Raw genomic sequence first — 57,632 nt, 5'->3', positions numbered from 1 at the left:
CGCACACGTGGGTCGTCCCGTACTGGAGGCTCACTTGCCAGGGCCATTTGGTGACTGACGTTTCATTCCCATCAACAATGCGGCCAGAGATCCTTTGCCCACAGCCTGCCAGGAGAGAAGCGACCCAGATGCTCAGCACAGGGGGTGCAGCAAAGGCTTCTTGGGGCGGGTGGCACGAGGCTCCCCTTCACCAGCCAGGCCTCTCTAGTGCCCTGAGGCAGGGAAGGGCACCCCTCTCCTTGCCTGGCTTCCCACTGGGCCCAGCAGCCTTTTCTGGGAAGCCCTTCAGAGCCGCTCTCTGCCACTGCCAGCATGGGGCCCTATCCAAGAAGCCCATCATCAGGAAGGCCCGGGAATGGGAGATGATGGAACATGCTTCTTCAGAGTGGACCCAGCTCAGGCCCTTGGGCAGTTGTTCTCCCCACCAGCCCTGGTGCAGATTATAGCCCTCGGAGTCCCCTGGGATCACAGACTTTTTCTCCTTACTTGTGCATCGGAGGGAAACATATTTTCTGGTCTGGCACCACCGGGAGCTTCAGAAGAGACAAAGAGAGAATGTTAGACATGGATAGGAGGGGCCAGCAGGACATAAGCTGCCCCATGGTGGTCAGAGGGATGGGTGGGGCTGTTGTGCCTTGGGGGAAGGCCAAGCACACGCCGAGTGGGAGAGCAGTGCATTGGAGAGTCCACCCTGGCTGCTTGGGGCAGCGGAGCACCAGCAGTGCCCGCCCAGCTGGGAGGTTCATGCAGAGGAGTGCCCATTCTTGCACTGGAGCACCAGAGGCCTATGTCCAGGCAGAGCACCCAGTTCCCCCTCCCCCACAGAGAGGAAGGTAGCAGTCCCCTGTCAAGCAGGGCTGCTCACATGTTGCCCCCCCTTGCAGATTGGGCATGGAGTTGTTCCTCAGCCGCCTCTTGGCCACGCAAAAGAGGTGTAAAGCCAGGTCCCGCTTTCCAAAGCTCAGCGCTTCTCTCACTGCTGAGTGGCTCTCTGCTCTTGGCCGGCAGCAAGGAAAGGTCATCAGCAGGGCCCACATTTGCATGTGGAATGTCCAGTACCTGGAGTGTCTGGGACAGAGCCTGGAGACTTACTGCCACCAGATGGACAGTGATGGCCCAAAGGGCTGGCTCTGGTGGAGGAGACATCTTTGGGCCTGGTCAAGTGAGCATCCCTCCTCAGCACCAGATGCTCATGGACCCCATCAGTCCCTGCCAGCCTGTCTGCACCCACTGCAGAGAGGATATGGCGATGCCACATGAGGGCTGGTGTATGTTGTTGCAGAGAGCACCTAATGAAGTCTCACTGGGAGGTGGCTCCAGGCAAGGTCCTCCCTCTCCACTTTGGGCGTCTGCAGCTGTCATCTGGGAGGGCCAGCAGGGCTGCACCCTCATCATCTACGGCAAGCACGTTTGACACTCCAGAAGTGAGATAGAAACACTTCATTCTTGAGCCAGTCTTCCTGTGGACTCAGTGGAGGCACTTGAAAAAGGGATGTGCTGAGACTGTGCAGCTCAAAGCTGGTGTCTCTGACCAAGTCAGGTGGAGCTCTGAGTAGCATCATTCCAGGCATTCACCAAAGGAAAAACATGCTGGGGGGGGGGGACTCTCCAGGGCCCAGCAAGACCTACCTGACTCCTGATTCTAGGGATGGGGAACAGGGTGCTGCAGTACTCAGGCAGAGGTCCTGTGGCCCAAACCTCCTCACTTCCCTAAGTAGTCCCAAGACGCGGCCTAGAAGAGCCAACTGGCCACGCTGAGAGCCAGAAAGCTGCTCCCCATGCCCTGTGTTCCCAACTCCTCAGGGCCCCACTCTGCACCCCCGCCCGAGACTTGAACGTGCTGAAGATTCTGGCTCGTCAGTCACTAGCGTCCCAAGGAGGATGAGGCTCTCCTCGTGAGCTTGCCGGCATCACCCAGTGCGGCTGGGAGGCCCCTTCACTGACGGCACAGCTGCCAGTCTGTCAAGGCAGTGCTGAGTGAGATGGGCAAAGGGTCTGACTCAGTGGATGGCCTGACTGTCCAGCACACTTGGGTCTTCTTGGTACACCTTCCAGTGCCAATACAGCCATGCCAGCAGGGCGCACGCTGCATCCTGCAGTGGGGAGGGCAGTCATGGAGGCCTCCTCCAGGCAAGGAAATGTTTGTCCCCTGACCTTGAGGCTGCTTTGCTGCTGCATTGACACTGAGCAGTCGGATAGGATTGGACTGTCTGTCTCACCCTCCCTCCCAAGCCCCTCCATGCCCCAAATCGGCCCAGTGCTCCAGAAAGAGCCTCCAGCCCCTGCTCTCATCTCTCAGGCCTCCAGAACACAGCTCAGAAGTCCCACTGGGTGGGCGCGATCCCTGGTCATTCTCCTGAGCAATTGGGGGAGGGGGGATTTGTTCTGGGCATGGCAGCAGGGAGCAGCCAGTAGGAGACCTGCCACCAAGGCAAGGCTGGCTCACTCTTACTGGGACGCCATTGGGAACACTGGTCTGGCTCATACCCCAGAGCTGCTGTCCGATAAAATGACTCAGAATTGTTTGCTGAGAAGGATTCTCCTCTTCCTACTTGTGCTGATCGGAGCAGCCGGCACCCAGCCACTCTGAGCACCACTCCCGCCATTGTGCCTTCCTGGCTCCCCCCTTCCTGAGGCACCCACCTACCCCCTTACCTGTTGAGACTCTGCTGGATGGTGCTGTGCACCTTTGCAACGGTGAGGCTGTTCCCCGAGTAGGACAGTGGCACATACTCTGTGTGGGAGGTGCTGGGGAGACAGCAGAGGGGGGCCAGTCACCTCCAGGCAAAGGCAAAGGCAGAAGACCCCGTCCTTGGACTGACGTCAGGGCAATCTGACGGAGCCTCTTTGCCCTGGGCTACTGAGGTCTGCGACCCCAAAAATGACACCCCTGATGGGAGCAGCATGTGGGCAATGCATGGATGGCAGGGAAACACAGACCGTCACTGGGCAAATGCCAATTTGGGGCTGGCCAAGGGGGATCCTTGTCACCACCCTCCCCCAGTGGTCCTCACCAACAGCAGAGGATCTGGTCTGCCAGTGTCTGGGCTGCACCCCAAGGACTCTCATGAGTCACATTTCCTCCCTCTGTTCGCCCTCTGCCTGGGAGATGAGTCTTTCAGAGAGACTTCTCTGGCACGCTAGGTTTTCAGTGCAGGGACTTCCCCGCTAAACAGAGGCAGTCCGCCCTGGGAGGTGCCACCTGCAGTTGGGGCAGCCCACATGAAGGTTGCTCAGTTACGCTGCCTGTGGTGACAGCCAGACCCAGCGGCAAGAGAGCAACACCAGGCAAGAAAGGAGCAGACCGCACCAGGTGCGCAAGGGGGGGGTGTTCTCACTGCTCCATACTCCACACCCTGCCCCACCCCGGACTTACTTGAGAAACCCCAGCTGCTGGCAGGTCTTTCTGGAGAGGGCCTCGGTCCAGGCACTGCTGCAGACAGGCAACCACCGCTTCTCTGTGCTGGAGTAGATGTGGAGCAAGGACTGGTCCCAGCCAAAGCGCACTGCTCAGCAGGGAGAAAGAGAGCTAGGGCGGTCCTGCACTGAGAAGCCCCACTGGAAAGGGACTGGCTGTCCCCTCCAAAGATGCCTGGAACGCCACCTGGCTTGTCCCAGGCCCGCAAGCAGCACACCCAGCCCCTTCCCAGCAGCCCAGGCCCCAGGCTGCCTCTCACCACAGTCCAGTTCGTCACTCCTCTGGGAGCAGTCCGTGACCCCATCACACCGCACCGCCCGATCACTGCAGCTCTCAGCAGGCTCTTTGTATACCACGTCAGTGCCTGAGCGCCAGAACAAGACTGGGGGGAGAGGGCAGGGGGAGCTGTGAGTAAAGGGGGCATTTGGCTCTCCTGAGGTCTGGGCCTGACTCTGGATCAGTCCTGGGACACAGGAAGAAAGGGTCACTCAGGCACCTTTGCAGGGAAGCTGCTCCTCCGAGCCTCTTTTCCCTCCCCCAAGTGCTCCACAGTGCAGCTCGGGAGGCCACAGGTACCAAGAGGCTCCAGAGTCCTGATTCTTGCCCCAGTGCGTATGTTGGCTGCCTGAAGCCACTTGCGGAGATCTCTGGAGGCAAATGTGCTTGGTTCAGAAAAGCCAGTGAAGAGTGGGATGCCTCTGTCTGCCACCTGTTGCCAACTCGCACCTCTCAGTCACAGCAGTCCATATTTGAAGGAAGCTGTGGACTGGCAGGCGAGGCCCTCCCCCTGGCTTTGCCACGAGGTACAGCTGCCGTGTGACTCTCTTCCTGCCCTCTGTATGGGGGGGGGGGACCTGCCAGGGCTCAGGTCAACTGCTGGTCCCACTGAACCATCTTCTCATTCCATCTAGTTACTCCACACAGGAAGGGGGTTGGCCAGCCAGGGCACCAGTCTGGCTCCTGTCAGAGCTCCAGCTCATGACCACAGGAAGACTGCCTCCAGTACGAGGCCCAGAGCCCCTCAAGAGCCAAAGGAGAGGGCTGCCCAGCCTCCTAGAGGCCCAAGGCAACTGCAGCAGGAGTGGCCCAAGAAGGATCAACACACGCCTTACTCGGCTGGGCCTCCTCTCCTAGTCCTGGGAATGGGATCCAGGCAGGGTGATGGCCGGGCTCAGGTGTCCTGTTCCCAGTGCTTAGGTGACCCGCCTTATTCTGAGAAAAGCCAAAGGGACCCAAGTGCACATTCCAGCTCGCCAGCTCCAAGCAAGGATGTCCTCCCTCAACCCTCGCCATCAGGTGTCCGCTGAACTTGTGACTGTGGTGTGCCTGGGCCTGTCCTGCAAGAATTTCCTTTGCTCTACACCAGGGGTGCCCAAACCCCGGCCCTGGGGCCACTTGCAGCCCTTGAGGCCTCTCAATGTGGCCCTCAGGGAGCCCCCAGTCTCCAATGAGCCTCTGGCCCTCTGGAGATTTGTTGGAGCCTGATGCAACTGTTCTCAGCGTGAGGGCAACTGTTTGACATCTCACATGAGCTGTGGGATGAGGGCTTCCTCCACTGCTTGCTGTTTCACGTCTGTGATACAGTAGCGGCAGCAAAAGAAAGGCCGGTCTTGCTTTGTGCAAGGCCTTTTATAGGCCTTGAGCTATTGCAAGACCTTCATTCGTTCATATAAGTTCCATCTTTAATATATTCATTTATGTAAACATATGTAAATTTATTCAAATTTTAAATGTAAATTGATTCTTTTTTCCCTCGGCCCCCGACACAGTGTCAGAGAGACGATGTGGCCCTCCTGCCAAAAACTTTGGACATCCCTGCTCTACACTGAATGTTCAGCCAGCTGGGCCCGGCCTTCAGTGCCAAAGCAGGTCTTTACAGCATCTTGTCCACCAGGTGTCAGAAAAGGGCCAGAAATCCATGGAGGGAGGTTGGCCAGCCATCCCATCAGCCTCCAGAGGGAAAGACCTCCATTCAGAGGGGCAGTGCCTATTTCTTGCTGTGGGGGACCTGACAAGGGGATCAGCCCCCCTCTCCATGACTGTGGCTGAAGCAAGTGATCACCATAGGTCATAAAGGCAGGTAGCTTGAGGCAAGAAGACCTCTGCTGCTAAGAAGATGTTCGTGCTGGGGAGAGGGAGTCTGGGGTGGGGTTGCCCATCTGCCCCCTCTACTCCTCCTGGTACTCTGTATGGGCTACAGAGCTACTAGCAGAGGATAAGTGGGAAATGTCTGTGAGATCTATCAGCTGGTCCTGAGCCACCTTCCTTCCGCCCCCTGCTGCGCAGCAGAGCCTGTCATCAAACCAGCTCTGCGGTGCAATGTGTAGCCTGCCCCTCGCACGACCAGATTTCTCAAAGCAAAAGATGCACAGGGCAGCTGTTTGTGCTGCTGCTCTGCGTCTAGTCGGATGCCCGAGCCATTCCTTGCACTGCCTCTCCTCTGCATGCAACATGCCAGACCAGTGGGGCTGCTTCCCCCAACCCAGGCCACAACACTTGTGCCTCCCGCCCCCTGCGAGATACTCACACAGCAGGATGAGGGCGATCAGCAGCGCAATGAGGACCAAGAGGCAAGCAACGAGGGCCACCCTCCTCTGGCCCATCCCCCAAGAGGCCTTGAAAGTCGGAGTCGAAGATGCTGGAGGTGGAGGAGAGAAGAAAGTCAGCCTGGGGGGGGGAGGGCAGTGGACAGCTCAGGCCTACACCCACATCTGTCCCAGAGTAAGCACCTGGTCTCACACGCACTGACATGACCGTGCACAGGGCAAAGTCATCCGGGCAGTCCTGTCTCCCTCAGAGGGGCACAGGGACAGCTACAACTGGCAAAGTGCAAGGCCAGCTCAGTGGCCTCATGTCTGTGCCCCCCGAGGGTGGCAGCCCCTTGCCCCTAAAGAATGGTTAGCATTCTAGAAAGCACTTTGAGAAGTTTCCACCCAGGGTGTGCTTTAACCCTGCCCTCTCTGCTGCCACAGCACGAGATGCCACCCCCACCTCCCATTCTCAGCACAGACCCACATCCTTCAGGTCCTCTCACCACTGTCACTCTCTTACCTGAGTTTCCACGAGCCATGCAGGGCAAAGGAGCTTGTCTGGACTCCGCAGCATAAGACCTGAAGGCCACTCCGTGGACCTCCTCTCCAGACAGTGGGGCTTGGCCACAAAGGGGTGGGGCAGCTGGCGAGCCCACCAGAGGGCCGGGTGTCAGGGTGTCATGCTGTGGAGAGGGCAGCTGCTCCTGTGCATTGAGAAGGCCAAGTCTGATTAGAGGGGCCTCCGGAGATGCCTCCAGCTTGGCCAACCTGCAAGAAGCCAGGGATCTGCAGTGCAGCCCACTCCCATCCCAGCAGTGTCCTTCCCCGCCCCCACCTTTGACTGGTCCTAGCCCTCCTGACCCCTGCACAGATCAGGAAGCCGCTTGGCTGTGGGGCGCAGGTGCAGGCCCATAGCCAGGATTCTAGAGGGGGAGGCAACTATTTTTTCAAGGGGGGCGATGGTGTCAGGTATCTATTCTGGTGGGCAAAATGAAAGGATAAGTCTGGAGAAACATCAAATACCCAAAACTCCCCCAAATTTCATGAAGAGAAAATAATGTGGTTGTTTTTTTTAAAGATGCATTCATTAGCTGTAAAGCCATGTGACAATAATTGGCATAGAATAAATGCATCTCTGCATGCCATGTAAAATGTATTGCCTACACAGAAATAACATGCAACATATCCTTTCATTTACACACCAGTGCAATACACAGGCCTGCAACCCTGCAAAAGTAAAACATCACTGTGATGCACATAGTATTTACTTGTATTGAAAGTGCCTATTTAACACCTAAATAGTGCCTATCTAGCACCTATATAGCACCTAACCTATATAACGCCTATACAGTGCCTATCTAGCACTTAACACCTATACAGCGCCTATCTAGCAACTATCTAACACCTATATAGTGCATATCTAACACCTATCTAGCACCTATCTAACACCTATCTAGTGCCTAGCTATCTAGCGCCTAAGCACCTATCTAGAACATAAGAACATAAGAACAGCCCCACTGGATCAGGCCATAGGCCCATCTAGTCCAGCTTCCTGTATCTCACACCGGCCCACCAAATGCCCCAGGGAGCACCAGATAACAAGAGACCTCATCCTGGTGCTCTCCCCTACATCTGGCATTCTGACTTAACCCATTCCTAAAATCAGGAGGTTGCGCATACACATCATGGCTTGTACCCCATAATGGATTTTTCCTCCAGAAACTCGTCCAATCCCCTTTTAAAGGCGTTTAGGCTAGACGCCAGCACCACATCCTGTGGCAAGGAGTTCCACAGACCGACCACGCGCTGAGTAAAGAAATATTTTCCTTTGTCTGTCCTAACCCGCCCAACACTCAATTTTAGTGGATGTCCCCTGGTTCTGGTATTATGTGAGAGTGTAAAGAGCATCTCCCTATCCACTCTGTCCATCCCCTGCATAATTTTGTATGTCTCAATCATGTCCCCCCTCAAGCGTCTCTTTTCTAGGCTGAAGAGGCCCAAACGCCGTAGCCTTTCCTCATAAGGAAGGTGCCCCAGCCCCGTAATCATCTTAGTCGCTCTCTTTTGCACCTTTTCCATTTCCACTATGTCTTTTTTGAGATGCGGCGACCAGAACTGGACACAATACTCCAGGTGTGGCCTTACCATCGATTTGTACAACGGCATTATAATACTAACCGTTTTGTTCTCAATACCCTTCCTAATGATCCCAAGCATAGAATTGGCCTTCTTCACTGCCGCCGCACATTGGGTCGACACTTTCATCGACCTGTCCACCACCACCCCAAGATCTCTCTCCTGATCTGTCACAGACAGCTCAGACCCCATCAGCCTATATGTAAAGTTTTGATTTTTTGCCCCAATGTGCATGACTTTACACTTACTGACATTGAAGCGCATCTGCCATTTTGCTGCCCATTCTGCCAGTCTGGAGAGATCCTTCTGGAGCTCCTCACAATCACTTCTGGTCTTTACCACTCGGAAAAGTTTGGTGTCGTCTGCAAACTTTGCCACTACACTGCTCAACCCTGTCTCCAGGTCATTTATGAAGAGGTTGAAAAGCACCGGTCCCAGGACAGATCCTTGGGGCACACCACTTTTCACCTCTCTCCATTGTGAAAATTGCCCATTGACACCCACTCTCTGCTTCCTGGCCTCCAACCAGTTCTCAATCCACGAGAGGACCTGTCCTCTAATTCCCTGACTGTGGAGTTTTTTCAGTAGCCTTTGGTGAGGGACCGTGTCAAACGCCTTCTGAAAGTCCAGATATATAATGTCCACGGGTTCTCCCGCATCCACATGCCTGTTGACCTTTTCAAAGAATTCTATAAGGTTTGTGAGGCAAGACTTACCCTTACAGAAGCCATGCTGACTCTCCCTCAGCAAGGCCTGTTCGTCTATGTGTTTTGAGATCCTATCTTTGATGAGGCATTCCACCATCTTACCCCGTATGGATGTTAGGCTGACCGGCCTATAGTTTCCCGGGTCCCCCCTCTTTCCCTTTTTAAAAATAGGCGTGACATTTGCTATCCTCCAATCTTCTGGTACCGTGGCCGTTTTGAGGGACAAGTTGCATACCTTAGTCAAGAGATCTGCAACTTCATTCTTCAATTCCTTAATAACCCTTGGGTGTATGCCATCAGGGCCCGGTGACTTATTGATCTTTAATTTATCAATGAGGTCTGAAACATCTTCTCTTTTAACCTCTATCTGACTTAACTCCTCGGTTAGGAGGGGCCGTTCGGGCAGCGGTATCTGCCCGAGGTCTTCTGCCGTGAAGACAGATGCAAAGAACTCATTTAATTTCTCTGCCATCTCTAAGTCTCCTTTTATCTCCCCTTTCCCTCCCTCACCATCCAGAGGGCCAACCGCTTCTCTGGCGGGTTTCCTGCTTCTAACATATTTGAAGAAGCTTTTATTATTCCCCTTAATGTTGCTGGCCATGCGTTCCTCATAGTCTCGCTTGGCCTCCCATATCACCTTCTTACATTTCTTTTGCCACAGTTTATGTTCCTTTTTATTCTCTTCATTAGGGCAAGACTTCCATTTACGGAAGGAAGCTTCCTTGCCCTTCACAGCCTCTCTAACTTGGCTGGTTAGCCATGCGGGCACTCTCCTGGATTTAGTGGAACCCTTCTTTCTTTGCGGTATACACCTCTGCTGGGCCTCTATTACTGTTGTTTTAAGCAGCCTCCATGCACTCTGGAGAGACTGGACTCTTTTTACCCTCCCTTTCAACCTCCTTCTAACCAGCCTCCTCATTTGAGGGAAGTCCGCCCGTCGGAAGTCAAGGGTTTTTGTTAGAGATTTGCCTGGTATTCTTCCCCCAACGTGCACGTCAAAACGGATCGCAGCATGATCACTGTTCCCCAATGGCTCAGTAACGTTTACATCTCTAACCAGGTCCTGCGTACCGCACAAAATTAAATCCAGAGTCACCTGTCCTCTGGTGGGCTCCGTGACTAGCTGATCTAAGCCACAGTCACATCTAGTGCCTATATAGCGCCTAACACCTATATAATGCCTATCTAGCACCTGTATAGCACCTAACACCTATATAGCGCCTAACACCTATCTAAAACCTATCTAGTGCCTAACACCTATATAGCACCTATCGCCTACATAGCACCTATATAATGCCTATCTAGCACCTATGCAACACCTATCTAGCACCTATATAGCGCCAATTTAGCACCTACCTATATAGCGCCTATCTAAAACCTAACACCTATCTAGTGCCTATTTAACACCTATCTAGTGCCTATCTAGCACCTACCTAACCTATACAGTGCCTATCTAACACCTATATAACATCTATGTAGCACCTATATAGCGCCTATCTTACACCTTTCTAGTGCCTATTTAACACCTATATAGTGCCTACATAGCACCTATCTAACACCTATATAGTGCCTAACACCTATCTAATGCCTATCTAGTGCCTATTTAGCACCTATCTAGCAACTATCTAGCACCTACCTCCTATACAGCGCCTATCTAACACCTATATAACACCTATCTAGCACCTATCTAACACCTTTCTAGGGCCTATTTAACACCTATATAGCGCCTACATAGCACCTATCTAACACCTATATAGTGCCTAACACCTATCTAACGCCTATCTAGTGCCTATTTAACACCTATATATGGCCTATCTAGCACCTATCTGACGCCTATATAGCAGCTATATAATGCCTATCTTGTTGTTGGCAACCTTCAGTCTCGAAAGACTATGTCATCGCACTCTGAATGGTGGTTCTGGAACAGCATCTAGTGTGGCTGAAAAGGCCAATTCGGGAGTGATAGTGCCTATGCAACACCTATCTAGCGCCTATATAGCACCTAACACCTATCTAACGCCTATCTGGCTCCTATCTAACACATATAGTGCCTAACTAACACCTATCTCAACTTTCTAGTGCCTATTTAACACCTATCTAGCGCCTATCTAGTGGCTATATAACACCTATCTAACACCTATATAGCGCCTATCTATCGCCTATCTAGCACTCATATAGGGTAGACCTGGGCTCCTGCTTCAACCTATCGCTTCTGTGGACATTTGCTGGGCAGGCAGACTTAGGTCTGGGCCCCCACCTGGACTTGGAGGCCAGGCCTACCTGCTTGGGTAGACCTGGGCTCCTGATTGAGCTGTAGCCCACATAAGAAGAGCCCTGCTGAATCAGGCCATAGGCACATCTAGTCCAGCTTCCTGTATCTCACAGTGGCCCACCAAATGCTTCAGGGAGCACAAAAGACAGCAAGACACAACCTGCATCCTGGTGTCCTCTCCTGCATCTGGCATTGAGGTAGCCTAAAATCAGGAGCTTGCACATAGCTATCATGACTTGTAACCTGTGATGGACTTTCCTCCAGAAATTTGTCCAATCCCCTCTTAAAGGCATCTAAGCAAGTTGCCGTCACCACTTCCTGTGGCAAGGAGTTCCACAGACTAATTACATGCTGGGTAAAGAAATATTTTCTTTTGTCTATCCTAACTCTCCCAACACTCAATCTTAGTGGCTGTCCCCTGGTTCTGGTGTTATGTGTGAGGGAAAAGAACGTCTCTCTTGCCATCCCTTGCATAATTTTATATGTCTCAATCATGTCCCCCCTCAGGCCGCTGTGGCTGTTTGCTGGGTGGGTAGACCTGGGCTCCCATTCCAGCCACTCTCCTTGACACCCGCCCAGTGGGTGTTCCCCTGACACCTGATTTTGCTCTCCATCCTGGTGGGCGCCCTTCCCTGCTGGCAGGACAGTTGGGGGGGTATGCACCTATGGCCTCCCCCGGATCCGCCCACTTTCCCACACAAGTTCTTGGTTCTCTTTAGCTCAAATGCTTTTCATGTTTTCTCCCACTAGAAAAAGGGTCTCCCCAGCTCCCAAGCAGCAGCCATTAATTTTAAAAGTATATCTGAAAGCCAAGAACCTGCCCCCAAGATGTCTCCAAACAGAAACATTTCTCCCTGCCCCCCCCACAGCAGTACCATTACAGTAATTAGCATGTTCCACAGTAGAAGAAACAGCACCCTCCCTTCCCCCAGCCAGTACAAGGAGAAATCTCTCCCAACCTTCTTGTAGCTGCTCTTGACCAGCCCTGCTCTCCATGTGCTCTGGATGGGGACAGGGTGACCAGAGGTCCTTACTTCCAAGGAGCCCCCCAGGACCCTGTTCTACTCACTGTGCACACATGCACTCTCTCTCCTCCCCAATCCCTGCCAGAAGCACCAAGTCGGCTTCCTTCCTGTTCACCAAAAATGTTGCAAAAAGGGCTTCAGATCACCCCCAACTGACACCAGATTAGATAAAGAGGACAGGTTTGGAAAAAATGCTGGGGGGGGGGGCAAACTGCCGGCTCCCCCCAGCTACAGCCCTGCTCAGGTTCAGCATCTTTTCCAGCTTCTGGCTGGTCCTGGGGGGGGGCAGTGGGGGTGCCTACGACTAGATTTTCCAGGCCATTTCCCTCCATGGGGCACCCTGCTTCAATCCAGATCCTGGGCCAATGACTGACCCAATTGCCAACTCCCTGCTTGAGCAACCAAGAGGAGAATGTGGTGCCCCAGTTTGTGCTTCCTGGCCCAGGAATGCAGCGCCTGCTGTGTCTCTCCTTTGGCAATGCTCCAGGAGTGGCCAGGGGCTGATCAAGCACATCCAGTCTGCAGCTTCCTCGTGTAAGGCCTGAAAGGGCCAAACAGGAAGCCAGGCCAGCAGGAGGCTGGTAGGCTGCTGGCACAGAGGAAGGCCCCGGTGGTCTTCCTCTATAAGAGTAGTTCTCACACATTTAGCACCGGGACCCACTTTTTAGAATGAGAATGTGTCAGGACCCACCAGAAGTGATGTCATGACCGGAAGTGACATCTTCAGGCAGGAAAATTTTTAACAATCCAAGGCTGCAGTCCTACCCACGCTTACCCAGGAGTAAGTCCCATTTACTATCATTGTTAAAAGCATATACAGAGTAGCCTATTAAAAGTACAGATCTGTCACATTTCCCCAAACACAGTCACATTCCACAGTAACATCTAGTCTAATATATTAAAAATAAAATATTGAAACGAATGGGGACCCACCTGAAATTGGCTTGAGAAAAAATGCTCTATAGCAAGCTGCCCGGACGGAGGGAGGGCCATGGGTGCCGCGGCCCCAGACTGACCCCTAGGTGGGGGTCCTGGGTTCTTCTCTGAATGCCCACCTGGCAGCAGCCACAGAGCCGCCAGCACCTTGTCTCCCGGACTCCCAGCTCCCGGCTGCCGCTGCCAGACATTTCCAAACAGGCTTCCTGAGCCCTGGAATGCTGCTGGGCCATTATGTCACAACAGGACGGGAAGTCTGCACACTGTGATTCACCCTCAGCCCCATTCAAGGGAGGCAAACGGCTCCTCCCTGCAACCAAGGCTGCTGTTTGCCCCACTGCAGAGTTAGCAGCAGCCTGGAAAGGGGTGGGGGAAATGAGATCTGGAAAATGGTGCAAGGGAGAGGTCACTTCCTCCCCCCAACACCATTGCACTGCCCCAGCCTGAAGACTCCTCCTGCCCTGGCTGTTTTTAGGGAGCCATCAGGCCCATCCAGTTGGGCCAAAAGACAGCCCTCAGTTCTCTGGAGGAGGAGGAGGAGGTTGTAGCCAGGCAAGGAGCATTTACTGATGAGGAACTTGTCCCAGGAGAAACCAACACCTGCACATGTCACATGTTTTTAGGGCGGTCATAAATGTGGCCCAACCAGACTTCTTCTATAGGTCAAAGGCTACAAGGCCTGCGAGAGAAAGGCACCATCTTCCGAGACACTAGGGACACATCCACTCCCTCTTCTACCCCACTGATCTTTTGGGCAGGGCCTGCGGGGGGGGGGAGCTGCGGGGGGGGGAAGCTGCTGGACTGATGCTCCCAAGAGCCACAGAGTTGATTCCAAGTGATGCTGGGGAGGTGTGAAGTCACACCCCCCCCCCCGGGCAAACTGGGCGCCTGCAGCCATTCAGTGCGCTCTGCCCTATGGCCTGGAAGCCTTCTCCCCCTCCACCCCTTTCTGCCAGGAGAGCCATCGCGTTGGCTTCCTCAGCCCCACAATTGGAGAGGCTGGAGGTGCCAGAAGCTGCTTGTGTGTCTCCTCCTCCCCAGTGGGACTGGGGCTGGCAAATGTCCCGCAGGTGAGCCACTGACCTTTCCCTGAGAGGCATCAGCAGCTCAGCTGCCACAAGTGGCCAGCTCAGTCCTTGCTCTGTGCTCTGGGTTGGTCTCCTCTCCCAGCTGGAAAGCCCTGCTCAGCTATGAAGTTCCAGGGGAGGGGGGTGGCAGGCCTGAGGCTAGAGGCTGCCTGGCCAGTTGGCCAGAATGGGGAGGGAATGGGGCACCCCTCTGTGTTCCGGGAGCCACAGTGGCAATGAACCCCAAACACTGAGCCAGTGCTTCAAACCATGTGGGGGGGGGGTGCCTTGGCAGGCCGAGCAGTGCCTGGAACTCCCAGGACCAGGCCCAAGTCCTTCCCTGTGCAACCTCCTGATTTTAGAAATGGGCTAGAATGCCAGATGCAAGGGAGGGCACCAGGATGAGGTCTCTTGTTATCTGGTGTGCTCCCTGGGGCATTTGGTGGGCTGCTGTGAGATACAGGAAGCTGGACTAGATGGGCCTCTGGCCTGATCCAGTGGGGCTGTTCTTATGTTCTTAACTACAATTCCCAGGAGGCCTTGCAGGTCTCTTGTTATCTGGTGTGCTCCCTGGGGCATTTGGTGGGCCGCTGTGAGATGCAGGAAGCTGGACTAGATGGGCCTATGGCCTGATCCAGTGGGGCTGTTCTTATGTTCTTAACTACAATTCCCAGGAGGCCTTGCAGGTCTCTTGTTATCTGGTGTGCTCCCTGGGGCATTTGGTGGGGCCGCTGTGAGATACAGGAAGCTGGACTAGATGGGCCTCTGGCCTGATCCAGTGGGGCTGTTCTTATGTTCTTAACTACAATTCCCAGGAGGCCTTGCAGGTCTCTTGTTATCTGGTGTGCTCCCTGGGGCATTTGGTGGGCCGCTGTGAGCTGGACTAGATGGGCCTATGGCCTGATCCAGTGGGGCTGTTCATATGTTCCCCCTCATCCCACTCCACCCCCCCCAATTGCCAGGCCTTTTGGTTGGGGGAAGGCTGCCTCGGTTGGCTTACCTGGCGTAGTCCTTCTGCCATGGCCTCTCCTCTGGGCCTGCACCCCGCTGTCACCAAGCCCTTCCGGTGCCCATGCCCAGCTGCCGGCGCCAGCTTGCCTCTGGCGACCCAGTGAGAGTCTGCCCTCCCCGGCTTGCTCCCTTCCAGATGCGAGGCAAGCACAGCTGGAATCCGTGGGAGAAACTAGACCAACCTGAAATGCCACCTGCGCTGAGCTTCCTGCTGGTGGAGCCTCCAGAAGCAGCTGATGCCTGAAGCCAGCTGGGTCCTCTTCCAGGGGTCCTGAGCCCCGGGGGGGCCGCTTCTCCTCACTGCCCTCCTTTGGAAGAGAAGTGACCCTTCCTGCCCGCGCAGATGAGCCTGCACACACCCACACCTGGCTCTGCTCGCTCCGCAGGCTGCTGCCGCCTCCCCTGCCTTAATGAGCCTTGAGTCTCAGGCAGGCAGGCAGGCAGTTTCGGGAGACCCCACCCATGGGAGGGCATGAGGCAGATGGGCGGGACGGCTCAGGAGAGATGGCAGGTAGTCAGCAGAATGCCCAAGTGGCCAGGAAAGCTCCCCAGGTCAACACAGGTCCAGGACCCTTGGAAGGCCACTCCTGCCACCTGGAGATCCTCATGATGGCCCCTCACCCCCCTTTGGGGCTTCTGTCTCCCTGCATCCCCAGCAAGGGCGCAGGGTTGACGCTGTGCTGGGCCATCAGCCTTTGACAGGAGGCAGCAGGGAGGTTCTCCAGAGCCCACTCCATTCAGGGGGAGGAGCCACCAGAGCGTGTGGGTCACACACACACACAGGGAAAGAGCTCGCTACCCTTCACCACAAAGGCTGGGCTGGGACAGAGCTTGGGTTGAATCCTGCATGGGGGAACCGAGGTAGCCTGTCTTCAGATAGCTGGTGTCCCCCCCCCCCGGCTATCAGTTCTGGGGGCAGGATCCATTGGGCACTTGTGCCCACATTCAGCCTACAAGACCTGTGCACCCCAAATACATGCAGGGTCCGATCCTATCCAGCTTTCCAGCACGGATGCAGCTGTGCCAATGGGGTGTGAGCAGCATCCTGTTGCACCCTCGCCTTGGGGCTGCAGTGTGGCTGCATTGGTGCTGGAAAGTTGATGAGGGCTAAGCCCTCAGTCATGCATCCAGTCATTGTCAGGATCAATGTCCCACTATGCCACATGGACACAGACTCAGAACAGCCCTCAAATCCTAACAAATGCAATATATATTTATATGCGTGTATGAATGAAATCAAAGTAACAGTTTTTAAAGCAGCTGTCAAGGCTTATCTTTAAAAAGCCCCCAGAGACAAAACTGATAGCTGGACAGTTAAGGGTTCCGGCACATGCCCTGGGGGAGTGGGGCTGTGGCTTCAGCAGGAAGGTCCTGCCTCTCCCACCCAGCCTTCACTCCCAGGCCAGGGGGAGGGGAGTAGATTCAGGTCCTTGGGAGGAGGCAATTCTTGAGAGCCCCAAATGCTTCTAGAGGACGGTGGCCTTGTCGCCCCCAGCAGCCCTCTGGGTCCCTGGAGATTCTGGGCTCCAGCAGTGCAGGCCCATCCTTTGCTGCCGGGAAGAAGTGATTCCCCCACTGCTTCCCTCCCAAGTGGAGGTCTGGACTGCATCCTGGAGACCAGAAAGGCCTGAGCCGTGGTGCGACCACCTCCGTGGGCACTGCTGGCTGGTGCCTACCTACCTGCTGCACAAAGCAGCCTCGGCTGAGCTCTGGCCTTGCACCACCACTAGGGCACCTCGCAGAGCCTCACAGATGACAAGCACCGTGAGCGAGAGGAGCTGCGGTGTCTTCATACCCTCGCCTTCTGACTCTATGGCCTTTTTAACATCTTTTATACATCTTTTAGTTTTTTACAGGCGTGATTCCTCCTTGAACTGCTGGTTTATGCTCTTTTTATTCTGATTTTTATCTGATTACTGTTTTTATGGTTTCTCTTAATGTGTTTTTAATATGTTTTTATCTGTTAAATTATGTTTTAATTTGTTTTTTTTAATATGTTGTAAGCTGCCCTGCGTCCCTTTGGGGAGAAAAGCGGGATAAAAATAAAGTTTATTATTATTATTATTGTCGGGGCCCCTCCCAGACGCCCTGACCCCCGACTTACCCGGGAGCAGGCACCACATGCCCAGGGTGGGGAGGCTTCACCCGCCCGCCCCTTTGGCCCCGCCCCTTCCTCCAGGTGGGGCAGAAAAGGCCTTTCCTGTGCCTGGCTTGTTTCCTGCAGTGTTCCTTGTTTGCCCTGCCAGCCCCCTCTGTCTGGTTGGGGTGAGCCAACCGGCTGGCAGGGCAAACAAGGAACACTGCAGGAAACAAGCCAGGCACAGGAAAGGCCTTTTCTGCCCCACCTGGAGGAAGGGGCGGGGCCAAAGGGGGCGGGCTTGCTCCATAAAACAGGGATGAGAGGCAGTCAGTGTGAAGTAGGGAGCTGCGAGGTCAACAGCTCCTGCTCCTAGGCCAGGTCTGGCAGCTCTGCTCGGGAGGAGGACAAGGGTGCTGGAATCCCCTGTCCCTCCAGCCAATCTGAGGCCTCCCTGGGGAGGAACAAGCCTGCTCCAGGCCCCTCCAGGGGAAGGACCCTACAATTATTATTACCCTCATTGTGCTGACAGGCTGGTGTCATGCAGCTGCCATGCCAGGGAAGGTTTTGCTGGCTTGCTCTGGAGGACGTCCGCCCCCAGACACTTCCTGTTGTTCTCCGTGGGAGCCACATGTGCAACAGCCACTGGTTGGGGCCGTCACTGCATCCTCCTGAGTGCAGGGCTTGGCTTTCAGAGCATAACTGCATTCCTCCTAATACAATACATTGAAAACTGCAGGAAAAGACGCAGAAACATGAGTGAAGAGCAGCACACTGGCTAGATTAGAAGGACACAGCAGAGCGGTGAAGAAACTGAGCGGTGGCCTGGGGCTTCCCAAGCCTGCCATGGACTGTCACTCAGAGGTGGCCCTGGCTGGGCAAGTCCCACCTGCCAAGATGAGACTCGAGAAGCGCCTGGCACACTCAGGAAGTGCAGCGGAGCTCTGCTCCGCTTGGCACTCCAGAGAACCGTCAGGGGAATTAACTGTTGAGCAAAACCAGTCAGGCCACTGCGCTGAGGAGGTGCTGGTGAGCTGGAGGGGAAACCGCACACAGACCCCACCCTCGGCTTCAGCTTTCCCTCCGCAGCAGGCTGTGAGGAGTCAATCTGAATTTGAATCCCTCAGGCTGGAGCAGCAGGCAGGCCTTGGAGGCTCAGCTTTTGATGCCTTCTGAACCGCCTAGTGGGGCTGGGTGTGGGTGGCACAGCCTAGAATGAGGGGGGCTGGGGGGCTTTGCCCTGGCCCTCAGCCTGGCACCTCCACAAGGATCCATCATGCCCCTGTGTGGACTGGCAAACCACTGGAATACCGGTGGCTGTCTTCCTTGTTCACCTGACCCTGGGGTGGCAGCAGATCCCCTGCACAAAGCCTGGCAGTTGTAGGAACTGAGCTGGCAGCAGAAGTTGAAACTGACTTTCCAAAGTGGAGGTGCGTTGGTCTGGCCTTGGTGGCTTACAGCCTTCAACTGCTCTTGGCTCCAGAGGCCTCCCTGGCGAGGAGCCTTTCATCAGCTCAAGAGGGTGTGGCCACAAGTGCTGTTGTTTGCACAGCCAACCCAGGAAGGAAACAGAGGCAGAAAATGCACCTGCTCCGTGCACTGGCTCTGCCTGGGCTCCAATGACAGCGATCTGTGCCCTGCTTGCCCACGGACCACAGAGTGCTGCCATGAGGAGCTGCCTGCAATGTGCACTCCAAGGCCTGAAGCAAAGGGGGGCCAGCCCAACCAGGAGGCCAGCTGAGACAGTCGCCTCAGGCAGCAGGCTGGCAGAAGGTGCCCACGTCCATCTGCCTGCTTGCTTTTGCCCTGCCTTCTCCTGCACCCCCAGGGAAGAGGGAAGCACTTGGCTCAGGTGCCAGGAGTGGATATTTGCCCTTTGCGCCTCTGAAACACTGCTGGGGCTTGACTGCCTCCCTGGCCTTACTTGTTCCTCCACTGGCTCCATGATGCCTGTTGGGTTTGCCTCGCCTTGTTTTTATGTTTCTTTGTTTTTATTGTTAAATCTAATGTCTTTAATGCTTTGATGTTTTTCTTTTTACTTGTTGTGTTACTTACAGTTTTGTTACGGAGCTTTGTGAGCCACCTGGGCATTTGCTCCGGCATGGCAAATTTCTCAAATAAAGAAATAAAATATGAGCTCTCATGCCTGGAGAGGAGAGCGGACTCACACTATTGGTTCCTGCTGTGTCAAAACAATACCTCATTGGCTCTTGGAACAGTCACTCTCATTGGTCAGTTTTGAGTTTGGTAACTCCACTCTGTTACGCAAGGCAGTTCCGTTTTCCTTTTCTAGTTATTTGGCCATAACATTTGATAGAATGCAGATATTTCAACAGGGGTTGCTTCATTGCATTCTGCATTCAGTTAGCACCAAATGAGGTATAAACATAACGGTATTCAAAGTCACCAAGATTTCACAACTGCAACCAGCAGTGGTGAGTGTGTCATCTGGTGGGGTCAGCACACTCCAGTGACACCACTGGCAGGCATCCAGGGGCAATGCCCTTTTGGAAAGCCCTCCCTGCCTGCCCAGCACTCCTTCGGGCTACAGTGGGGTGTGGGGGGGTTCTGGTGCTTCGGTGCCAGGAGCAGGACCTTCTTGCTGCTGCTCTTCCTTGTGTCTTGTGACCTGCTTCTGCCGCCCAGGACCAGACCGGTGGGGTCGCAGTTTCTCGGCGAAAGTATCAGGCCTTCTTTGGAGGCACGTCCACCACGTGCGGGGGGGGGGATCTCCTGCACGTGCAGAGGAGGCCTGGCAGGCAGAAGAGGCGAGGCGCAACCCAGCGAGCCTCTCCGGTGCCGAGGGGGAGTCGTGACCCAGCGCGAGGCGACAGGTCTGCATCGCCCGAGCACTTCGAGCCAGCCGGTGCTCTTCTTGATCACCACCAGGTCACCTCTGGAGCCAGGCCGCCAGCCGTCCCGTCGCAGCAGGCCTGAGCGGCCGGACTCGGGCGGGGCTTCTGGGCTGCGCTGCGCTGGGACCGTCCAGGGAAGCGGCCAGGAGCATCCGTGGCTCCGTGTGCGGCTGGCAGCGGGCAAGGGAGCGGCCGGACGGGGGCGAAGCGCCGCAGCGCGACAGCAGGGTGCGAGAGCGCCGCCGAGGGCGACCAGGGCCCCCCCCCCGGGGCCGGAGCGGGCCCCTCCCCACGCCCACAGAGGTCCGTCGGGGTGCAGCCCAGCTGGGCCCGGCGCCCACGGGGGGGCAGCCCGCCTCCGCTCTCCCGGCAGCCTGCCTTCCCCTTTCTGGTTGCGCTTCTCTGCCGGGGTTTCCACGAGGAACAAGGCCGCGGGCGGGGGCGGACCAGGCGCGCGTGTCGAAAGCGGAGGGAACATCAGAACAGCCCCTTTGGCTGAGTCAGGCCAGAGGCCCTCGAAGTCCAGCTTCCCGTATCTCGCAGCGGCCCCCCAAATGCCCTCTCGTGGCCCCGAATCGCCCTCGGCTGCCCGGAGATTCCCCGCGGAGGGGGCGCGCGCGGGGAATGCCCCGCCGGCCGGCCGGGCCCGCCCCTGGGGAAAGCGAGAGCGCGCGGCGCAGTGCCTGCCTCGCTACGGCTCGCCCTCGCTCAGTGGGGCTGCGGCGGTGGCCTCGACGGGACGGGCAGCGCGACGGGCGATGCTCCGGGCCACGCTGCTGCTGTTGCTGCTGCTGCTGCGGGGCGGACGCGGTGAGCGAGGGCGGAGAAGGGGCCGGGACGGGCGTGGGGAAGGAGGAGCGGTGCCGGCGCGCTGCCCGCCCCGGCGGGGTCGCGGCGCGGGAGCTGAGCCTCCCGCTCTCGTTGCAGGGGAGCCCCACCCGGCCGCGCCCGTGCAGGTGCGTTTCCTGGCCGAGACCTTCCGCCACGTGTTGCTCTGGGAGCCGGGCGCCGGCGCCCCCCCCGAGGCCCGCTACGACGTGCAGTACAAGCGGTAAGAAGGGGGGCCCGCCACCCCTCCCCTCCCCTCCCCGCTGGGGCCGTCCGGAGGAGGAGGCTGAGGGCCGCGCTCGTCCCCCTCCAGGTACGGCCATGCCGGCTGGACCGCTGCTTCGCACTGCGCCGGCACCGCCAGCCACTCCTGTGACCTCACGCCGCAGACCCTGAGCCCGCAGCAGCGCTACTACGCCCGGGTGCGCGCCGTGACCGGGAACCGCACCTCCCGCTGGACCCCGACGCTCGTCCCCCTCAGCCCCAAGGAAGGTGAGGAGGAGGCTGGGCTGGGCGTCTCCGGGGAAACCCAGCGCCCACCGCCAAGCAGACAGCTCTCGCAGTGCCCCCCTGTTGAGCCCCCGGGGGCCAGCCTGGGGGTTCCACTGGAGGGGGGGCATCTCCAGGAGGGGGAAACGACCCCTCTGGTCCGGCCAGGCCTGTGGGCCCTGCCAGGATGAGGCTGCACCCCCTGGAGGGGCCTCCGCTGTGAGGGGGGCGTTGGCTGAAGGGGTGGTGAGGTTGCTCACTGGCAGCAAGGAGGGACTTGCTCTCCCTCACGGGCAGGGGACATGCCATGGCAGCCCTTTGGGTTCTCGATGGTGACGGTTTCATTTTCTGCACGGCTGCTTCTTTTCCCAGCCATTTTGCGGTTGGCGAGTGTGAGTGCCGCTGTCACCGGCAACAGGATCCACATGACTCTGCAACTTCCTGTCAACAGATGGGGGAATGTCACCTGCAAAGACGTCCACGGGCTGTGGCTGGAATACCACGTCTGTATCCAGAGAGCATCTGATGGCCACCGAGTGAGTCTGCAGAACAGGGGAAGGTCTGCCTGGGGTGGGGCAGGCACGGGAAGGGCCCTGCTGCTGGCCCACTGCAGTGCCGGTGGCTGTAGCTGGCCTTGGTGCCCCCTGCCTGGGCTTCATCCTACAGCCTGCCCAGGCCAGCCACTCCTCCCAGCCCAGAAGATGTCCTGGCAGACTGCAGGCCGCTTTCCGCACCGGACTTGCCAGGCCTGAGACGCCTCGCTCTGTTCTCTGCAGTTTGTGTATGTCAGCACCAGCCTGGAGTTTGACCTCCCGCCCTTGCTGTGGGGCGAGAAGTACTGTGTCAGTGTGGAACCTCGCGTGGTTTCCCAGCCCACCCCCGGCAAGCGGACAGAGGAGCAGTGCCTCTCCATACCCCTTGAGGAAGGTGAGTCTCCACAGGCTGGGCCCCAGCACTCACTCGCTGTGGAAGGGTGGCCCCAGCAGGCACACTCCTGCCTCCCCAGTTGGGGGCAGCTGCCAGCAAAAGTGGAGTGTGGACGAGAGAGGAGAGGAGAGGAGAGGAGAGGAGAGGAGAGGAGGGAGGGCGGAGAAAATGCAACTGAGCGGAGAGATGCACCTGGCTGACACCACACCCCTTACGCACCTTGTGAGGAGTGGAGACAGGCAATGGCGCCGCCTCCTGGTGGTACTTTCCGCTTGGGATAATGCTCTTGCCTCTGTAGTGTTCAGCTGCACAGACCCCACTTGAGCAGCTCACACACAAGACGCCTGCTGACCCCCTTGTGTCACTCTGGATGTCAGGTGGTGATTGTCCTCCTAGAGCAATGATTTTTAGTCTTTTTTGCCTCATGGCATACTGACAAGGTACTAAAATGGTCAAGGCACACCATCAGTTTTTTAACAATTGACAAGGCACACCATGCTGTTGGTGAGGGGCTCATATCCCCCAATGCGCCTATTAATAGGATCATTAATGATTAATGGTCCTCGGCAGGAGGGGGGTCGGGGGCTTCTTGTAGTGGGGGATTCGATTATTAGAAACATAGAGAGGGGGGTTTGCGATGGATGTGAGGACCGCATGGCGACTTGCCTGCCTGGCGCGAAGGTTGCGGACATCACTTCTCGTCTAGACAGGCTGGTAGACAGTGCTGGGGAGGAGGTGGCGGTTGTGGTGCATGTCGGCACCAGCGACGTGGGCAAGTGTAGCCAGGAGGTCCTGGAGGCCAAATTTAGGCTTTTAGGCAGGAAGCTGAAAGCCAGGACCTCAAAGGTAGCGTTCTCTGAAGTGCTACCTGCTCCACGCGCAGGGCCAGCTAGGCAGGCGGAGATCAGGGGTCTCAATGCGTGGATGAGACGGTGGTGTAGGGAGGAGGGGTTTAGATTCGTTAGGCACTGGGGAACGTTTTGGGACAAGCGGGGCCTGTACAAGAGGGACGGGCTCCACTTGAACCAGAGTGGAACCAGACTGCTGGCGCATAACATTCAAAAGGTGGCAGAGCAGCTTTTAAACTGATCCCTGGAGGAAGGCCGACAGGAGCCGAGGGGCATCCGGTTCGGGACTCCTCATCCCTATGGGTTGAGGATGGGGAGGTTAGAGAACAACAAGACAAAGGCAGAGTAGGAGAAGAAACTGAAAATGGTAGCGTGATGGGATGTGATAGACGGTTTGGCACAGTGAGAGGATGCGGGGACAAAGGAGTGAATAAGCAGCCCATCCTGGGGCATTCCATGTACAAATGCTTTTATGCGAATGCCCAAAGTCTCCGAGCAAAGATGGGAGAACTGGAATGTCTGGTGACTAGGGAAAACATGGGCATAACGGCAACCTGGTGGAATGCAGAGAATCAGTGGGATACCGCAATCCCGGGCTATAAACTCTACAGGAGGGATAGGCAGGGGCGTGTTGGAGGTGGGGTGGCCGTTTATGTTAAGGAAGGGATAGAATCCAGCAAAGTAGAGATTGAAGGTGGGTCTGACTCCACCGTAGAATCTCTGTGGGTTAAATTACCAGGCCTGTGGGGCGATGTAATACTGGGGGCGTACTATCATCCTCCAGACCAGAAATCGGAAGGGGACCTTGAAATGAGGAAACAGATCAGGGAGGTGACAAGGAGGGACAGGGTTGTAATCATGGGGGACTTCAATTATCCCCCATGGGGATACAGACTGGGTCAATTTGTGTTCTGGTCACAAAAAGGAGACCGGATTCCTTGACGTGCTAGATGACTGTGCCTTAGAGCAGCTAGTCATGGAGCCCACCAGAGGACAGGTGACTCTGGATTTAATATTGTGTGGTACACAGGACCTGGTTAGAGATGTCAATGTTATGGAGCCATTGGGGAACAGTGATCACGCTGTGATCCGTTTCGACATGCACGTCGGGGGAAGAATACCGGGCAGATCTCTCACAAAAAACCTTGACTTCCGGCGGGCGGACTTCCCTCAAATGAGGAGGCTGGTTAGAAGGAGGTTGAAAGGGAAGGTAAAAAGAGTCCAATCTCTCCAGAGTGCATGGAGGCTGCTTAAAACAACAGTAATAGAGGCCCAGCAGAGGTGTATACCACAAAGAAAGAAGGGCTCCACTAAATCCAGGAGGGTGCCCGCATGGCTAACGAGCCAAGTTAGAGAGGCTGTGAAGGGCAAAGAAGCTTCCTTCCGTAAATGGAAGTCTTGCCCTAATGAGGAGAATAAAAAGGAACATAAACTGTGGCAAAAGAAATGTAAGAAGGTGATACTGGAGGCCAAGCGAGACTATGAGGAACACATGGCCAGCAACATTCAGGGGAATAATAAAAGCTTCTTCAAATACGTTAGAAGCAGGAAACCCGCCAGAGAAGCAGTTGGCCCTCTGGATGGTGAGGGAGGGAAAGGGGAGATAAAAGGAGTCTTGGAGATGGCAGAGAAATTAAATGAGTTCTTTGCATCTGTGTTCACGGCAGAGGACCTCGGGCAGATACCGCTGCCCGAACGGCCCCTCCTGATCGAGGAATTAAGTCAGCTTAAGTTAAAAGAGAAGATGTTTCAGACCTCATTAATAAATTAAAGATCAATAAGTCACCGGGCCCTGATGGCATTCACCCAAGAGTTATTAAGGAATTGAAGAATGAAGTTGCTGATCTCTTGACTAAAATATGCAACTTGTCCCTCAAAACGGTCACAGTGCCAGAAGATTGGAGGATAGCAAATGTCACGCCAATCTTTAAAAAGGGAAAGAGAGGGGACCCGGGAAACTATAGGCTGGTCAGCCTAACATCTATACCGGGTAAGATGGTGGAATGTCTCATCAAAGACAGACTCTCAAAACACATAGACGAACAGGCTATGCTGAGGGAGAATCAGCATGGCTTCTGTAAGGGTAAGTCTTGCCTCACGAACCTTATCGAATTCTCTGAAGAGGTCAACAGGCATGTGGATGCAGGAAAACCTGTGAATATTATATATCTGGACTTTCAGAAGGTGTTCGACACGGTCCCTCACCAAAGGCTACTAAAAAAACTCCACAGTCAGGGAATTAGAGGACAGGTCCCCTCATGGATTGAGAACTGGTTGGAGGCCAGGCAGCAGAGAGTGGGTGTCAATGGGCAATTTTCACAATGGAGAGAAGTGAAAAGCGGTGTGCCCCAAGGATCTGTCCTGGGACCGGTGCTTTTCAACCTCTTCATAAATGACCTGGAGACAGGGGTGAGCAGTGAGGTGGCAAAGTTTGCAGATGACACCAAACTTTTCCAAGTGGTGAAGACCAGAAGTGATTGTGAGGAGCTCCAGAGGGATCTCTCCAGACTAGCAGAATGGGCAGAAAAATGGCAGATGCGCTTCAATGTCAGTAAGTGTAAGATCATGCACATTGGGGCAAAAAAATCAAAACTTTACATATAGGCTGATGATCTGTCTGTGACAGATCAGGAGAGAGATCTTGGGGTGGTGGTGGACAGGTTGATGAAAGTGTCGACCCAGTGTGCAGCGGCAGTAAAGAAGGCCAATTCTATGCTTGGGATCATTAGAAAAGGTATTGAGAACAAAACGGCAAATATTATAATGCCGTTGTACAAATCTATGGTAAGGCCACGCCTGGAGTATTGTGTCCAGTTCTGGTCACCGCATCATCTCTCTGACACTATGTTGGGGGATGAATTAATTTACATTTCAAAATTAAATAAATTTACATAAATGAATATATTAGATATGGAACTTATGTGAATGAATGAAGGTCTTGCAATAGCTCAAGGCCTATAAAAGTCCTTGCACAAAGCAAGCCTGGCCTTCCTTTGCTGCTGCTGCTGCTGCATCACAGACATGAAACAGCAAGCAGTGGTGGGAGCCCTCATTCCACAGCTCACGCGAGAGGTCAAACCAGTTCTTACTGAATCGATGGTAAGGCCACACCTGGAGTATTGTGTCCAGTTCTGGTCGCCGCATCTCAAAAAAGACATAGTGGAAATGGAAAAGGTGCAAAAGAGAGCAACTAAGATGATTACTGGGCTGGGGCACCTTCCTTACGAGAAAAGGCTACGGCGTTTGGGCCTCTTCAGTCTAGAAAAGAGACGCCTGAGGGGGGACGTGATTGAGACATACAAAATGATGCAGGGGATGGACAGAGTGGATAGGGAGATGCTCTTTACACTCTCACATAACACCAGAACCAGGGGACATCTGCTAAAATTGAGTGTTGGGAGAGTTAGGACAGACAAAAGAAAATATTTCTTTACTCAGCATGTGGTTGGTCTGTGGAACTCCTTGCCACAGGATGTGGTGATGGCATCTGACCTGGACGCCTTTAAAAGGGGATTGGACAAATTTCTGGAGGAAAAATCCATTACGGGTTACAAGCTATGATGTGTATGTACGACCTCCTGATTTTAGCAATGGGCTATGTATCAGAATGCCAGATGCAAGGGAGGGCACCAGGATGAGGTCTCTTGTTATGTGGTGTGCTCCCTGGGGCATTTGGTGGGCCGCTGTGAGATACAGGAAGCTGGACTAGATGGGCCTATGGCCTGATCCAGTGGGGCTGTTCTTATGTTCTTAACTACAATTCCCAGGAGGCCTTGCAGGTCTCTTGTTATCTGGTGTGCTCCCTGGGGCATTTGGTGGGCTGCTGTGAGATACAGGAAGCTGGACTAGATGGGCCTGTGGCCTGATCCAGTGGGGCTGTTCTTATGTTCGTACGTTCTTATCAATATAGTTACTTCTGCTTACTGGGTAAGGAAGCACTTTTTCACGTGGTGCTTCTCTGATATTGAGCAGGGGGAGAATAACTGTTCCTCTTCACCCCAGCGCAGTGTCTCAAACCAATAAGGGGCACGCTTTTTATTTACTTAAATTTGATTTTAACGTGGAAGAGGAGCTGCAATACATTCTTTATCCTGGGTAGCAGGTGCCTTAGCCAAGCCAGTGAGCAGTGAGCCCCTTCTGGGCCAGTGCCTCTGCACAGCCCTACCTGTGGCACTTGACTCCTCCAGCATCACTGAGCCGTGCATACGCAGGCAGATCACCCTCTGGGTCGCTTTTTTTAGCAGACCGGGCCAGGACCATCCTCCTTCCCAGCTTCACTCTGCTGTGTCTGGTGGCCCTTGGCATCCTGGGCATGGCCTGGACTTGGGTGTATGTGAAGAAGCCCACGAAGACCCCCTCGGTCCTGGTGAGTGCTTTTCCCCTCCCAGTTCTGCTTCAGCCAGAGGCAGCTCCTCAGGATGCCCTCGCTCCAAGGCTCCTCCCTCAGCCATGGTCAGCTCTGGGGGGAGAGGGGAGCACAGCCTGCATTTGGGCAGGGGCCTCACGCAGTCAGCTGGACCACGACTGGGCTGCGCAAGGGTCCCCTGTGGGGCTCATGGTTGCCGTGCCTCCCCTTCCCCACCCAGTTTGTCCAAAGATGAAGCGCCCCAGTTTCCATTGAGTCCTCCGTAGGTTCTTGCAGGGAAAGTGGTGACTGCTGCTTGCCTGGCCTGTCACCAAAATCACTTCTACTCCCACTTTTCCAGTGGGGGGCAGTGGCTGAGGGGCGGGTGATTGGCCACATCCCATCACAACTACACAGCTGGGGCGGGCGGGCTTGACGGCAGGCCTCCAGGCCCCAGGACTGCTGTCTCTCCCTCCCCCATTTTTGCCTCTCTCTGATGGGATTGTGGGCATGGGAGAGAGACTCTGGCCGGGGCTGCGGCTGTCTCACCAGTCTGGTCTAAAAGGCTCAACCCAAACCTTTTCTCCTCTCTGTTGGTTTTCAGCAATCTTTCCTGAGGACCAGCTCCCCCTGGGGGCCCAGTGGGCTCCCTGCTTTGGGAAAGAAAGACGTGGTCTTCTGTGTGGAGGCAGAGTTTGTCCAGTTCCTCTCCCTGAGCCCAAAGAATCGCACCACGCCTGACGTCTTGAGCCACCCCAGTGCTGGAGCTGCAGCGCCACCTCTGGAGGAGAGCTGCTGGCTGCCAACACTGTGGGCAGGGAGTGAGTTGAAGAGCCTGGGGCTGCCAGGCATGCAGGACAGCAGTGGGTGCAGCGTGGACAGTGGCATCTGCCTGCAAGAGGCCTCTGGAAGCCTCAGCCACTTTCTGGACTGCAGGGGGCCGTTCCTGGGGAGCAGTGAAGAGGGGGAAGGAGTCCAGGAAAGCTGTGGTGGGTTGTGTGTGGAGACGGGTCAGGGGCTCCAGCCAGTTCTCTTCTCGGAGAAGACGGAGGAGCTGGCTCTGGAGGCTGACAGAAGACAAGAGCCAGCGGATCCGCCCCAGGCCCTGTTCTCTGGCTACCAGAAGCAGTCAGGCTCCTCCAAGACCCTCTCCAGCACGGGTGAGATGGCCTATTCCCATCCTAGCTTGCCCAATGGCTACTTGAAACAGCCCTCCTTTGTGGTATCTTCTGACCTTGGAGACGTAACTCGCACCCAGGATGTTTCCAGCAGGACACAGCTATTTGCAGCTGTGGCCCCGTGTGTCTTGTGGTCCTTGGATTCGCCCCCTGAATGCCCCAAGACCTCCCTGCCAGGGAGCTTCCTAGAGCCTCCGGTTTCCCCCCACCTCTCCCTCTGGCACCTTAGTAGACAGCTGAGCCTAGATCTGGGACTCCCTCAGTGCCGGGTGTAAGGACCACACCCTGTAAGCCAACTCTGGTTGTGCGGCCCTGTAGAGGGGACAGAATGGAAGGACCACACTGGGGGAAACCTCTAGAGTCTAGAGTACCTGCTTAGATGAGATGCCTCTTGGGAGGGGGTGCTCTAGTTTTAAGAGTCCACATTCCTAGGAGCCCTGAATCCAGGCTGCAAGGCTGGAATGATGCATGAAAGTTAAATGCTTTATTCTGGCTGCAGAGTTTATTTTTTTAAAAACAACAGTGAGGTGGATTCCATATTTTTCCTGGGCAATGACTGGGCTGGGCACAGGGGGAGGCAGAGCAACGCCGGGCCCCATGAAGGAGTGGCAAAGTGCCAGAAGAGTTGTGGGCAACGGACAGCCAGGCAGCACTCACCCCATCCACAAGTGGGGCCTCCTCTCTGCAGCTCTGAGCACTGGCCACTCACAGGCTTTCCCACAAAGGGCTCCAAGAGGTGGCCAGGGACTTTCCGTGCTGGGTCCTATCCAGCCCTGAGGGGCTTCAGAGGGAAGTGTGTTAGTGTTCAGGCTGAGAGCAGTGGTGCCCACGCCTGGCCTACTTGACTTGGTTTTGTGTTATAAGCTACAGACAGCCTCCCCCTCCCCCCCCGGCCTGTGGTGGTCTTAACAGGTAAGCCCACTGCCAGTCTCTTAAGTGGCTCTGAAGGGTCTGTTTCTAGGAGGGCCCCCTTGATCAGTGGTACTACCCAAGGCCAGAACCACCCTCACAGATTGAAGCTCTGCAGCTGTTCCACTTCCTGTCTGCGGAAGCCCAAACTTCCAGGAGTGAGGCCGTGTCTCCTTTGGAACCCCTGGGGTGGGGGCAGCAGGTGGACACCCCTTTGGCATCTAACGGCCAGACCATTTAACAGCTCAACATGCTTCATGGGCACTAGCTGGGCAGCCCAATCCTGAGTTGCCTGGTGCACAAAGCTGCAGTGGCTGCTGCTGCATCCTGTGGGTGTTTGGGTAGCCGCTGGAAGTTCCCGATGCCTCCTTCGGGCAAGGGGACGTTTGCCAGCTATTTAGCTGGTGCAGAGTTGGGCTCTGCTGCATCCAGTGGAGCTCAGCTCTCAGAACTAGAGCTCCCCCCCCCCCCACAATAGGCATCTCATCTCAGCAGGGCACTCTAGATGGTTCCCCCAATGTGGTCCTTCCATTTTGTCCTCCCACTACAGGGAGGGAGCCGCACAGCTGCTCCCTCCAGCCCCACTTCCTTCCCCACCATGCCTTTTCCCACCCACCACTGATCCTGGAACGTCTTTCCCACCCCAACTCCCCTCTCCACTGCCTGGTGCTCAACTGGACTGCTGGGCTGCGCTTCTCCAGCTGCCAACAGGCTCCTGCTCAGTGCTGGGCCGGGCCCCAACCCCCTCTCAGAGCTTTTGTACAAACTGACTGTATTTATTGTATTTATTTATTTGAAATTCTTGTGTCTGTTTAATTAAAAAAGGAAGGCAGCCAGGCCACATTCCACTTTGCAGATGGGAGCATTGAGGAGGCCCACGGCCCACACGCTGTCTAGGGGAGAGGGAGGACTCCCATGGAGCTGTCCAGTGGGAACACCTTGCATTAGCCTTGGGAGTGGGCACTGCAAGCAAGGGGAGACTCCCAGCCTGGACTGCCAGGCTGCAGGGCCCAGCATGCAACCCACAACGCACCCTGGACAGCTTCCAGGGAGCTGGGGGGACACTCCGTGCTGTTGTGACCTTGGGGGCCATCTGCAAAGACAGGTTTTGGCTCCCCTTGGGAGCGGGACGGGTCTGCCCGTACTTCAGAAAGGGGAGCTGGAATGCAGTGGTGCAGTCCCTCTGACTAGCACTGCCTTCTGTGGTGGGCAGCCAGTTGAATGGAGGAACCAACCCCATTGGAATGGGGGGCGGGGCGGGGCTGTTTTGATGTGAGTGAGACCTCTTGCAGGGCAGGATGGGCATCATCACAGTAGCCAGGAAGTCTGTGTGTGTTTCACAGCCACCCGCAACATGAAGCCACCAATACAGCGAAGGCAGAGGCAGGCCAAAGAACCACCATGACTTCACCAAAGTCAGTGTGAACTTGCTTGGCTCAGTCCTGGTCTGCACAGAGGCAATTAATCACGCAGCCTGCAAAGGCCAGGGGAGGAACACTGGATTGGGAAAGGGCAGCAGCTATTCCAGCCCACAGCCAGCTTGGCGGCAGCTCACCCCACTGGTCCCCCAGAAGCAGGATGCTCGACCCCACTGGCGTCCCACTGAAGCTGCAGAGGTGCCAAGGAACTGTTCCAGGCCTACCCCACTGGCAGTTCGGACATGGGCTCCAAAGGGGTGGAATCTCCTTCCTCTCTTGCAGCGGAGTCACCACCCTGGGAGCAGTTTGTTCCATGAGCGGGGTAGCCCTGGCCCTGCATAGCCCCCCCAGCCGCAGGCTGCTTGTCATTGCAGCTGTTGCTACAGTGGGTGCTAGGGCAGGAAACTGACTTCCACCCTCAGCCCTTCAGTTTCTCTCAGAGCCTCCCACTGGATGGACAAGGGCAGACAGGCTGCGACAGGGCCAAGGTGGAGGTGGGCCGGCTGCTTCCACTGCACACCACTGCGCCAGCCAGCAAGAAAGGGGCAAGTGCTAGCAAGGCTTCTGGGCTGGAGGTGACTTTGTCAGATGCAGGAGCTGCAAACAAGAAATGCGATGGCCTCTTGGGGCTCCCAGAATAGCTCAGGTGGGGGCAGAGAGAGGAAGCTGGCTTGCATGGGATGCAAACCACCCTACTGGCAACTGCACCTTGGGGTGCCCACACAGACCCCCCCCCCGTGTGTGTCTTGAGGCAGGGTCACAGTTACCCAAGGACCAGAGAAAAAGGCACTACCAACCCTCTCCAAGTCAGGGCAGGGGTCTGGCCCACTCCTGCAACCCACTGTCAGGGGGAGGTCAGGGGCTGAGCCCAGGCCACCTTTGAGACACCAAGAGCCAGAACAGCAGCCTGCTGGCAGCAGTCCAGAGGCGGCCTCACAGTCCGGCCTCTCCGCAGACCTGGGAAGGGCTGAATGCCACACTGGCCCCCAAGATGTGCCAGGCAGCTGCTGCCCACTCAGGCACTTGGCCACTACACTGCCCAGAGTGGGGTTGGCGCCAGTGGTGGATGCACATCCCTGCCGAGGGACAGAGTTCTGGTCCAGTGCGCTGAGGGTGGTGCCAGATTGTGTGCCTATCAGCACCGAGAAACAACCCGTGTGGCTCTTCCTAGGCAGCTGCCTGCTTTTTTTTGGGGGGGGGGGTTGTGGCCTCCTAGTGCTCCTACCTCCAGAAGCGAAAAGCACTGGGAATCCGCAGCAATTCGGACGGGTGCAATGCTGTGACTTCCTGGTCAAGGCTGCTGAGGTCCACCAGCTGCGAACCTTCCTGACCACACACACTCACGTGGCCTGCCTGCCTGCCTGATGGGACTGGGAGACCCTCTGTGAGTGAGAGAAGAACCACCTGGCTGTAGGGAAAGGGCAGCCCCACACTCACTGTCCTGCCCACAGCAGTCTCACCCCCACGTGGCAACTTCCTCAGTGGTCTAAGATGGAGAGGGCAAGACAGGGAGAGGGAGATGTCGCCTCCACTCCAAACCTTCTGGAGAAGAGAAGCCGGGCTGGTCCCAGGCGGTCCTACATGCCTTGGCCATCCTGGAATTGCGTGTAGCTGCCCCCTGTGTCGCGCATGGATCCGCTGATGGTGAAGGGCGGGGCCAGTTCCACCTCCACAGACTTCAGGCTGCTGAAAGGAACAAAGGCAGAGAGATGGGTAATCCTAGTGATGATGATGATGATGGACCCCCGCCCTTGCCTCAGGCTACCCTCTGCAGTAGCAGGTGGTCATGTGGCCAACAGACAGGAGAGGCAAGCAAAGCAAGCCTGGTGCCTTTCATAGGACCAGCTCAAAGGGCCCCAGGAGCCAGCTGCTCCGGCTGCCCCAGTGCTGGGTGTGCTCCCCAGAGACACGGCAGGCTCATCTGCTCTCCAGGCCTGGCACCAGTCTCCAGGGGGTGCCTGAACTCAATCCTGGGAATATCGGCTGGGCCTCCAGGACCATCCACTATTATATCAGGCAGGAAAAGACGCCTCCAGGAACCGCTTCAGCCAGAGCTGGTCACACAAACCACCATAAGAGGGCCTCTGCCAGCTCCTTGGGGCACCCCCTCCCCAGGCACAGTGACACACCAGCTACTGCAGAGCATCCGGGGGAAGAGCAGCCAACTCAGCCAGGACTGGAGGCCAGAGGGGCCCATGCTGTGAGGAACGGGGCACTCACCGAATGTGGTAGAGGTTGAAGACAAAGTTGGGCCCTGGAAAGGGAAAGAGGAGGTGGTGAGGGGCTGAGCGGCAAGCCCTCCCCCCTCCCCAGGCCTCCTGGAAACGTCCACCAGCCGTGGGGTTGAGCCACCATCAGTTCTCCAGGGCCCTGGGGACCAGAGGGGCCAACCCTTTCCCTGCCACTGTCTCTCCCGCCCAACTTGCACAAACTCTGCAGTTGCTCTTCAGGGAAGAACAGCCATTCTCAAGAAGCCCCGCCCCCGAGGCTGGAGGTGCTTCAGCTGGGAAGGCCTGCCAGCTGAGTGACAGAAAGGTTGCTTTCACCCCCCTCCCTGAGAGAGAGTTCACCGCACCAGCCGGGGAAACCCAGCTGGCTTTCCAGAGTCCCAGGAATCGGACGGGAATCTCCCCTCCTCTGCAGGTCAGCCCCTTCTCCCAGCCTGGAGGGAAATCCCCTCCAGATGAGTCAGCCAAACCCCCAGCCAAGAGGCTTCCCTCCCAGCCTCTCTGGCCACCAGAGCATCAATCAGCACTTGGGTCAGGCAGGGGAGGTGCTGCAGCCAAGACCCCCCTTGCCGGGCCAGGGGGAGGAGCTGGACCAGGAGCAGCTTCTGCAGTCAGGGTCCAGGCAGTGGAACAAGGAAGGGTGAGGGTTTGTTGGGCACCGGGGAGCTGCTGGGACAGGCGGAGCCTCTTGGAGGGGGTCGGGTTCCACAGCAGAGGGGCCGTGTGGGGAACAGGAGGCTGCGGGCCTGGGTGGATCCCCCAGAACAGCAGGGCGGATCACCAACCACCAGTGCCCTTACGGAGGACTTCTAGCAGAAGGCACTCCTGGAAGGCAACAGAGGCCCAGCACCATCTGGCTGGGACCTCTCAGGGTAGGTCGTTCAGCCCGAGGCTGCTGAAGCTGGAGCAGGAGAGGTCCGCAGTGGGGGCTGCCTCGGGTGCTGCCGCCCCCCGCCACGCCTCTGCTGGGCCCACCCCGGATGTTGCTTTGGCAGCAGAGCTTCCAGGCGGGGCACGCAGAGGCTCCCTCCTGAGCTGGCCTGCCCACTCCACCCCGCCCCACTCGTACTCACGGTGCCAGCAGTGTCCTTCCCGGTACCACTTGGCAAGCGTGTAGCCGAGGACCCCAAGGACCAGGAGGGAGAGGCTGACACCGAGGATCAGCCCGAGGACGCTGACCGGCTGTTCGCCACCTGCGGGGGAGGAAGAGGAGGAGGAGGAGGTGGGACACGGGCGTGCACTGAACATGCGCCAGAGAGGAAGGGGCACCGGCAGCGGGTCCAGGGCAGGGTGACCAGGCGTCGCAACCACAAGAGAAGAAGGCACCAAAATGTAGGACAGGACAAAATAAAAGCTCAATGCACTTGTGCGTTGATTCCCTCTGGTTAAACACCATAGTACTTATTATTAAATTTAAAGCTGTATTAGCAAACAGCAATTTTTAAAACAACGACAATAAAAACCCCAAAACCAGCACCAAAACAAGGCAGGGACAACTTTCCAGCATCAGGCCCTGCCAAACCGCTAACAGAGGAAGAGACTCTTCTTACAAGCCCCTTTTACAAGCACACCATCCGCACAGCATTATCAAGCAGGACACCAAGCCTGCCTCGTGCCAAGAAGCCCAAAACACACTGATAACAATATGCTGAGCTCACAATATAGAAATATCCCGAGATGCCCAGTTCACCCATAAGGCTCTTCTCTGACCAAAAGCCAGCATCTAGAAATCCCTCTTAGAGAACAGGCTAACTGTGGTATGTTCACAAGGGTAAACAGAAAGTCATAAATAAGAGCCATAAACAAATAAAAGGGATGCATAGAGGACCAGATCCTTTGTAATGGATATATCTGTAAACAAATTGCTGATGCTTATCGAATTGCCCTCCTGAACATCCTGAGGATCAAGATGTTGATCTGATAACCAAGCCAAATGTTTGTGGGACTCTTGCTCTGTTATTTTTCCCATGCTTGCCATGGATGTGTTTTGCAATCTTTGTGTGCTCTTTTGTCCCCCCTCCCCTACCTAGTCTATCCTATAAAACCAGCATCATTGTAATTGTTCACGGTCTCTCCACGTGTGTGTGTTTGTGGAGGGCCCCGTTTGCAAACGAGTAAAACGTTAGAAGTCCTTTGAATTCTCCTGTCGCCTGTTTGTTTGCCTCTCCAAAAATCCAAACCGTGTGTGTGTTCATTCGGGAACAACACCATGTATCTGAGGGAGAAGCGGGATTATTTGTTATCATCATCTCTCTCTGCCCAGGATTCCCCAGGCACAGGCCAGGCCACCTCCCCACCCCCCGCATGGCAGCTGGCCTGGCCAGGCCCCTTGCAGTCTTGGGAGCCTTCTGGTCTGCACCCTGAGGAGGAGGCATCCCCCACCAGACCTGTCTGCTCAGCCCCTTCCACACAACTGCCCCGGCTGCTGCCGCTGGAGTGATCCAGCCAGCCCTGCGTGACAAGTCTCAGCCAGCTCAAAAACAGAGCTGCCAGAGACTGTACTGGGCGGCCTCCAGGTCCAGTCCTGAGCAAACTCTGGCACGAATTCATGCAACACAGTGAATTCTCCAGGCCCAACTCTCTGGGCCTTGCTGGGGTGGAGGCCACAAGCCTTGGACGAAACCTGGCCTATGGGGGGGGGGGTCTCCACTGCCAGGCCACTGCACTAACCCCTGCTAATTGGGTAAGAGGCACTTTTTCAAGTGGGTGCTCCTTTTTTTAGCAGGGGGAGAGTAACTGGCCCACCTCACCCCAGCACTGTCTGTTCTAGTGGCTGTCTGCTGGTGTTGCATCTTTTTAGATTGTGAGCCCTTTTGGGACAGGGAGCCATTAGATATTTGATTTTCTCTGTAAACCGCTTTGTGAACTTTTAGTTGAAAAGCGGTATATAAATACTGTTAATTAATAATAATGGCCAAGTAGCCATTGAGACTGAGGCCAGAAGCTGCCCTGCAGTTGTCCCAGGGTCCCATTTCCTTCCGCCTCTGCCTCCCTACCACCTCCCACAACTGGTTCTGCTCAGTGCTTGCGCAATTGAAGGCAGGGCTGGTGCACTTGCAGGAGCCCCTGCAGTCTCCAGGGAAGACCTGCCCCAGAAACGACCCAAACAAGCAAGTCCTCCTGGCTGTGTGCTCACCTTGGGAGATGTCCCCAGTGACAGGCGCCAAGCAGAGCAGCTGTGGAGTTCCTCTGGGGCCTTCGAGGCTGCTGTCCTTGAGCCAGCAGGGCTCAATGCCACAAATTCAGATGGAAATGGCTCAGGACCCTTCACCAGGGCAGCCCCCTTGCAGGGAACTTGAAGCCAAGAAGTTCCTTGGGGCAGGGGCTGGGATGCCCTGTGCATGTAGAGGGCACTGCATGAGGCAGCCAGAGCAGCCATGTTGCTCAGGCCAAGCATCCTCATAAGAAAGCCTGGCACCGCCTGCAGTCCTTTCCAACTGGCTGGGGAAGGGGGACTTCCCAACCTCACTGACAGGCCTCCAAAAGAACAGCCTGTCCAGGCAGCCCAGCAGCACTGCCTGCAGTCAAGAGCTTTTGCACGTCAGTGGTGGGTAATGGTGACCCTAAAAGCTGAGCACCCTTCTCTGAAATGCAGCCCAGCTCCCGCTCACCTTCCACAGAGAGGCCAGGACATGAGGCAGAAATGGCTCCTCCCCTGACAAGAAATGGCCCGGGGAGGCCTTGTGGGACTCCAGCAAGCAGCAGCCTATGTCCAGAGGGTGATGCTTTGCCCAGTGGGCCGGTCCAGAGGATTGATCGCTTGCAAAAGTCCACCTTTGTCAAGATTCTCCTGCCTGGTACAGACCTCTCGGGACCTTGACTGGCCAGGAGTGCTACCTAATTTGGAGGACAAATGCCCCTGCAAGCAGTCCCAATGCAGTTTTTCCTGCCGAATCTGGTTCTGCCTGATTGTGCACAATACTGACTAGCCGGTGCCTGGTGCGTCACATAAGACCCCTCCTGGAAGCAGTTTCCCCATACTTAAGAGTTGGTGGTGTGCGGCCAGGGAGACAAGCAAATGTCCAGCTGAACGACAGTACAGGCTGCTCCTAAGCAAATCAAAAACAGTTTGCCTGAAGCACGGAAGGGAGCAAGACCAACCTACTTTTCAGTGCACAAACTGCTGAGCTGAACATCAGGCATCTGAATTAGGCAAGCATCAGGCAGGGAAGAACCTGGAGTCAGGCCCTGGTGGGGTGAAGTTTTGCACGCTGCTCTTCCAGGTGCAGTCAGCCCCAGGCCAAGACGTTCCACCAGGCAGCCAGCCACAAACCAAGGTGCTTCCCTAGCATCTGCCCGTGATCCCAGCGCTGATCTCCTTTGGCTCACTTTGATCAGGACCCAACATTAATATGTCCAAATGCAGCATTTGGGCCAGGCCTGGAATGGACACGACCAGTCTCCAATGGCAACACAGACACACATGTGCCAACAAAAGACAGTCATGCCAAGTCCCTTGAAAGGGAAAAGGTGTGCACCCCTTGGGTGGCAGGGCCTTAGCTAGAGGGGGGCCAGGGTGGGCAATGCCCACCCTGAACCTGCAGTTTGCCCACCCTCACATTTTTGGAAAAAAAAAATCAGTGGGGAAAAGTAATTCTGCAAATGAATTCATCAAAATTTCATTGGCAAATGAAAGGCTTTCAAGAGAGGTCAATACTACCTTCGTCTGTGATCTGTTTCCGTTTTGCAGGGATACAAGCCTGTGGATTGCGCTGGTGTGCAAAACGAAAGGAGAAGTTGTGTGTTATTTCTATGCAGACAAATACATTTTGTAAAATACGGGTTACGAACCATGATGTGTATGTGCCACCTCCTGATTTTAGAAATGGGCTACATCAGAATGCCAGATGCAGGGGAGGGCACCAGGATGAAGTCTGTTGTTATCAGGTGTGCTCCCTGAAGCATTTGGTGGGCCACTGTGAGATACAGGAAGCTGGACTAGATGGGCCTATGGCCTGATCCAGCGGGGCTCTTCTTATGTTCATCTGACAAGGGAGGGCACCAGGATGAGGTTTCTTGTTATCAGGTGTGCTCCCTGGGGCATTTGGTGGGTCGCTGTGAGATACAGGAAGCTGAAGTAGATGGGCCTCTGGCCTGATCCCATGGGGCTGTTCTGATGTTCTTATTTTACATTGCATACTGAGATGCATTTATTCCGGGGGGGGGCATGGGTGTCGCACCAGTGGGCAGTGAGGAGCAGCCCGGGCAGGGCCAGCAACCCGGGTCTACCCACCTGGAGGAGGCAGCTCCACCGGCAGGTAGATCTGGGCTCCATCTGGGTGGGAGTCCAGCAAACCTCGGCCAGAGAGGCTGGTAGATCTGGACTCCAAGACTGGGCAGGAACCCAGGTCTACCTACCTAGCAAACCTCAGCTACAGAGGCAGAGCCCAGGTCTACCTGCCTGGCTGACCTGGGCTCTGAAGGTGGTGCTCATGGCCCTCCCCAAACACAAACACTGGATCCGCCCCTGACATGTTCTTTGCAAATTATTGTTTCAGTGCTTTGCAGATGATGAATGCATCTTTCAAACCCCCACCCAAATATTTTCATAAATTTGGGTGAGTTACGGGTCTTTGATGTTTCTCCATGCAAATCCTTTAATTTTGCACACCACTAAATATACCTGATATAATTGCCCACCCTGGAAAAAAAATACTTGCCAACCATCTCTAGAATCCCAACTATGAGCCTGTTGGGTGAGCTGTTCTTGAGAGTCTCCTCATCTGGGGAAGTGTTCGGTTTGGCATGAAGAGAAGCCAGCAGAGAAAACTCTCTTGCTGGGCCTGCAGGGGGCCAAGAGCTCAGAGCTCCTCCAGGGGCCCAGAGGTGCAGGTGAGGAACTGGTCCTGGAAACTCAGAAAGTCCCGCCCCTCCCAGCCCTCACCCCCCCCCCCAGTCAGCCGGGGCTGAGTCAGTAGCTCTCTTTCGGGGCATCCAGAGGTCCTCTCTGTTTTGACAGAGCGACACATCACTCATCCTCTACCGGATGTTGTGGCCTAACGTCAGCTGCGCAGACCCAGCAGAGATCACAGCAGGGAAGCTGAGCCTGTGCACACCGCCCAAGGCCTCCCCAGTGTAGCTGAGCTGTGACCCACCACTCTCCACCTGCCTCCTGGCCCAGCTCCTGGCACAACCTCGCTCCCCCACCCTGAACGGGCAAGCCACACATTCATCACATGATGTCCTGGAGAACCAGCTGCACAAGGCCAGCTGTCATCCAGGAGCTGCCCAGACCCCCAGGCTTTTCTCAGAACAAGGGCCCTTATGGGCAGAGCTCCTGGGAAGATGTCTGACTTTGAGGGGAAGCAGGTAGGGCTGCTGCCCTCCAACCCTCCAGGAAGCCCTCTGCGTGTGGGTGCAGAGGCCTTTTCCACCCCCCACACCCGCTGCTCAGTGTGAATGAAGGAAGCTGGTCGACAACCTGAAAGCCAACACAGGCTGACTCTGCCCAAAGAAATGTGCCCTGCCAGGAAGGACAAAGAAGATCCTCTCCTGACAGCTTCTCAGGAGGCACAAAGCAGTAGGGCAGGACCAGGCCCTGGCAGCACAAGTCCAGAGAAACATCTGGGTGGGGCTGAGGGCACCAGAGGACACGGCCACCGCCCCGCCCCACGGAGCAGCCTCCTCACCAGCACCAGGGGGAGGAGGTTGGAAGCCAAACCTTCCCACTGCCAGCAGCCCCGTCCCTGCACAGTCCAGCTCCTCTCCACCCTCTGCTCCTTGGCTAAAGCTGGGGCCACCAGCCACCCCTTCCCCTCCTGCAGCAGCCCCCCTCCTAGAAGACAGCACCACATGCAGCATTCAAAAACTGGAGTCCCCAGCAGGGTCTGGATGCCCCCTGGGCTTACCCTCCATGACAAAGACCCCCTACCCCCCACTGCCTCATCCCTCCCACTCTGATGCTCACCAGCTAAGACCTTTTCCTGTTAGATCCCTGTTTGGCACCAGGGCCCCTCCCAGAGGGCGGGGAAGCCCATCTTGCTTCATCCCCCCCACCTGTGCATTTATGCTCCTGTAGGTGGGGTGACTCAGCCTCAGCAGGGCACAGGCAGCAGGCCGCCACTGACAGGTGAGTGTCGGGTTCCACCGTCTGTGACCAGAAGTCCTGTCTGACAACTCCAGCAGGCATTAAGGAGGCAGAGCTCACCTGGGCCAGACTCAGGGCGGCAGAGTTTGGGCACTGGCAGGCTCTCAGCCAGTGAGCCTGTGGCTGCCAACAGGCCCCCGATGCCCCCTGGAGACAGCGCTCTTGCCACTCTGAGGCAGTGACTGGGGTCTTGCCACTGCGGAGGGCCTTGGATTGGAGCAAACATGGTGAGTGCTGGGAGACCCTTTTACTTCCTGTCAGGCAGTCCTGTCTGACCCAGGCATCTGCTGGGGCAGCCCTCACTTCTGGGAAGACGCCACAAACCCAGACACGCCCCAGATCCCGAACAAGCATCCTGTTGAAGGAGGGATTCCTGTCCCTGTCTGGAACGGGCTCTCTTCTTCTTTGGGGCTCTTGGCACCTTGTCCCACCTGTGCCCCTGCCCCACCCACTCCACCCCACTGACCCCAGGCCTCACAAGGGATCTCCTGTGGCTGCCACACTCACAATCTGCAGCCAAGCACAGGAGGTTCCTTCCAACAGCAGCCCACCAGCTGTGCAAGCTGGGATACCTCGAGGGAGACCTGGCAAGAGGCTCCTTCCCTGTGGACCCAGACAGGGAATGAAGGCAGGTGTGAGGACAACAGTCCCCACAGAGGACCCATGAACTCCAGGGAAGCCTCAAGCAGCCCTGGGTGCAAACAGGAGAGCTGCTGGGTGAGAGCAAGGCCTGACCATGGAGAGAGCCGGCAGCAGGGTGGCCTCCCTTTCTCCAAGGAGAGGTGTTGGGGCTCGGCTGACCCCTAACTGCAGGTGGCAAGGACCTCTGGCAGTGAGGCAGAGGTACTCTGTGTATGGTCAGAAGCACCCTCTCCGTTCACATCCTTGTGCAAATGCCAAGACCTTGGCAGTGAAAAAAATGAGAAGGGGCAGCACTCCCAAGGGCCATGTGGATGCCAGGGGTTCAGTGGCAACAAAAGCCCACAAGAGGGACCAGCAAACGGCCGCTGGAGGCTCCTGGGCAGACTCTGCACTGCTTCCCACTGCTAGGAGTGGAGGCATCCAGCTGGGAAGCAGACGTGCCTGCATGTGTCCAGCAGCACTTGGGATGAGCATGACGCCGGTAGTTGAATGGGGTGCCACGTGAAGGGCTTCTCTTTGCTGCACTCCACTGAGGAGGACACTCCGTCTCCAAGCCAGCCGTTCCCTTCCTCCCCCCTCCCCCGCCACTCCGGTCAAGCTGGGCTGTTCCTGTGGTGCCAGGATGCCACACAAGGCAGCCACAAGGGGGCAGCAGGAGCCTCTCCAATGCACAGCTCCTGGGCTGGAAAGGGAGGGCCGCCTCCCTGCATGGGCGTTCTTGAGCCTGGAGGCAGCTGCACCTCCCTACAACCAGGGAATGGGCACTTCCAGTGGACAGGCCCACTCTGGGGGACAATCAAGGGCGCTGCCAGTCCTAGGCCTTTGCACGCACGCCTGAACACCTGCCTCTTGCCCTGAGCTGAACAGCAAGCAGAGGAGCTGGAAGGGAGTCCAGCATGCCCCCACAGGCTCCTTCCTACCCTCCCGGGGAGGCCAAGGGAGAAGCCCCGGCTGTCCCTCAGGGCCTGGGCTGGCAAAGCAAATGCCTCGTCTGTAGGGGTGGCAACCGCTACTCGAGTGCCAGCAGGAAGTCTGGGACTGGCTCCCACCTCCGCCCAGGCCTCTCCTTTGGTTAGGTTGCCAGGGTCAGTAGGTTGGTTGGTTTCTTTCAGCTTTTCTGTCCTGCCCTTTTACATAAGCAGCCAGTATCAGAACACTCAGTGCGCAGGAATGTGAAAAGCGAAGCACCTGTCAAAGCAGGAGCACCACAGGCAATGGCAGGGCAGGCAGGATGAGGCCGCCCTCCTCCCCTTTGTGCTGGCGATGGCAAGCTGTGCTTTCCTCTCAGCACCTCCAGACTGTGCTGGGCAGCCCAGGAAGAGTGATCCCCAGCCAGAGCGCCGCCACCGACAAGCCCCTGTTCCCACCCCCAGCCTCTATAGGTGGTCCGGCCAGAGCAGATCATCTGAGGAAGAGTAAGGGCAGCACAGCTATTTGACCCACAGCAAAGCTACTGGGGACAGATGCATGGTGCCACTGGGGCGCCCCAGAAGTGGGCCACTCTGCAGCTGCACACTCAGGCCTTAAAGAGGAACCCCACCCCATCCTGAAAAGGCTGCCCAGCACAGCATCTCCCACTCAGCCTGCAGTGCCTCAATCTGGCCTAGACAGAACACCCAGTCAGAGCCAGGAGAGTGAGAGGGGCCACTCTACCCCCCCCCCCCCAAGACTTCTCTGCAGTGGGTCATCCTCCAGAGTGACCAGAGCCACTCCAGGGCTCAGTCAGGCCCAGGAGCCAGACTGCAGAGGGTCCAGCTTGTTCCAAGGTGCTCCGCACTTTCCCCATTGCCCACCATCAGTAGACCCTCCCACCAAGGAGTCCCAGGCCTCACCTGCCATCGCTGAAGCCAGAGGCCGCCCCCAGCAGCCAGTGTTCTTGCCAGGAGCAGGTGGGACATGCAGGCGGTATGCCAATCACACCAGTGGTTTCCACTGAAGCAGCGCTGGTGACTCTCTTGCCATCAAAGCCAGGACTGCCGTCCCCTGAGCTACGGCCAAGCTGGAGTTGGCAGAGCCCTGGATTCAGCAGCAGCCCAAAAGCAGGGAAGTGCCTGGTTGCCCACAAGACCGGAGGCTCCTGCCTGGCTCCTTGCAGTGCTTCAGGTGTTGACACTGTCTCCTAGCAGCCAGCCTGCCTGCTTTCCTCTGGGGTGATGGGCTCCAGAGTCCCCTTCTCGCAGCCACTCAGTCGTGCTGGAGAGCGGCAGGAGACTGCAAAGCAGCCAGAGGACTTTGCTGGATCTGTGCAGGCTCTGGGGTGAAGGACCGGAGATGGGGGGGGGCTCTACCTTTCTCTGGAGCAATCAGCCACTTCCTGGGTGGTCACTTGACCCAAGGGCACATGTGTTGTGCGGGACCAGAGGAGGTTGGGACAACACTGTCGGCCGCCACCACCCCCCCCCCCAGTAGCCTGGGGCCCAACAGAGGCTGGCAATGATGCCTCTTGGTCAGAGAGGAAATGCAGGTGTGGTAGGGATTGCGTTGAGACATTAATGCATACCTTTTTTTACTGCCCGCTACATGATGCATCACGCAAGAAATATCTAGGCCCATTGTTAGCTAGGATGCAGGGCTGGGAGGATTCAATCATGCTTCAGTCTCTCCTTTCCACACCTGATTCTGAGACTCTGGATAATGTCGCTTCCTTTTTATCTGGGGTAATAGCCAGGCAGAGCCCTGGGACTCTGGGCAGTGACTGATGTTTATGCTTATGTTGTGTTGTCTTTGTATATTTCTGTTTTGCTTTGTTCTTTCTCTGTATTTTATGCCAATAAAGGTCTTACTGAACTGATGCCTCTCGGTGAACACCTGGGCCCTCCTTGCCAGGGTTCCCAGGGCTCTGCTGACTTCTCCTTCTTCTCATCTGTCTTTTCAGGACAAGGAGACAGAGCAACCCCTCAACACCAGAGGTAGAGTCACACATACTGGAGAGGTGCTGGGCCCTCTCAGGTGTCTTTTCCCTGGATGCTCCCTTGGTGCAGGGACCAAGGAGGGTGCTCAGCACTGGAGGCAGGACTGGCACCATCAGAGAGAGCCTCTCCTTAGCTGCCCACCACAGTGAAGCACCAGCACTGACAAGGGTACAAATTAAGCTTGGGGGAGGGTGTGCGTGATTTACGAGTGTGTCCCCCCACAGCTGCACTCCCCCCACACCCCAGCTTGCTCTTGCTGTTTCCACAGGTGCATCTCCTGTGCAGGAGACCCCAACGGCCAAGCAGGTGTTCACACGCGTTGGCATCCCCGTCATCGCTGCCGCCCTGAGCATTGCCATCCTCATCGCCACTGCCTTCCTCAGTAAGAGATCCCCCACCTGCCCCCCATGCCCTGCCGCTGCTGCTGAGCCCTCCCACCTTCCACGGCCTCTTCCATCAGGATGGAAGGTGCAAAGAGTCCAGCAACACCCACTTCTGGGGCTCCTCACCCACCCGGCCTCCCTTACGATGCCCTCCCACACGCTCTCAGCCTACATGTGGCCTGTGGTGCCCCACATCTCCAACTGCCCCTCAGGTTCTGGCGCAGTCCAGAAGCGCCCCCACGCACAGGCTCTCTCCCGCTCTGTGTCCCCCAGTCAAGGTGGCGGTGGAGTCCCACTACTTCTTCTGCAGCCAGACCTTCCGGTTCGTTCCTCTGAGCCGCCTCTGCGACGGCCACGTTGACTGCACCTGGGGAGAGGATGAGGCCAGCTGTGTGCAGCAGGTGCCGGAGGGCCCCCCGGTGGGAGGTGAGTCCCGGTGCACGTGTGGGGCCGGCAGCGGGTGGCTCTTGCTGGGGCTGGGCTGCTGCCACTGGCCTGTGCCTTTCCTCCCCCACCAGTCCGCCTTTCCCGCGACCGGTCCAGCCTGCAGGTGCAGAACAGAGAGACGGGGGCCTGGGCCTGGGCCTGCCACGACTCCTTCACTGCAGAGATGGCAGTGGCTGCCTGCAAGCAGCTGGGCTACAGCAGGTGAGCGGGCCGAGGCTGGTCGCCCGCAGGGGCCCTGCCAGTCCCACAAGGCGTGCTTCTGCTGCACGAAGCCAGCAGGGCTCCCTCTCGCGCAGGCCCAGAAAGCCTCCTGCCTTTCCCCGGCACTGCATTTCCCAGCGCGCCCACCATCCCCTTGAGGCGCCCCTGCTGTCACGTGCGCGGTCACGTGCCCCCGCCCCTCGTGGTGCTCCCACTCCCTGACAGCTTCAAACAAGCCCGCCCTCCTTCCCGCCCCGGGCTCCTCAGGTCAGGGCCGGTGAGGAGTCGCTGCAGCCCCGCCGCCTCCCCCGCCCTGCATCCCTCGCAGCACTGCAGCCAGAGGCCTGGGCGAGTGGCAGTCTTGCCTGCAGCCTGCCAGGCTTTGCCTTTCTTCCTGCTCCCCCTCCTCCTGCAGCAGAGGGAGCAGCCTCTCTGGTCCCAGTGATGCCAGGCTGCCAGAGGGAAGCTGCTGGAGGATCTAAGGTGGATCATATAATATTGGTGTTCGCATATAGAACGGCTTGGCCTAGTTAGCAGGGCCAGGGAACAGAGGTGCCCGGTCATACACAGCCCTAGCGCAGAAGGAAGAAGGCCAACCCCAGCCTCAGTTCCCTGAAGTGGCAAAACAAGTTTCGTAACTGAGGGGGTGGAGGTCCCACAGGACAGTAGGGGTCCAAGGACATTCCAATCTGTTGATCTAGATCAGGGCCTTAGCTGGGGGGGAGCCATGGGGGCAAAGCCCCCCCTAGCAATTTTTCCAAACCTGTTCTCTTTATCTAATCTGGTGTCAGTTGGGGGTGATCTGAAGCCCTTTTTGCAACATTTTTGTGAACAGGAAGGAAGCCGACTTGGTGCTTCTGGCAGGGATTGGGGAGGAGAGAGAGTGCATGTGTGCACAGTGAGTAGAACAGGGTCCTGGGGGGCTCCTTGGAAGTAAGGACCTCTGGTCACCCTGTCCCCATCCAGAGCACATGGAGAGCAGGGCTGGTCAAGAGCAGCTACAAGAAGGTTGGGAGAGATTTCTCCTTGTACTGGCTGGGGGAAGGGAGGGTGCTGTTTCTTCTACTGTGGAACATGCTAATTACTGTAATGGTACTGCTGTGGGGGGGGGCAGGGAGAAATGTTTCTGTTTGGAGACATCTTGGGGGCAGGTTCTTGGCTTTCAGATATACTTTTAAAATTAATGGCTGCTGCTTGGGAGCTGGGGAGACCCTTTTTCTAGTGGGAGAAAACATGAAAAGCATTTGAGCTAAAGAGAACCAAGAACTTGTGTGGGAAAGTGGGCGGATCCAGGGGAGGCCATAGGTGCATACCCCCCCAACTGTCCTGCCAGCAGGGAAGGGCGCCCACCAGGATGGAGAGCAAAATCAGGTGTCAGGGGAACACCCACTGGGCGGGTGTCAAGGAGAGTGGCTGGAATGGGAGCCCAGGTCTACCCACCCAGCAAACAGCCACAGCGGCCTGAGGGGGGACATGATTGAGACATATAAAATTATGCAAGGGATGGCAAGAGAGACGTTCTTTTCCCTCACACATAACACCAGAACCAGGGGACAGCCACTAAGATTGAGTGTTGGGAGAGTTAGGATAGACAAAAGAAAATATTTCTTTACCCAGCATGTAATTAGTCTGTGGAACTCCTTGCCACAGGAAGTGGTGACGGCAACTTGCTTAGATGCCTTTAAGAGGGGATTGGACAAATTTCTGGAAGAAAGTCCATCACAGGTTACAAGTCATGATAGGTATGTGCAAGCTCCTGATTTTAGGCTACCTCAGTGCCAGATGCAGGAGAGGACACCAGGATGCAAGTTGTGTCTTGCTGTCTTTTATGCTCCCTGAAGCATTTGGTGGGCCACTGTGAGATACAGGAAGCTGGACTAGATGGGCCTTTGGCCTGATTCAGCAGGGCTCTTCTTATGTAGCCTATAAGCTCAATCAGGAGCCCAGGTCTACCCAAGCAGGTAGACCTGGCCTCCAAGTCCAGACCCAGGTCTGGCTGCCCAGCAAAGCGATAAGCCCAGGTTGGTTACCAGCTACCTGCCTGGTTGACCTGGGCTCTGAAGGTAGTCCTCATGTCCCCTTCCCAAATACAGACACTGGATCAACCCCTGGTTCTAAGGCAATTCAACTCTCAGAAAGCTGGGAGAATTCAGCTCAACCAGGTAGATTCCATACATTCAAATCTTCTGTACTTTGCTTTTTAAGAGTAATGAATATTGTAAAAAAAAACAAACTAGTGTTCCAATGGCTACTGTATTTGACTAGCATATCTTTCCTCTTGCTTTTATGTAAATAAATTTTATTTTAATATGTATCAATGCATCAGCAATGTGTCATCGACAATGTTATATAGGTGCTAGATAGGCGATAGATAGGTGCTAAATAGATACTATATAGGTTAGATAGGCACTATATAGGCATTAAATAGGTGTTAGGTAGGTGCTAGATAGGCGCTAGATAGGTGTTAAATACGCACTAGATAGGCGCTAGATAGATAGGATCTACTACTGAGTTATAGTTGGCAACCTTCAGTCTCGAAAGACTATGGTATCGTGCTCTGAAAGGTGGTTCTGGAACAGCGTCTGGTGTGGCTGAAAAGGCCGATTCTGGAGTGACAATCCCTTCCACACTGGGAGCAAGTGCAGTCTGTCCCTGGTCTGTCTCCCTGGCTATGGGCCTTCCTTCTTTGCCTCTTAGCCTCAGACTGTTGGCCAAGTGTCTCTTCAAACTGGGAAAGGCCATGTTGCACAGATAGTAGTAGTAACTTTATTGTCATTGTGCTACAGCACAACAAAATTTATGCACCTTTGAGATACCAGCATAGATAACTATATACAACAATCACAACAGTCATACTCTGCACACTCACCCACACATTCTATACAACATGCATCATAATATAAAAACAATATAAACAAGACCATATTGCCCAGGAGAATGATCACAACTATTTCGCCTTATTCAACGTAATTATAGCTGTGGGATAAAAACTGTTCAAGAATCGTGTGGTGCTGCTCGAATAGTTCTGGATCGTGGGTCTCTAAGAATACTGTGTGACTTCTGCAGACAGCGAGATATAAAGATGTCCTCCAAAGCTGGTAGATGAAAGTTGATGATGTTCTGCGCAATCTTAATAATTCTCTGCAGAGCAGTTTCCATACCATACCAAGATATCATAAGTTAGGATATTCTCAATAGTGCAACGATAATAAGACACAAGCAGCTGCTGTGACAAATTTAACTTCCCAAGCCTTCTCTCGTCTGATCTCGGAAGCTAAGCAGGGTCAGGCCTGGTTAGTACTTGGATGGGAGACCGCTTGGGAATACCGGGTGCTGTAGGCTTATACCATAGTCTTTCGAGACTGAAGGTTGCCAACCAAGCCTTCTCAGAAAATATAATCGCTTTTGTGCTTTTTTTATCAACATGCTGGTGTTATTAGTCCATGAGAGGTCCTCCGTAATGTAAATACCTAGGAATTTGAAACTAGCAAGATGGAACTAGCATCTAGATAGGCGTTATACAGGTGTTAAATAGTTGTTATATAGGTGTTAGATAGGCATTATATAGGCGCTGTATAGGTGTCAGATAGGAGCTAGATAGGCACTAAATAGGTGATAAATAGGCGCTATATAGGCATTAATAGATGTTATGTAGGTGTTAGGCGCTATTTAGGTGCTAGACAGGCGTCATATAGGTGTCAAACAGGTGCTAGATAGGTGTTGCATAGGCAGTAGATAGGCATTATATAGGTGTTAGATAGGTGCTATATAGGTGTTAGGTGCTAGATAGGTGTTAAATAGACACTTAGAATACAAGTAAATACTACCTGCATCACAGTGATATGTTTTACTTTTGCAGGGTTGCAGGCCTGTGTATTGCACTGGTGTGTAAACGAAAGGATTTTTTGCATGTTATTTCTGTGTAGGCAATACATTTTACATGGCATGCAGAGATTCTATTCTATGCCAATTCTATGCCAATTATTGTCACATGGCTTTACAGCTAATGAATGCATCTTTTAAAAAAAACCAAATTATTTTCTCTTCATGAAATTTGGAGGAGTTTTTGGTCTTTGATGTTTCTCCAGACTTATCCTTTCATTCACCAGAATAGATACCTGACACCATCGCCCCCCTTGAAAAAATAGTTGCCCCCCCACCCCACCTCTAGAATCCTGGCTATGGGCCTGATCTAGATGCAGATGCAAAAGACTTTGGAATGTCCCAGGTCAAGTTGACCTTCTCTATCTTGTTCTAGTTTGCTGGGTGGCAGGGTCCTCAGATGAAGCAAATGCTCTGTGTGAAAGTTATGGGTTTGGAGGAAGCATGACTCCTTAGGAGGCCAAGGCCTTCCTGCTGAACTAAAGTCCTTACATAATAGGGGTTTTCGAAGGAAGTCCAAATTAGGATGTGACATTATAGTGACAAAGAACCTTGTTGACAGCAGTGTATAAAGTTCCTTCATACACCTCCTTCTGAGGTGGGGTCGAGATGGTCTTTCTGTCCTGTAAAGCTGTATTCTCTGTATTATGCTGGATCTCTTTGGATGGATCCCAATAAAGAGCTGGCTTAATTTTATAGCTGCTAGTCTTTGTTCTTTGGCTACCTAGCTGAAGAGCCTAGTAAAAGATTTTTCTAATACACAGGAGGAGGTTGTGCTGTGTCACATCCAAGACCCCTGCCCCTCCTCCACCCTCCAGTGACTTATTGCTCATATGCTTGGAGCAGGCAGAAATCACTGATGTTGCAATGCAGTCATCCGGAGCCCCAGACTGCTGTCTGCTGCCAGGGCCACAAGGCTTGTGCTGTCACAAGCCCCTTCTGGATAAGTATAGAACTGTAAGAATTTCACAACAGGAGAAAAATCCTGACAATTAGTGCGCTCTCTCTCTCTCTCTCTCTCTCTCTCTCTCTCTCTCTCTCTCTCTCTCTCTGCTCCCCCCTCAGCTCAGCTCTCAGGAAGGAAGGTGGGGAGGCCGTACATCCTTAGAACATCACTGGGCTCAGTAGCAGGCCACTAGAATGTGTTGCTGGGCTGGATGTGGCCTGTGGGCTATTGTTTGGGGAACCCTGCAGTACTCAGCCCTGCACTAATATCTGAACAGGCAGGGCGCTCAGCTGACCACAGCCCTTCAGAGCCTGGGCATGTGGTCAGTCCCATGCCTGCTTACTTGGAAGCAATTCCCACTGAGTGCAACCATGTGTGCTGCCAAAGCGTGCGCCCAGAGGTGCACAGCAACCTTAATGCCACATAGGATCTGGCAGTATTTATGGAACAGGGTGCCAAATACCCTTCACCCCTCCTCAGCCTGCAGTGTTCATGCACAAATTGCATGCACTGATCCCCATGTGGCCCAGGACGACAATTCCGCTCCCTGAACAGATACTTGCTGCCAGACAGCCTGGGGGTGTGTGTGTGTGTGTCAGTGTTGCCAAAGAGAGTGTTGGGGGGACAGGGAAGGGGGCTTGCTGGGGCTGGGCTTGTGCTGGGGGGGCTCAGGGTGCCATCTGTGCCAAGCCCTTCTGTTGCCTTGCAGTGTCCCCTCCTTCAGTGCTGTGGCCAGCGGTGACACGCAGGAGCTGCCCCTCAGAGAGGTGATTCTGCAGGGTGGGGAGCTCCACTGGCAGGACTTGGGAAGGTGAGGAGCAGGGCTGATGGTGCTTGCCCAGGCGAGTGGGGGGGGGTGACTTACCGCTGCCCCTTTCCTGTCGTCCCAATGATTGAGCCACCCCGTCTCCCCCCCCCCCACTTTCACACAAAAAGGGGCCACAGAGAGGTGATCCCGGCAGGCCCCCCCAGCCATCCTGCCACTCTCCCCTCGTGGTTCCGACGACCGGACAGGCCAGACGGGCCACGGGGGCCTCCAGACGCTGCCTGGGCTAAGGGAGCAGCACTGCGCGGGGGAAAGCAGCCCCTGCTCGCCCTCTGCGGGTCTCAAGCCGGCATCTCTCCCGCAGGCAGTGCACCTCCGGCGCCATCGTCTCCCTCTCCTGCTCCGGTAAGTATGGCGAGGGCCGGAGGCGCTGCCTTCGGAGGGAGCCGGCTTGCTGGGGGCAGGCTCGATGGAGGGGGGTCCGCTGGCTGCTGGCCGCACCGGGGGGAGGGTGCCTGCCTGCAGTGGCTGCCTCACCTCGGAGCTGCCGCCGCCTGGTGGCTGCGGCAGGATCCCGCGAGAAGACGGACCGCCGCCCTGGTGGGTTTCGCGGGCGGAAGGGCCAGGCCGGCAGAGCCGACGAGAGCGAGCGAGCGCCCAGCCCCGGTCGGGGAACAGGCCCGCACTGGGCCCCGGGGGCAGCTCGCTGCGCCTTCCGCCCCGATGGGAGGCGGCCCTCGGGCGCGGAGTGGGGCGCTGGAGCCCGCTGGCTGGCTGGCTGGGAGGGGCGCGCCTGCCCGCAGGGGGTGCTCCGGGCCGCGGCCCGGCCCGGCTGAGCGGCGCCCGCCTTGTCTGCCCGGCTGCAGGCTGCGGCGAGAACCTGCGGGCGCCGCGGGTGGTGGACGGCGCGCCCGCCGCCATCGAGAGGTGGCCGTGGCAGGCCAGCCTGCAGCTCCACGGGCGGCACGTGTGCGGGGGCAGCTTCGTCGAGCCGCGCTGGGTCCTGACGGCCGCGCACTGCTTCCGGTGAGTCCCGCGCCCAGGACCGCGGCACAGCCCCCTGCCGGGCACTCCTCTGCAGCCCGGGGCCCTTACGCGCTCTCGCCGCCGCTGCGCTCAGAGGCCGGCGGGGATGTCCGTCCGCCGGGCCTTCTCGGTCCTTCGCTGCCGAGCTCCCCCCCCTTTCCCGCCTCCGGCTCGCCAGCCTGCCAGGCCTTAGCTGGGGCTGCTGCAGCCCGGCCCGGGCCCTTGCTCTCCCCCGCCCCCACTGCTCTTTCCAGGCAGCCTCCCTGTCCTCTGGTTGCTGAGCCCTGGCCCCCGAAGCGCCATCTCCTCTCCTTTTCCGGGGGGGGGGGCACATCTGCATGACCTTTAGGTTGTCCTCCCATCCTGCTTAGTGTGACCCACTTGGCAGGGCAGGGGAGGGGGCAGGCAGACTCCTGTGCTGGAGGGGCAGTGGCTTGAGTGGCGACAGGGGCAGGCTCTGGGGAGCAGCCTCTCAGAACAGCTCCGCTTCCCTACCCCAGGGTTCTCCCTCCTATGGGCAGTGGGGTGTGGAACCTCACCCCTCACCAAGAGGCAGCTCTGGACCAGCTTGGCCACCATCCCCGTAGCCAAGAGCCACGGTCTGCAGCCTTGAGCAGCAGAAGTGCCCACTTCCAGAGCCTGGAGAGTTTTCCCAGCTGATTTGGCAGAGGCCCAGCAACCGACTGGTCAGACTCTGGTTCTGCTCCCACTGACTGCAGCCTAGAGAGCCTCTGCCTCCCTGACACCAGTGCGACCCTTTTGGTGAAAGGGGGAGGAGCCAACCTGCAGTGTCTTTCCCTCTGCATCCAGGACCCACCTGGTGACAAAGCACTGGACAGTAAAGGGTGGCTCAGGGACCCTGGCAAGTGCCACCTCTGTCCCTGTGGAGAAGGTCTTTGTCGTTGATGTCAAGTCCATGTATCCGAAAGATGAGGACATTGCACTGGTCAAGCTGCAGAGGCCCTTGAGTGCCCCAGGTGAGAGTCACATGCAAGCCCAGCTGTGGGGCAGAGGTGTGGGCCTGATTGTGGGGAACAGCCCCTCTCATGGTGGCATCACATGAACAAGGATCTGCCTGTCTCCCACCTGGGGACCAGAGACAGCTTGCTGGGGAAGGAACTGCATGGGGAAGGAACCCCCTCCCACGCGGCACAGAGGTGAGAGTCTAGGCCCCCAGGTGTTTTCCTTGCTTCTCCCCCCCGCCAACCTCTACATCTTGGGCTCTGTCTCCACTGCAGAGCCTGTGAAGCCGATCTGCCTCCCCTTCTTTGATGAGGACCTGGGCCCAGGAACACCCTTGTGGGTCACAGGCTGGGGTTACACAGAGGAGAACGGTGAGTTGGCCTCTGTCAGCCATTGAGCATGGCTGGGGGAGAGAGGGCCCCCTGCTTGGGAGGCCCCAGTCCGCTCTCCACCGTGTGAGGCACCTGCTCCTAGGTGAGGTGATGAAGCACCAAGCAAGAGGCTGCTCTCAGCTCCTATGGGGTCCCCTGGCAGGCTTCAGGAGCACTTCAGAGCTGTCACCTAGGGCAGAGCCAGGGTGCCCCACAGAGCACAAAGAAGTGCAAAGGATGGACCACAGGATGCTGGCAGATCTCCAGCTACTGTACAGGTAGCCCAAGGGCAATGGATACATTGGCGGGGGGAGGGTGAGACCCCTGGGGAAAGCCCCCTTGGATTGCTGACACTTTTTCCCTTTGGGCCACTGCAGTCCAGAGAGCTGCCCCGCTTCTCCCCACCCCCAACCCTGAGTCTTGTCAGTCCTCCTCCAGGTCAACTTGCCAAGACGCTGCAGCAGGTCCAGGTGGAGCTGATCGACAGTAGCACCTGCAATGCAGCCAGCGCCTACCAGGGGGAGGTCACCGAGAAGATGCTATGTGCAGGCAAAGGAGGAGCCGACACCTGCCAGGTGAGCACCAACGCATCGCTCCATTCCACTGGAGCAGCTCGGCAGGGGAGGGGCTTGGCCCCCTTTTTCAGGAACCAGGGCACTGAGCCAAGCTCGGCGGGGGGGGACGACTAGCCCTGGGACAGAGGGCAGCCCCAAAAGACCCGTTTGTCAACCAGACTGGAAGCACAGTGTTTCCTGACCTGGGAGGGGGGCTCCATCTGCCCACCGGAGCAAACAGGACTCCAGCGCAGGTCCTTCCACGGGCCTGCAGCCCTGAGCACAAGGTGGGCCACTCACTGCAGCCTCTCTTCCCACCTAGGGAGACAGCGGAGGACCACTGATGCACGAGCAGGGCCGTTGGCACCTGGTGGGGATTGTCAGCTGGGGCCACGGCTGTGGAAGCCCCACCACCCCTGGAGTCTACACCAAAGTACAGGCCTACCTCAACTGGATCTACACAGTCCGCAGGGTCAGTGCTACTCTCTCCCCCTCCCCAGCCCTGGGGCGATGGGGGACCTGCCTCTGCCCTGGCACGTCTTGGAGTGCAGGATGTCGGAAGGCAGGAACCAGGCTCGTGTTTTGCTTCTGCTTGCCATGGCAGACGCAGGTGTGTCTCTCCTTTTCCAGGCAGAGCCCTGAACACCTGCCACTCCACGCATGGCGGAAGTGCCAACATCCTGGGACAGAAAGCGTTGCAGCCTCCGGAATGACAAGCAGGCAGTAGTGGGGATCCTCCGGTGGCAGACACTGTCCAGCTGAGTCTGCTCCATGCCACTGCACCTGGCCACCAGGACCCTGCTTGCCAGTGAGCATGGGAAGCCCCTGCAGTCCAGAGGAGTGGTGCTGGCTTTCCTCTGACCTTGCCTGGACTGGGGGCAGGCCCAGCCTGGGAGCTCGAGGCCTGCTTGGCAGAAGCCCTTGGATGGGCAGCGCCTGCCCTCGGAGTGCCTCCTGTTAGCCTGGGATGCTCCACTCATGCTGGAGGCTGGGCCTTTCGCTGCACCGATTGCACAGCTGCCTCGCCCCCCAATAAAACCAGGATTCTTTTGCACTCTGAACCTGTAGGTGCTGAATCTGTGGCTGACTGAGGACAGGCTGGTGGCTACCAGATGGCGCATTTGCTCAGTTGCTCCTGCCTTCTGACATGGGGGGCAGAGCTTGGCACAGTTTGAGAAAGAACCTTTCCTCCCCATCTCCCTTTGCACACAAGCACTGTCTCTCTTCTGGGGGCTCAGCCACAGGCAAGTGAGGAGGGCATGACACACCAGGCCCCAAAGTGCTGCTGGCTGTGTACAAGCACCACAAAAGGGTCAAAGAAAATGCAGCAAGGTCAGGAACCACCCATGAGGCTGACTGGCAGTGGCCTCAGGAAATAGCTGTGCGGGGACACCTGCCTCTGCTGTTTGGGGCCTTCAAGAGGAAGAGGGAGATGGTGGAAGAGGAAGCACCCTGTCCCACTCCGGGGGGGCTGAGTCAGGAAAGCCAGAGAGACCTCAGGTGCAGGGAAGGCTTGTGCTGGCCTTGCCCCAAGGGCCTTTCCACTGGCCACGACAGCACACTACAGAGATCTGGTCTTTCCTTGGGGAGTTACAGGCCCTGGCTCGCATGTCTGGATACTGTCCTGGCGGGGGGGGGGGCCGTAGGCATTCCTGCCGCTCGGTTTTTTTCCTTCTTCTCTGTCACTCAGGGTGGTTGGGGGAGGAAGAGGGTGACATCCAGGACACAAATGTTTGGCAGCATGTACAGGCTTAAAAGAGGAAGACCACGGCTGGGGGGGGGGAGGCAAGCTATGTCCATGGATTGACTTCCATACACTGTCCTTTCCCTTCCCTTAGGTGGCAGGAGAGGGGTATGTGTGGCTCCCCCTCCCTTGAGCAAAGCGCTAAAGACAGCAGTGCTGAACCAGGCGTGGGGGGGGGGAGGTGCCACCTCTGAAAGGCCAGGCTCAGCAAGCTGTTCCACTCGCCCAGTTTGCAGGAGCGCCAGGAAGCTGCCTGCAGTGGCCTGGGGAGGGAGCAGCTCCGGGGCAGGTGCCTGAGTGCCCGTAACACAAGTCAGATTGCAGGGACCCCAGCACCCACCCCATGCCTGTGGCAGCCAGACAAGAATGTCCAGGGAGGCCCTCGGTAGCAAACACAAACCTTTATTTCGTTCAAGGCAAAGAAGCCAGCGGCTGTGGAGGGGTGCAAATGAGAGTAGGCCCCGAGGCAGCCCCAGTGGGCCCCGGCAGTCACCTCTGCTCGGCAGCCAGGTGTGCGCACATGCAGGTGAGAGCCTCTCCAGCAGCCAGGCAACCCCGTGGCCTCTTTTTGGGGGGAGGGGGGCGGCTTTCCGTCAGAAGCAGCTTGTGCAGGCAGAACTGGGAGGTGGAACCACCAAGAGCACCCCTGCCTGGCTGCTGTGGAGGAGCTTCTGGGCAGGCCAGAGGAGGAGACCTGCAGGGTCCAGTTGGAGGGGAGAAGGCGCCTTGTGAGGTAGGGGCCAGCAGGTCACAGAGTTTGAGGCCCCACAGGCTCAGACAACCCTTTCCTGCTCTCCCCCTCCCCGGCCAGAGGACGGCTGTGCCCTGCTCCCTCAGGCAAAAGGGGGAGGCGCTGCAGACCTGAGGGGCTGTGGGCGAAAGGCCTTCCAGCCAGGCAGCTTCCACACACAAGACCAAGCCTTGCATTGGGCCCACAGGACCTCAAAACGACCCCTCCCCCCAAACCAGGACCAGGGTGTGGCACGGCACAGAAGTACAGAATGGGAAAGGGCGTGAGGGAGGGGCACACGCTCTGAGCCGACAGCCTCCCACTGCTCAACTGCTCCTAAGAGTGCCTGCAGACCTGTTTGTGCCCCCCCCAGCCACAGCCGAGGAGCCAGCAGGAAGACAGGCCCGAGCAGAAGCTGGGCGGAAAGGAGGGCCCAGCCAGGCCCTCGGGTGTTGCTGGCTTGCCCCCTCTCCAGCCTCTGCCACTCATGACCATGGTGTGGACAAGGTGGGGAGGATCAGGGGCTCTTTGGAGTCACTGCCGTGGACAGGAAGAGGGGAGAGCCCACCTACACCTGCTGAACCTGCCACACATGGACCAGCCCAGGCTGGCTGGGGCTGTTATTGCTGTTCACGCCTCTTCTCGGGGGAGGGGGGAGAAGGAGTGGAACTCCCAGAAGAGGCAAGGTCCCCTTAGGGACCAGGGAGCAGCCAGCGAGGCCCTGGCGTTGGTCAGAGAGGAGGCCTTTCTCCCCTCTGCCTGCTTCTGTTCCTGCTGGGCTGGGCTGTTCTGGGTGCAGAGCCTCCTCCTGCCTTCCCTGAGAGGTAGGTCAAGATTATGGTCTCTAACCTGAAGTTAGGGAGACTTAGTCACAAAGGGGAGCGAGGTTTTGTCAAAACCCCTGGCAGAGGACTGGCCATGATCCTGCAGCCCAGGAAGAGCTGCTCAGCCCCTCTCCAGTCAGCAGCCTTGGAAACAGAGACCTCCTTAGTCTTAAGCAGGTATGGAAGGAAGCTCCCGTTGCACCCTAAGCCTGGGGGCTCTAGCCCCCCCTCCCATCAGTCAGCCAGAGCTCTGGAAACCTGCTCTGCTCCGCTGAGCCACAAGCACAGAAAATGGCCTCTGGCTGCAAGTGTTCAACATTCATTTCTTACAGTGAATTTCTAGCCCTCACTGTTAAAACGGAGAAAGCTACAAATGAACTGGCCGCCAGTCACGACCCAGGCCTGGAGCAGCTCCTCTGTGCTGCCCAGTGCCTGCTCCCCCCCCAGCTGCAGTTTCAGATTCTAAGCAGCAGAAGACAGAATTCCCAGTTCCAAGGATGCCCCCCAGCTGGGCCAGACATGGAAGCAGGGCAATGGATCTGTGCCAGCACTGCCCAGGGCGTCAGAGCTCATGGCCCGTCTGGGCAGATGGCTGCAGCCAAGGGCCTCCCAGAGGGCCAACAGAGCAGTGAAGGCAGCTGGGTTGCCTCGGGGAAGAGAGGGCTCCCACCTTCCTGGCTGATGCCAGAGGCTGGGCCCTGCTTTCCCTCCCATGCTCTAGGCAGGACGGGCCCTGCCACGCCACCCTCTGACGCAGTGATGCTGCCACAGTTGTCTCTGCAGAGTTGAACCTGACCCTGAGCAAGTCTTGGCTCCGCAGGGTGCAGCCCTTCCCCAGGAAAAGAGCCATGCAAGTTGGGGAGGGGGAAGGCAGGCAGCACGGGAACAGGATTGTCTCAGGGTTAAGGCCTTAGCACAAGCAGGGCACCTCCAGAGCGAGGGGTCAAAC

The 57,632-nt window shown here is 56.5% G+C and overlaps 3 protein-coding genes across 3 annotated transcripts; 2 read left to right on the top strand and 1 right to left on the bottom strand.

Moving 5' to 3' along the window:
• The first annotated feature begins 18,026 nt into the window (after positions 1-18,026).
• IL10RA (interleukin 10 receptor subunit alpha) lies at positions 18,027-29,490 on the top strand. The gene is made up of 7 exons (XM_066639187.1): positions 18,027-18,209; positions 19,714-21,086; positions 21,177-21,355; positions 21,725-21,888; positions 22,129-22,279; positions 27,369-27,493; positions 28,077-29,490. Exons 1-7 carry the CDS (start codon positions 18,027-18,029, stop codon positions 28,923-28,925), a joined length of 3,024 nt encoding a protein of 1,007 aa, XP_066495284.1. The 3' UTR covers positions 28,926-29,490.
• A 3,064-nt stretch (positions 29,491-32,554) lies between these two features.
• On the bottom strand, positions 32,555-42,832 carry SMIM35 (small integral membrane protein 35). Its single transcript, XM_066639186.1, has 5 exons — positions 42,767-42,832; positions 41,956-42,061; positions 34,279-34,398; positions 33,198-33,231; positions 32,555-32,663 (listed from the first exon to the last, which is right to left on the bottom strand). The coding sequence occupies exons 1-5, from the start codon at positions 42,830-42,832 to the stop codon at positions 32,555-32,557; spliced, it is 435 nt and encodes a 144-aa protein (XP_066495283.1).
• Positions 42,831-54,430, top strand: TMPRSS4 (transmembrane serine protease 4). Its single transcript, XM_066639185.1, has 13 exons — positions 42,831-42,839; positions 43,810-43,843; positions 44,115-44,228; positions 44,503-44,655; positions 44,748-44,877; positions 50,415-50,516; positions 50,836-50,876; positions 51,338-51,497; positions 52,308-52,474; positions 52,736-52,831; positions 53,270-53,406; positions 53,708-53,857; positions 54,016-54,430. Exons 1-13 carry the CDS (start codon positions 42,831-42,833, stop codon positions 54,025-54,027), a joined length of 1,305 nt encoding a protein of 434 aa, XP_066495282.1. The 3' UTR covers positions 54,028-54,430.
• The last annotated feature ends 3,202 nt before the right edge of the window (positions 54,431-57,632 follow it).

Source organism: Tiliqua scincoides, chromosome 11 (genome assembly GCF_035046505.1).
Source record: "Tiliqua scincoides isolate rTilSci1 chromosome 11, rTilSci1.hap2, whole genome shotgun sequence".
NCBI lineage: Eukaryota > Metazoa > Chordata > Lepidosauria > Squamata > Scincidae > Tiliqua > Tiliqua scincoides.
This window is presented reverse-complemented; position numbering and strand designations above follow the sequence as displayed.

Bases quoted from the DNA above. Each gene is read 5' to 3' on its own strand.
- TMPRSS4 (XM_066639185.1), top strand. The intron at 44,878-50,414 runs GTGAGCGGGCCG...GTTGCCTTGCAG, and splicing joins AAGCAGCTGGGCTACAGCAG to TGTCCCCTCCTTCAGTGCTG. The intron at 52,475-52,735 runs GTGAGAGTCACA...TCTCCACTGCAG, and splicing joins GAGGCCCTTGAGTGCCCCAG to AGCCTGTGAAGCCGATCTGC.
- IL10RA (XM_066639187.1), top strand. From the start codon at position 18,027: ATGGACTGTCACTCAGAGGTGGCCCTGGCTGGGCAAGTCCCACCTGCC. The intron at 18,210-19,713 runs GTGAGCTGGAGG...CTGCCTGCCCAG, and splicing joins ACTGCGCTGAGGAGGTGCTG to CACTCCTTCGGGCTACAGTG. The intron at 21,356-21,724 runs GTGAGGAGGAGG...TTCTTTTCCCAG, and splicing joins CCCCCTCAGCCCCAAGGAAG to CCATTTTGCGGTTGGCGAGT.
- SMIM35 (XM_066639186.1), bottom strand. From the start codon at position 42,832: ATGTCCCACCTGCTCCTGGCAAGAACACTGGCTGCTGGGGGCGGCCTC. The intron at 42,062-42,766 runs GTGAGGCCTGGG...CTTATGTAAAAG, and splicing joins TCTGGCTTCAGCGATGGCAG to GGCAGGACAGAAAAGCTGAA. The intron at 33,232-34,278 runs GTGAGTACGAGT...TTCCCTTTCCAG, and splicing joins GGAAGGACACTGCTGGCACC to GGCCCAACTTTGTCTTCAAC.